Source organism: Somniosus microcephalus, chromosome 22 (assembly GCF_052327205.1).
Source record: "Somniosus microcephalus isolate GS21.2 chromosome 22, FLI_Smic_1.0, whole genome shotgun sequence".
Lineage (NCBI taxonomy): Eukaryota > Metazoa > Chordata > Chondrichthyes > Squaliformes > Somniosidae > Somniosus > Somniosus microcephalus.
Genome location: NC_141008.1, coordinates 16,304,064 through 16,376,152, shown reverse-complemented (window position 1 = coordinate 16,376,152; position 72,089 = coordinate 16,304,064).

Genomic DNA, 72,089 nt, shown 5'->3' with positions numbered 1-72,089 from the left:
TGCGTAATGGAGAGCAGCGTATTGGCCCATGGATCCCAGGGACGCAGCCTGTGCGAAGCGTACATGGGATCACATGGGCCTGGTCCTCCAATCAGAAAACAGATTATTTCAGAAGGGAATCCCGTAATCAGATTTAATGGAATCCCATTATCAGAATTAATTACAATTTACAGGATTTGAATTTAATTCCTAATTAGCTTCATTCCACCATCTTCACTAAAAATTTAATTTTGCTGATAATTTTATCGACATCATTAAAACTCTAATATTTGCAGAAACAAGAAAAACTCATTTGATGCAGTTAAACTGTATGATTTCCGAGATGAAAATGTTTAAAACATGAGGTATCCCCTTATGCTGATGCAAACAGGCCCTGCGCCTGTTTGCATCAACCGTAACATTTCCGTACGCAATTGCTGGGCAGTTGGTGGGCAAATAGCCCAACTCTGGGCGAGCAATTGCTTTTTCGTGGGCCGTGCGGATGGCCTGTCAATGCATACGTTCACAACCGCAAGTTCAGGATTTAGCACATACTAAACTTGCTGTGGATTTCAAAGGAGGTATGAGAGTGCGCCTCTATACCCACCGCAAAATCCGGGCCATTGTCTTTCCATATTAGTACTCCCAAAGTGCATCACTTCACACTTCTCCACAGTGAACTCCATTTGCCATGCTTCATAAAGTTCTAACAGGACTAGACAGACTAGATGCAGGAAGGATGTTCCCGATGGCCGGGGAGTCCAAACCAGGGGTCACAGTCTAAGGATAAGGGGTAAGCCATTTAGGACAGAGATGAGGAGGAATTTCTCCACCCAGAGAGTGGTGAACCTGTGGAATTCTCTACCACAGAAGGCAGTTGAGGCCAAATCATTAAATATATTCAAGAAGGAGTTAGATATTTTTCTTAAGGATAAAGGGATCAAGGGATATGGGGAGAAGGCAGGGCCAGGGTACTGAATTTGGATGATCAGCCATGATCTCATTGAATGGCGGAGCAGGCTCGAGGGGCCAAATGGCCTACTCCTGCTCCTATCTTCTATGTTTCTATGTTTCTGCTCATTTCACCATCCTATGTCACCCTGAAGCTGATAACTATCTTCATCATGATCTACTCCTTTGCCAAGTTTGTATCTTCTGCAAACTTTATACTGCTACTCCCTATACCTGGGCCTAGGTTGTTTATAAAAATTGCAAAGAGTAATGGACCCAAACTGACCCTTCGGGAACACTACTGCAAACCACCTCCCAGTCTGAAAAACATCCATCCACCACCACCCTGTGCTTCCTGTCACTGAGCCAATTTTGTATCCATACTGCCACTTTCCCCTTAATTCCATGGGCTTCCAAGTCTAAATTAGTCTAAACTATGTGCTAAATCCTGGAGTAGGGGCATTAACTTACAACCTTTTGACTCAGAGTTGAGAGTGCTACCAACTGAAGTCAAGCTGAAGTAAAAAAAGAGGAATTATAGCTCAGTATTATTAATTTATATTATTTTCATGTTTGAGTACATGTACAAGTAGCAACTGTTACAATGGCGAAAAAATCCAATTGCTAATACAGTAGATCATTAGTTGGTGTTGATTGAAAATGGCAGAACTACACAATATATTGTGATAGTTTTTAGATACAGCCAATTCACAAAGACTAACAAAAGGACAGAACTAAAAAAAAATCTTGTTCAAATAGCACTAAATTATATTCTGCTCCTCCTCACTTTCAGTAATCTTACATATTCCTCAAGGCTATTAAAGAGATTACAGAAATGTAATAAGATGCAGCACAGAAGCATGAAATGAGTTCAATGTACATTTAGAGTATCTACTCTCCAAATTTATCAGGTTAGGGTTCTTGCTCCAGGCACAGATTGCAAAATGAATGGTGCAGTCAGATGGACAGAATGTTTCAACTGAACTAGGAGCCCAATACAGTACTACTATAAACTGCAGCAATAGACTAGAAAATGCATTTCAGAACCAACCCCCCAAGGCGCTGGTTTCCAAGTCAAACATCAAGCCTCTTCACATTAAATTGTCCTAGACAATTAAGAAACTATACCCATAACCCAACTTCAATAATCGCACTTATGTTTTTGTTGGTTTGATTTTAATGCAGTGAGCTTGGCTGCGTTCAAGTGTTTACCAGGCAAGAAATGCAGGTGAAGAACTTGTTCTGTGGCTTAAACTGCTACACATTCGTCTTTCAAATGTGTCTGTTATGTATAAATTTAGGGTGCATTTACACTGCCAGTTTAGCCGGACTTGACTCCGCAGCAAAGCGGAGTCAGTCTTGCTGGAGGCGAGTCTCACTTCGGTTCGACACTGCATAGAATGTCAACCCTTTTTGGTGTCAAACTTGGTTTACAAAATGCTCAGGGGGCACTTTTTAAATCTGCCTGAACTCCAGTTAAATGTTTAGAGTACAGGTATCCTCTCCTCCGCACTCCATTTACATTTCTAACTGTTTGCAGAGAATCTTGCGTATGCATGTGTCCAGGCATGCACAGAGCTCTCAGATGGGCAGGACAGTGAGATTTCTGACATGGCAAGGACTAAGCTCTAGGGTTCTGCCTGGCTGGAACCCAAACTGCAGACTGCTAACTACAGTAAATACACCCCAAGACTGAGTTAACTGCACACAAAGTGATGTCACACTTAAGCAGCTTACAGGAAATCACAATGAAATGCATAGGATGCAGTTACATGATGCATTTTCAGCCAACCTGACCTGTCCAAGCCTAAGCACCTGCTGTTTCATAAGAACATAAGAAATAGGAGCAGGAGTCGGCCATTTGGCCCCTCGAACCTGCTCCGCCATTTAATGAGATCATGGCTGATCTGATCTTGGGCTCAGCTCCATTTCCCAGCCCGCTCCCCATAACCCTTCACTCCATTATTGTTCAAAAATCTGTCTATCTCCACCTTAAATGTATTTAATGACCCCGCCTCCACAGCTCTCTGGGGTAGAGAATTCCAGATTCACGACCCTCTGAGAGAAGAAATTCCTCCTCATCTCCGTTTTAAATGGGCGACCCTTTATTCTGAAACTATGCCCCCTCGTTCTAGATTCCCCCACGAGGGGAAACATCTTCTCTGCATCTACCGTCAAGCCCCCTCAGTATCTTATATGTTTCAATAAGATCACCTCTCATTCTTCTAAACTCCAATGAATATAGGCCCAACATGCTCAACCTTTCTTCATAAGTCAACCCCTTCATCTCAGGAATCAACCTTCTCTGAACTGCCTCCAATGCAAGTATATCCTTCCTTAAATAAGGAGACCAAAACTGTACGCAGTACTCCAGGTGCGGTCTCACCTGTACAGTTGTAGCAGGACTTCCTTACTTTTATACTCCAAGCCCCTTGCAATAAAGGCCAACATTCCATTTGCCTTCCTGATTACTTGTTTCATATCTACTGGGTAGAGTAAGGGAAAAATAGGCACCCAAAAACACTGTACAGATCATCAAATGCCCCAGCCAGAACTGATGGATACATCACTGCAGCGTAATAATTTCTAAAATGACTGGCAGCCAATAATTATTTGTAATAATTCCCATCAGCTGCTTTGTTGAAAAAGATAATCATGTTATGACAGTGGATGAACATTTTAGTGTTTCAAACATTTATTTTCACTTCAACTATTACTTCTTCACATTTAGACCTACTTGTTTTATTGTTTGCAAAACCTGTATCACCTCAAACCATTTTGAGATCATTTATTCTTGTAAATTAAGATGTGATGCTCAGGCAGCCTTCAATCCACTTCTAATAAATTATGGAAGCTAATGCTGAAACAGACCTTCCAGCCTGAGAAAAACCAGAGCAGGGTAAAACCACAGGTTGTAGACAAGCTTGCTGGGGGTTCAGGGGCTGCGGTCTGTCCCCAGAAAGGCTGTTGCAAAACCTTCATTTATTTGAGGTAAAATATACCAGTGAACTGAGAAATAAGATGTGTGATATAAAAAATGTGGGTGATAGTTCATGAATAATAAAATTACAAAGGGTTTTAATAGAGTAGATAGTGACAAACTGTTTCCACTGGCACAAGAGTCGGTAACCAGAAGACACAGATTTAAGATAATTAGCAAAATATCCAGGGGGAAATTAGTAGAATTTATTTTATGCAAGAAATAGGGAATTCAGAAGAAATTTCTTTACCCAGAGAGTGATGAGAATGTGGAATTCGCTACCACAGGGAGTGGTTGAAGCGAATAGTATTGGTGCATTTAAGGGGCAGTTAGATAAGCATACGAGGGAGAAGGAACAGAGGGTTATGCTGATAGATTTAGATGAGGAAAGACGGGAGGAGGCTCGAGTGGAGCATAAACGCCAGCATTGACTGGTTGGGCCGAATGGCCTGTTTCTGTGCTGTATATCCTGTGTAATCCTATGTAATGTAGCGAGTTATGATGATCTGGAATGCACTGCCTGAAAGGGTGGTGGAATCAATAGTAACTTTTAAAAGGGAGTTGGATATATACTTGAAAAGGAGATATTTGCAGGGCTATGGGGAAAGAGCATGGGATTGGGACGAATTGGACAGCTTTCAAAGAGCCGACACAGCCAAATGGCCCCCTTCTGTGCTGTATGATTCTGTGAGGGTAAATGGCAAGTCTGGTGCTTGTATCTGTATAGTTAGCTTGCTGCACTGTGTAGTATTACAAGTGTAGGTCGAAGGTTTACACAAAAATCTGTTAAAGTGTCAGAACACCATTCAGTGTAGTAATTATTTGATACTCAGATTTTCCTGTCAAGGTAACAGTGAGGCAAATGGCACTCAATATTAGTTATGCACAATTCACAGCAACTTCAGGGGAGGGCAGATGCAAGGTTAATCACGTAAATCCAGAAGTTGCTGTCTGAGATGCGCCGCTCCACCATTAGCTTTGCGATAACGGCATCTTGCTATCTAACTTATCAGTCAAATGCATTGAATGCCGTGAAGTTCCAATACTTGCATGGCAGATATGAACTAAACTCGCCATAGAAAGTTAGGGCTTTTAATTTAAGTACCCTTTTTAATGGTGTTATTAGTCTTACTTATTGTCAAACAACCTCTTTGGCACTGAAAATTAACTATTACAAGTGTGGAGTCTTATTCCTTCAGCTTTTAATTATTGTTGGAGTTTTTTTTTAATAATTATTTTTTTACTTTTTCTTTCTGTCTCTTTTTCCTCTCTCTCTGAATCCAATATTTCTTTGCCTCTCTCTATTTTGCTTTCTGTACCTGGTTTGACACTGAATTCACTATTCTAACTTATACTTCCTGGTTTAGACGCTGCACTGTTCATTTCAGCATACTTCTGATTGGTTAAGGAGATACACAGTTGCTTGCCCTGTCACAAACGTCCCAGATGCTCTGTAGAGGGCGCTGCGCCATTTAGATCTCCCACAACTTGCAGTGCAAAAGCTCATGAAAATTAAATGGGCAAGAGCAAGTCACATGGGCAGCAGGTGCTGCTCATTCGCCAGTTACATAAAATTCTGGCCCATTACTTAGAATTTACAGCACAGAAACAGGCCATTCAGCCCAACTAGTCTATACCTGTGTTTATGCTCCCACACAACTTCATCTAACCCTATCAGCATATCCTCGATTCCTTTCTCCTCGTGTGCTTATCTAACTTTCCCTTAAATGCATCTAAGCTATTCGCCTCAACTACTCCATGTGGTAGCAAGGTCCACATTCTAACTAAATAAAGAAGTTTCTCCTGAATTCTTTATTGGATTTATTAGTGACTATCTTAAATTTATGGCCCCTAGTTTTGGACTCCCCCACAAGTGGAAACATCTTCTCTACGTCTAACCTATCATACCCCTTCATAACTTTAAAGACCTCTATTAGTTCACCTCTCAGCCTTCTGCTTTCTAGAGAAAAAAGCCCCAGCCCGTTCAGCCTTTCCTGATAGTTATAGCAGGAAAAATGGGGTCGCGCCCCCTTTGGGGCACTAACTTTGCCGGGGCGCTATCCGAAAAAGTTAGCGTCCCTGCGCCGTAAATTGAGTGGTAGCCTCCCAAGCAGGAGGCGGGGCGCTACTGGCAGCGCTCCCCCTCCCTCTTGGGGTGCTACCATTCAATATCGCGGCTCTACGTGCAACAGCGCCACGAGCGTCGGCATGTAGCGCCGTGGTATTACAGGCCTCCCTCCCCTGATTACGGGGAGGGGCCTAGCACAGCACGCACCAGGGCCCTGCTGGACCACCAGGGAGCGGGGTGCCGGGAAAAGAGCCCGGCATTCAAGAGGAGTGCCGTGCTGACCAATCGCGGCCGGCACCCCGCAGGAGGAGGTGAGAGGGGCAGGTGCTGGCAGGCCAGCCAAAAAATGGCCGCCCGGCACCTGCCCTTTAATTAGCGCCATCGCCGCCGCAAAAACGCCACCCTGACCCTGTTGGACATATCGTCCAGTGGTAGGTCAGGGGGCATGACCGAAGTTTGCGGCCGGGGCGCTGTGCACGATGATTACGTCATCTCTGGAGGCACAGCGCTGCAGGGCGCTAACGGGAGGTGCAAAGCAACCCAATTTTTCCCCCATAATCTCTGTTCTGGTATCATACTTGTAAATCTTTTTTGCACCTTTTCCAGTACTTCTAGATCCGTTTTGTAATATGGAGACCAGAACTGTGAACAGTACCTCAAGTATGGTCTAACCAAGGTTCTATACAAGTTTAACATAACCTTTCTACTTTTCAATTCTATCCCTCTAGAAATGAACCCCAGTGTTTTGTTTGTAATTTTTATGGCCTTGTTAACCTGCATTGCTACTTTTAATGATGTGAATCTGTACCCCTAGATCCTTTTGCTCCTCTACCCCATTCACACTCTTATTTTCTAAGGAGTATGTGGCCTCCTTATTCCTCCTACCAAAATGCACCACCTCTCACTTATCTATATTGAAATTAATTTGCTATTTACACGCCCATTCTGTAAGTTTATTAATGTCTTCTTATATTTTGTGTCTTCCTCAGTATTGACTACTCCCCAATTTGATGTAATCCGCAAATTTTGAAATTGTACTCGATTCCCGAGTCCAAATCATTTATGTAAGTGATGACCAACAGTGGTCCCAGCATCGATCCCTGTCGAACACCACTTCCCACTTTGTCAGTCTGAATAATTAGCTTTAACCCCTACTCTTTGTTTTCTGTTTTGTAGCCAGCTTGCTCTCCATTCTTTCTAAAAAAAATAAAGAGGGGGAAAATAGCTTATGAGAGTAAATTAGCAAGAAATATAAAAACTGACAGTAAGAGCTTCTACAAGTATATAAAAAGGAAGAGAGTAGCTAAAATAAACGTTGGTCCCTTAGAGGACGAGACTGGTGAAATAATAATGGGAAACAAGGAAATGGCAGAGGCATTGAACAAATATTTTGTATCTGCTTTCACAGTAGAGGACACTAAAAACATCCCAGTAATAGTAGAAAATCAAGGGGCAAAAGGGAGGAGGAACTTAAAACAATCACTATCACTAGAGAAAAAGTGCCAGGCAAACTTATGGGTCTAAAGGCTGACAAGTCCTGATGACCTGCATCCTAGGATCTTGAAAGAAGTGGCTATAGGGATAGTGGATGCATTGGTTGTAATCTTCCAAAACTCCTTTGCCTCTGGAAAAATTCCTGCGGATTGGAAAACCGCAAATGTATCGCCTTTATTCAAAAAAGGAGGGAGACAGAAAGCAGGAAACTATAGGCCAGTTAGCCTAACATCTGTCATTGGCAAAATGCTCGAATCAATTACTAAGGAAGTAGTGGCAGGGCTTTTAGAAAATCATAATACAATCAGAGTCAGCGTGGTTTTATGAAAGGGAAATCGTGTTTGACAAATCTATTAGAGTTCTTTGAGGAGGTAACGAGCAGGGTGGATAAAGGGGAACCAGTAGATGTAGTGTATTTGGATTTCCAAAAGGCATTCGATAAGGCGCTACATAAAAGGTTACTGCATAAGTTAAGAGCTGGGAGTAATATATTAGATTGTGTTGGGAGTAATATATTAGATTGGATAGAGGATTGGCTAACTAACAGAAAACAGAGAGTCGGGATAAATGGGTCATTTTCAGGATGGCTATCTGTAACTAGTGGGGTGCCACAGGGATCAGTGCTGGGGCCTCAACTATTTTCAATCTATATTAATGACTTGGATGAAGGAAGCGAGTGTATTGTAGCCAAATTTGCAGACGATACAAAGATAGGTGAGAAAGCAAGTTGTGAGGAGGACGTAAAGGCCTCAATTTTCCCATTGGTGGCGGGTTGGGTGCGGGTCCCGATCCCGCCGCCGCTTTCAGACGGTAAAAATTTGCGATTTTGCCCTAATTGGGCAATTGAGTCCCTGCGTGTGCGCTCCCCTGGCCAATTACTGTTTTGGGTCTGGAACTCGCCTCTGCTGACGTCTGTAAGCCAGCTGCATTTAAGAGGCCAGCATAGGGGTCGGTGTGTCGCTGCTGGTATCAGATGGCGGGGGGTTGGCGGCCTGCTGCGTCCCGGCTGGTGTCCAAGATGGCGGCGTCCATGATTCCCATGTGGCTGGAGTCGTCCAAGATGGCTGCTGCTGCGGTGGTTCGCACATGGCTGGGGAGGCCCAAGATGGCGGCCCGCACGGCCCACACGCGGCGCTGTTGGGGGCCCAAGATGGCAGCTCGCACGGCCCACACGCGGCGCTGCTGGCGTTCGGGGTGGCTTTGGCCTTGCAGACGCTAGCGTAGTGTCCCTTTTTCCCGCAGCCCGAGCAGGTCGCATTCTTCGCCGGGCAGCGCGCTCTGGGGTGTTTGGCCTGGCCACAGAAGTAGCATTTCTGGCCTTGGGATACTGCTGTCTGGCTTTGGGACACTGCTGCGGTGGTTGGGCCGTTGTTGGGCTGTGGCTGGGGTGGCACGGTGCTATGGGGCTGTCCTACCGTGTCCCAGGTTGTCGTTCCCCGCGGCGTCCACGGTGCAGAGGAGTAGGCATCCATGCCCCGGTAGGCTGCGTCCAGCGTTAGTGCGATTTCGGAGGCTTTGTCGAGGGTGAGGTCACTCTGCTCCAGCAGTCGCTGTCGGGTGTAGTTGGACCTGTGGCCCGCTACGAAGGCATCCCGGATCAGTTCCTCCGTGTACTTAGTGGACGTTACCGCCTTATACCCACAGGCCCGGCCAAGCACGGACAGTGCTTGGAGGTATTCCTCAGTCGATTCCCCGGGTTGTTGCTTGCGACTCCCCAGGAGGTGCCTGGCGTAAACTTCGTTCACAGGGCGCGTGTACTGGGTCTTGAGGAGCTGGAGGGCGGCTGTGTACGAGGTCGCGTCCCAGATGACTGAGTACACTCGGTGGTTCACCTTGGAGATCAGGACAGACGGTTTGTTCGCATCCGTTACGACCGCAGTGGAGGCAGTCAGGAATGCCTCGAAGCACATGAGCCAGTGAGCAAACTTGGTGGAAGCGTCCGCTTCCCGACTGTCCAGGTCCAGGCATGCTGGTGTGAGGATCTTCTCCATTATAAAAAATTTAGTTAGTAAAATTGATGCGCCATCAATTACTCAAAAGACTGAGGTTAAGCGAGTAACAACCAGGCTTTTATTAACTAAAGAATGAAGGTCTAGTCTCGAGTGGTCGACCCGTCCAGAATACTAAGGGACTGGGAGGTAGTCACTTATATACCTGGAATAGTGGGAGGAGTCAGCCGAGGCATGTCCAGACCTGTACCTAGTGGAATACACATACACATACAGACAGGTATAACAGTGGTTTACCACAAGGCCCATGCAGCCTTGGTTCATTCTCTCATTATTTGCTGCTGGATTTCCTCTGACAACTGCTGCCATGACTACATCAAGGGCCGAGGCCTCTCCCCGATTTGATGATGACTCCCTCCCCATGACTACCTCAAGGGCCGAGGCCTCTCCCCGATTTGATGATGACTCCCTCCCCATGACTACCTCAAGGGCCGAGGCCTCTCCCCGATTTGATGATGACTCCCTCCCCATGACTACCTCAAGGGCCGAGGCCTCTCCCCGATTTGATGATGACTCCCTCCCCATGACTACCTCAAGGGCCGAGGCCTCTCCCCGATTTGATGATGACTCCCTCCCCATGACTACCTCAAGGGCCGAGGCCGCTCCCCGATTTGATGATGACTCCCTCCCCATGACTACCTCAAGGGCCGAGGCCTCTCCCCGATTTGATGATGACTCCCTCCCCATGACTACCTCAAGGGCCGAGGCCTCTCCCCGATTTGATGATGACTCCCTCCCCATGACTACCTCAAGGGCCGAGGCCGCTCCCCGATTTGATGATGACTCCCTCCCCATGACTACCTCAAGGGCCGAGGCCTCTCCCCGATTTGATGATGACTCCCTCCCCATGACTACCTCAAGGGCCGAGGCCTCTCCCCGATTTGATGATGACTCCCTCCCCATGACTACCTCAAGGGCCAAGGCCTCTCCCCGATTTGATGTTGACTCCCTCCATGCTCTCATGGAGGGAGTCAGAGGGCGCAAGGAGGTTCTCTTCACATCCTCTGGGCGGAAGAAGGCACCACAGCAAACCAAAGCAGTCTGGCTGTAAATTGCTCAGGAAGTGAGCTCCAGATCCATGTGCACTCAAACTTGGGCGCAGTGCAGAAAAAGGTTCAATGACCTGGTCCGCTTCGGAAAAGTGAATATACAGGAAACTTTGGTTTATCCGGAGGTTAACTGTCCGGAATGCTCGAGCCACCGGCAAAAATCAGGAGCCGTTTCGTTAGTTTTTTTTTTCTTTTCGTTGCTTTTTTTTCCACCAGTCAGGCTCTGCAAAGTCTCGCTGAAGCTGTTGCTAAGCTACAGAGACGCTTGCAAGGTACGGCCGACTGTTTAGAAGCTGTTGCAAACAGGGTTTGTTGCCAGATACGGAGCTCAAAATCTCCGTATGTTTCAACATTAGCGCTGGTTTGTCCGGCAGTTTTGATGGGACGGCAACAGCTCGGTCCCATCAGTGCTGGATATCACAAAGTTTCCTGTAACATCAAACTTGGCCCCAATCTGCTCCCTATCTCCTCTCATCACCAGCACTCTGCATTGTCAACCTACTCCTGCACATCCCACTTTACCCTTACATCCCTTGCACCCTTAACCATCCCTCTCGCTCTATGTACACAATCACTTCACTATAGGACTATGCTGCCCTCACACTCGCTATCACTGAGATATTGGTATTGGCACCTCACTCCATCTTTGTCTCCTTCTAAGCATCTATGCTATGGATTCTCTACACTCACTCCATCATTCTCACTCAAACTCCACTTGTGTCCCTCATTGCAGGGAAAGAGCCCACAATAAGAGGGAGAGGGCCACCTTCCATTGCCCATCTCACCAACGTTGAGGCGGCGGCCCTGGAAATCATTGGAAGCGATGAGGATGTGGAAGTGAGGGACGGTCAGACAAGCTGGTGACAGAATAGATTTGCATCTCTCTCATTTACATTGCATGAGTGACTGATATGGCGTCTGATGCTGAAACAAATTGACTTATGATCATCTGCACAATTCCATGTGCATGCTACATTAATATCACATGTCTAACTCATGCCTTTACTCCCCCACAGGACCATCGACAGCCCCCCTCCCACTGTCCAGGTGGAAGAGCCTGAACCTGAAGACACCTCAGAGGAAGCTGCAACCCCTGAGCGCGCAACATCAGCAGAATTAAGCGAACCCAGCTCCAGCGCAGATACACACACCTCAGTGGGACCTTCGTGACATAGAGTAGTGTTGTCACCTGGTGTATCACAGCTCACAAGTGAGCATCAGCAGATGGTGGAGACAGGGACAGCAGTGGAGAGTCCTCGTCGGAGGCTGCAGAGTGCTTCCAGATCTGCTCAGCTGCATGTGGACCCTGTGCCTCCGGGTCCATCCAGGAGAGCGGTGCTGGAACTCCAGGAACAGGTGCAGGAGTCTCTGCAGGTTTTGTCTACAGGGTTACTGCGAGTGTGGAGAGGATGGAGGAGTCTAACATGAGCAGTGCCTTTGTGGAGGCAATGGCACATGAATGCACCACCACGGAAAGGATGGCTACCTCTCTGGAAAGGATGGCTACCTCCCTGGAAAGGATGGCTACCTCCCTGGAAAGGATGGCTACCTCCCTGGAAAGGATGGCTACCTCTCTGGAAAGGATGGCTACCTCTCTGGAAAGGATGGCTACCTCCCTGGAAAGGATGGCTACCTCCCTGGAAAGGATGGCGACCTCTCTGGAAAGGATGGTAAAGGAAAGGATGGCGACGGCCATGGAGGAAATAAGTCTGGAAAACATGGTGAATGTTCAGAATAGACTGACATCTCTGGAGGAGCAATGGGCAGCCATTGAGCAGAGAAACCAGAGCTTCATGGAAGTCCTTTTGAGTAGGACTGCCAATGCAGATACGGGTCCTCATGGCCCCCTTGATGTGCAGCAAGGTGCTGTCAAGCCATTTGCTAGCACTGAAGTGGAGCTGACCCATGAGAGGGATGTTGGTGGCAGGCAACAAGGAAGTGGGGGCTCCTCTCCAAGCGCTCACACTCCCATGCCACTCAGTAGCCCTCGGTCAGAGCCCCACCAGAGTCCTCACCCAACTGAGATGGGTGTCTCAGCCCCTGCACAGGCGCAGGAGGAGCAGACTGTTGCCGAGCCCTCACAGGCTCGCAAACCCAGAGGATGCCCACCAAAGGTGTCGAAGCAGGAGCAGCATGAAAGTGAGCAAGGTGCCTCCACATCTGCTTAAGCCACAGGGGAAGAACCACGTAGAAGCACGCGTAAGAGGAAGATAAAGCACAATTAGTCAAAAGGGTGTTCTGTTCTGTTGTCTTTAATTTTTGCCATTGTCATCCTTTTGTGCGCTGATTAAACAGAAGTGATGGCAAACAGCTGAAGTTCTGGCCTATGTGATCTGGGAAATGGAAGTTGCACATTGAGGGCTCAGGACGACTTGCATTTGTAATGATGGTCATCCTCGGCCTGTAAACCCTGTGTTGGGGGTATCTCCTGCGCTGACGCCTTCTGCCCTGTGCAGCATCAGGTGGCTGAGCAGGAGGTTGGCGCTCCTGCTGTTGGTGCTGCTGTTGTGCCTAGTTCTGCTGCTGCCGCGGCTGCTCTTCCTCCGAATCGGAGGACCAGGATGAAAGGAAATAAATGGTTCCCATGCTGCTGGTAGATATCTCAGTTGAGGAAGCGCTCAGTCAAAGTGGAGAGAGGGTTTTCCCAGGAGGTCACAGTGGAGGTGTATCTCAGCTTCACCACTTCCAAGATCAGTAGACCTGCAAAAAGTTTTCCAAGACCTGAAAAAACAAAGTTCTGCCATCTGCAACTGAGCCTTGTTGGTAGCTCCGTTTTTATGCTGGAGCTGCAGCTGTGAAGAAGGCAGCCACTTGTGAACCCGCCACAATCAGCTGGCGTGGTTTGGGAATGGCGTGGAACACGCAGAAAAAGTGGTAAAATCGGAAACCACTGTCAAAATAGCATTATCCAGGCAGTTAACAAGCAGTTAACTGCCTTAAGGGCCTATCCCGCTGCTTGGTGGCGGGCCCAATCGGGAGTCTGGGAGGCCGCTTTTGGGAAAGTTGCACGTAGGCGGGTTGACAGTGGGATCGGAACCCGGTCAATATTTGCGATTTTGCCACCTGACCCGCCTCCAAACCCGCCCTCTGAGCACTGGCAAAATCACGGCCAAAGAGTCTGCAAAGGGATATAGATAGGTTAAGTGAGTGGGTAAGAATTTGGCAGATGGAGTATACTGTGGGAAAATGTGAAGTTATCCACTTTGGTAGGAAGAATAGAAAAGAAAAATATTATTTAAATGGAGAAAGACTACAGAATGCGGCAGTACAGAGGGATTTGGGTGTCCTCGTACATGAAACACAAAAAGTTAACATGCAGGTGCAGCAAGTAATTAGGAAGGCAAATGGAATGTTGCCCTTTATTTCAAGGGGGATAGAGTATAAAAGTAGGGAAATCTTGCTACAACTGTATGGGGCGCTGGTGAGACCACAGCTAGAGTACTGCGTACAGTTTTGGTCCCCTTATTTAAGGAGGATATACTTGCATTGGAGGCAGTTCAGAGAAGATTCACTGGGTTTATTCCTGGAATGGAAGGATTGTCTTATGAGGAAAGGTTGAGCAGGTTGGGCCTATACTCATTGGAGTTTAGAAGAATGAAAGGTGATCTTATTGAAACATATAAGATTCTGAGGGTGTTGGACAGGGTAGATGCTGAGAGGATGTTTCCCCTCGTCAGGGAATCTAGAACAAGGGGGCATAGTCTCAGGATAAGGGGTCGCCCATTTAAGACGGAGATGAGGAGGAATTTCTTCTCTCAGAGGGTCGTGAATCTTTGGAATTCTCTACCCCAGAGAGCTGTGGAGGCTGAGTCACTGAATATATTCAAGGCTGAGATAGACAGATTTTTGAGCAACAGGGGAGTCAAAGGGTTATGGGGAGCGGACAGGAAAGTGGAGTTGAGGCCAAAATCGGATCAGCCATGATCTCATTAAATGGCAGAGCAGGCTCTAGGGGCCAAATGGCCTGCTCCTGCTCCTATTTCTTATGTTCTTCTACTTGTCCCCTAACTCCACATGCTCTGACTTTAGTCATGAGTCTACTATGCAGTACCTTATTGAAGGCCTTTTGGAAATCCAAGTACATTACATCTACTACATTACCCTTATCTACTCTTCGTTACTTCTTCAAAGAATTCAATAAGGTTGGTCAAGCATGACCTTCCCTTTTGAAATCCGTACTGACCATTCTTCATTATATTTTTGGTTTCTAGATGCCTTTCTATTTGAGTAAAGATTACATTATCTGTCCCACCACTGATGTCAAGCTAACTGGTCTATCGTTCCCTGGACTTGTTCTATCTCCTTTTTTAAATACAGAAATAACATTAGCTGTCTGCCAGTCCTCTGGCACTATTCCCTTTTCTAATGAATTTTTATATAACTATATAATAGTCCCTCTGCTATCTCTTCTCTAACTTATTTGAGGATACGTGGATGCAATCCATCCAGATTAGGGGTTTTACCCTAGCTAAGTATCTCTCCCCTTTCTATCTTAAATATCTTGATATCTTATTATAATGTCATGTTCACCCTGTTAAGTTTCCCTGGTAAATAATGAGGAAAAGTAATTTTTCAGTATTTCTGCCATTTCGCTGTTATTACCTGTGAGTTTAGCCTGTGCATCTCTTATAAAATTGCAAAATACTGCGGATGCTGGAAATCTGAAATAACAACAGAAAATGCTGGAAATACTCAGCAGGCCAGGCAGCATCCGTGGAGAGAGAAACAGAGTTAACGTTTCAGGTCTGGGACCCTTCATCAGAACTGGAAAAAGCTGGAGATGTAACAGATATTAAGCAGGTGCAGAGACAGCGGGGCGGGGGGGGGGTGGTTAGGAGGGGAGGAAGAAATAGAAAGAACACCCTGTACTTTTGTAAGAGGCAGGAAAGATAAAATGTTGCAAAAGGGAATGGCAAAAATCATACTGCATGAAAAATGGGGGCAGGGATAATTATCTGAAATTGTTGAACTCAACGTTGAGTCCGGCAGGCTGCAAAGTGCCCAATCGAAAGATGAGGTGCTGTTCCTCGAGCTTACGTTGAGCTTAATTGGAACAATGCAATAGCCCGAGATCAGAGTGGGAGTGAAGCGGTGAATTAAAGTGACAGGCGACCGGAAGCTCTTCGTGGCCTACCCCTATCCTGATTTTCCTCATGTAATTTCTATCGCGCCTTTCACCACCTCAGGACGTCCCAAAGCACTTTACAGCCAATGAAATACTGCTGAAGTGCAGTCATTCTTGCATTGTAGGAATGTGTGGTACAATTTATTTTTATATCAACTGAGTATACTGTTCAGGGAAAAGAATCAGGACTTTAATCTTTTAGTTGAAAAACAGTGCAGGGGGATGTCTTGTGTGGGTAGCTGCCACTGAAAACAGTGAGAGTGGAAGTGAGCATGTAATGTTTTCTTGCCCTCTAACACACACCTTTACCCTTTCTGTATTCCTGTACATCTTATACTGTAGTAAAAGTAGGTTCTTTCATGTCTAGTGACACCCACGACCCTAAATCACATGATATCAGCTCTAGTTTCCAGTCCACATGTCCTTATGCAAAATTCACTCAGGAAAATCATCATGGATATAAAAAAATGCCATACTTATTGAAATGTGATCTATGCTTTATTATTCATGCCCAGGAATGATTTGATTGGTTCATCTTTTGTTGCTTGTAGTTTTTTTTTTAATGCATTCTCAGGGTGTGGACGCCGTTGACAAGGCTGGCATTTATTGCCTAGCCCTAGTTGCCCCGAGAAGATGGAGGTGGGCCTTCTTTCTTTTTATTCATTCATGGGATGTGGGCGTAGCTTTCCAGGCCAGCATTTATTGTCCATCCCCAATTGCCCTCGAGAAGGTAGTGGTGAACAGCCCTCTTGAACTGCTGCAGTCCGTGAGGTAAAGGTACTTCCACAGGGCTGTTAGGGAGGGAGTTCCAGGATTTTGGCCCAGTGGCTATGAAAGAATGGCGATATATTTCCAAGTCAGGATGGTGTGTGACTTGGAGGAGAACTTGGAGGTGGTGGTGTTCCCATGCGCCTGCTGCCCTTGTCCTTCTAGGTGGTAGAGGTTGCAAGTGCTGCAGTAGCGTTTAGATACCACATTAGTGTGGGACTGGAGTCACATGTAGGCCAGATCAGATAAGGACAGCAGGTGTCCTTCCTTAAAGGATATTAGTGAATCAGTTTGGTTTTCATGACAAAAAGACATGGTCACTTTTACTGATACCAGCTTTTTTTTCATTACCAGGTTTTTAAAAACTGAATTCAAATTCTCAAACTACCACTATATACCGAGAAAGAGCTGTGTGCATTTCTACAGCAGAAACTATGGTTATTTAGAGCCCTTGAAATTGCTTCTAATTCTGTGCCTTTTTTTATGCAGAGATCTATCGGGATAGGTCTCCAAATGAGCACTATAACTGAATGATCACTAAATCAGAAGGTGGAAGTCCCACGATGCTGGCACTTTGCACAGCACGACTCCGCTGTTTAAAGTGCTAGTGAGCAGCGCTGTTAGACAGCTGAGCATCGCAGAGGCCAGGCACTCTCATTAAACTGCACATTAACTTTCAGACATTTTTTGTAACATTAATTTTTAACATTCATTCAATTTTCGTTAAGTGCAGTGGTTCTTTGTAATAGTACAATAATGTGAGCAGCGTGTTAGAGATTTAAAGAGCAGATCAGTAAATAGTCGATGAAACAGCTGTAGTGCATAAACTTCTCATCCCCTGCACTTTGGAACGCCAAAATGTGGCGGTTTCTAGACCACATTACACATATTTTCTAACCTTTCCTCACAACTCAGTCATCTAACACTAGAGATCAGTCTCATGGCCCTTCTCTGCATTGCTTCCAGGGTGTAGGGGGGAGAAATTCGGTATCGCCCATTTTGAGGCACGAATATCGGCCGGGCGCAAAGTTTAGCGCCCGGCGCAAATTATCGCCGCCGACTGCAAAATTCGCCTCTATCGCGCCCTGGAGGTGATTGGAGCGCTAAATCAGGCGCTACACAACTCTCTTAAGGTGCTAAGCCCGAGGAGCGAGGCGCTACCTCAGAGGGCGGGCGCAGCACAGGTGCGGTCAGTTAGCAATTGCACACAGACACACTGGCGCCGGCCAGTTCTTAAAGGGGAGGGTCGATCTCGCTTTGCAGCCCCACCCTGCTCATTGGAGCCTTGAATCTCAGCCTGGACAGACCTGTGGCGAAATCTTCCAGCCAAGGACTATGGAGAGGGCCAGGGAGCGAGCACTGCGCTTCAGCAAGCGTACCTTGGAGGCTCTGGTTGGCGTGGTGGAGCGCAGAAGATCTCTACTGTACCCAGAGAGTGGCAGGAGGCCTTTGCCAAGCGAATACAGAAAAGCGTGGAGGGAGGTGGCTCACAAAGTGACCTCAAGCAACATGGTGCCTAGGACCTCTGTGCAATGCAGGAAAAAGTTCAACGACCTCACTCGGGTCGTCAGGGTGAGTGCCTTTTTTCAAAGCCTCTTCATCCCTCCATCTCCACCTCACTTTATGGCCAGAGGGTCTTGAAAGCCCCAATGCCCAGCACTCATCCAACACCTATGGCCCTTTCATGAAACACACATGCACATTCCACACTTTGCATACAGTAAGGGCTATTCAACCATGGGAGGCATTTCAGGCAAGATCATGGCTGCATACAGTAAGGGCTATTCAACCACGGGAGGCATTTCAGGCAAGATCATGGCTGCATACAGTAAAGGCTATTCAACCATGGGAGGCATTTCAGGCAAGATCATGGCTGCATATTTACTCAGACGCCGTCGTTTTTCTTGCAGGCCAAGCTGTCTCATAATAGGAGACAGCAGTAACGGACCGGTGGAGGGCGGCCTCACCTTCAAGCCCTCAGCGATCTTGAGCAACGCGTCCACAGGATTGTGGCAAGCCGGATGCTTGGTCCCGTCGCCACTGGAGACGCCGACCCCGTTCTGGCCAGCAATGGTATGGTCATCACCTTTTTGTCCTCTCTCCTTCCACTTGTTCCTCACAACAGCAGCCTTTGACACTTTCAATCCAAATCAGTACATCGCTGCACTCATGCCTCCCTTGCTGCCACCCTGTCCTCACGCTAAAGCCACTCTTGTACCTCCCTGCTTTCAGATGGTGATTCACCAGGTGAGGAGACGGGCCCTCAAGCTGCCACTGGGAGTGAATCTGAAGGCGAGGAGGAAGAGGAAGCCAGACCATGCCCATACTGGGGACACGCCTTCCCTGGAGGGGAGCGGGGGGGAATGGTCTGTGTAATGAAATCTGTTTGTTTTGATCCTGTATTCGTTTTGCACTCATATATATTACCCTCCCCCACTGTGTATAGTTTCACTTCCTCTTTCCCGACTAACCTGGGAGGTTCCAGGTCTTGGCTCTTGGCTCCGCCCCTGACTTCTCTTACATAAAGATTCCAGGATCGGTATGACTGATTCCTGTGAACCAGTCGGCGTGTTGAGATGTTAGCTCTGATCTTAGTGATTAAAAGCCAACTTGTTTAAGTCTATAACTTCTAGTTTTGTGGTTATTGAAGGCCCATCAATTTTAATCACTAAAGAATACTAGGATGGATCGACTCCTAAAACCAGAGCGTCTGGACTTGGATCCACATTTTGCTGAAACATCAAATCAATTTGGACACTGGCTCAAATGCTTCAAACTCTTCGCGGGGGCCTCATCCGCTAGCGAGGTAGATAAACTGAGTCTACTGACTACTCGCGTAAGTCAGCGGATTTATTCGTTCATCCGGGACGCCACCTCTTACACGGAGGCCATCACTATCCTGAAGGCCCAATACCAGAGGCCGGTAAACGAAGTGTATGCCAGACATCTGCTGGCTACATGCAGGCAGCGACCAGAGGAATCAATGGACGATTTCTTACAGGGCCTAAAGGACCTGGTCCGGGACTGTAACTGCAAGGCCGTGACGGCCAATGCGTACTCTGATGAATTGGTCCGTGATTCCTTCATCACGGGCCTCAAATCGAATTATATCCGGCAGAGACTGCTGGAGAAGGAGGTCCTGGACTTAAAAAAGGCAGTGGCCACTGCGCGATCGCTGGACGTGGCCCAGAAAAACTCTGACTCTTATTCTTCCGGCCATGCGGCCCTCACCGCCTCGTGCGCGCCGAGGGGGCCGCCATCTTGGAATCAGCCATCTTCCCCATCCAGGTCTCTGACCAGCTCTACGCCGCCGGAGTCCCCACACAGAAGTTCACCCAGGAGTCCTACTACAGCGGCAATGTCTCAAGGCCCGAAATGCTACTTTTGCGGCCAGGCCAAGCACCCCAGTCAACGATGCCCAGCGAAGGGCGCTACATGCTTCAAATGTAAGAAAAAGGGACATTTTAGTAAAGTCTGCAGGGGGAATCCGATTTCCAACTCCGTCACCGCCTCGTGCGTGCCGTGCGGGCCGCCATCTTGGGATCCGCCATCTTTTCCCGACTCAACGGCCGCCCAGGGCCCAACAGTGGCTTCGATCACGGTGGATCAATCCAGGCCACACCCGTTGACAAAATCCATGATGGACATACAGGTAAACGGGAATTTAACGAAACGTTTAATTGACTTTGGGAGTACCGAGAGTTTTATCCACCCTAGCCTGGTACGGCGGCACTCATTAACGGTAACCCCTACACGGAGCAGAATTGCTATGGCTGCTAAGCCCCACACTTCGGACATTTTGGGCTACTGTGTGGTAACACTGACTGTAAAAGGCACGGACTACAAGGATTTTAAACTCCTCGTGATGCCAGAACTCTGTGTTAATGTAATCTTGGGCCTGGACTTCCAGTGCCACCACGAAAGTGTCACGCTAGCATATGGCGGGTCCCAGCCGTCACTCACAGTCTGTGGCCTATCAACCTTAAAAATCAGCCCGCCCTCTTTATTCGCTAATCTCGCTCCGAACTGTAGGCCCATAGCGACCAAAAGTAGATGGTACAGTCTGGAAGACAGACACTTTATCAAGGCGGAAGTGGACAGACTCCTGCGGGAAGGCATTATTGAATGCAGTACCAGCTCGTGGCATGCCCAGTCATAGTTAAAAATAGCGAAAAGAAACGGATGGTAATTGACTACAGCCAGACTGTTAATATTTATACCCAGCTGGACGCCTACCCTTTACCCCGCATATCAGAAATGGTCAACCAGATTGCGCAATACCGAGTCTTCTCGACTATCGACCTCAAATCCGCGTATCACCAGCTCCCCATTAGAATGGAGGACCGCCCATACACTGCCTTCGAGGCGAACGGGCGCCTCTACCATTTTCTCAGAGTGCCCTTCGAGGTAACAAATGGGGTCTCGGTCTTCCAACGTGAGATGGACCGCATGGTTGACGAGAATAAACTACAAGCTACCTACCCCTATCTGGACAATGTCACTATCTGCGGGCACAACCAGCAAGACCACGATCTAAATCTTGCGAGATTTTTAAAAACTGCCCTAAAGCTGAATCTAACCTACAACGAAGACAAATGTGTCTTCAACACAACCCGTCTCTGTATCCTCGGCTGTGTGGTGGAAGATGGGGTAATTGGACCGGACGCTGACCGATTACACCCCCTAAAGGAACTGCCCCTGCCACACAATCCCAAAGCTTTAAAAAGGTGCCTGGGATTTTTTTCGTATTATGCCCAATGGGTGCCCAATTACTCTGATAAGGCTCAACCTCTCATTAAATCGACGTCCTTCCCACTATCAGCTGAAGCTCGGGAGGCTTTCACCAGTATTAAACAGGACATTGAAAGGGCTGCAGTGCGTGCAGTGGACAAATGCATTCCCTTTCAAGTCGAAAGCGATGCGTCAGACTTTGCCTTAGCTGCGACCCTCAATCAGGCTGGGAGACCTGTGGCCTTCTTCTCCCGAACCCTTCAGGGACCTGAAATCAGGCACTCTTCTGTCAAGAAGGAGGCACAGGCTATAGTGGAGGCAGTGCGGCACTGGAGACACTACCTAGCCGGCAAACGTTTCACCCTGCTCACCGACCAGCGGTCGGTGGCTTTCATGTTTAATAACAAACAAAGGGGGAAAATCAAGAATGACAAAATACTCAGGTGGAGGATCGAACTATCCACGTTCGACTATGATATTATGTACAGGCCGGGAGCCCTTAATGAACCCCCAGACGCCCTATCACGGGGAATGTGTGCCAGCATTCATACGGACAAATTACAGGGTCTCCACAACGACCTCTGTCACCCAGGGGTCACCCGACTATACCATTTTATAAAGTCCCGCAATCTGCCCCACTCCATCGAGGAGATCAGGGCAATGACCAGAGCCTGCCGCATCTGTGCGGAATGCAAGCCTCGTTTCTACAGGCCTGACCGTGCACACCTTATCAAAGCCACACGGCCATTCGAGCGCCTAAGTCTGGACTTCAAGGGACCCCTTCCCTCTGCCGACCGTAACGTATACTTCCTCAATATCATTGATGAATATTCCCGCTTCCCCTTCGCCATTCCCTGCCCAGACATGACCAGTGCCACGGTCATCAAGTGTCTCTGTAATCTATTCTGCGTGTTTGGCATGCCGAACTACATACACAGCGATAGGGGGATGTCATTTATGAGTGACGAGCTGCGCCAGTTCTTGCTCTCGAAGGGGACAGCCACTAGCAGAACCACTAGCTACAACCCCCGGGGTAAAGGGCAAGTGGAAAGGGAGAATGCTACTGTTTGGAAGGCTGTCACGTTAGCCTTAAAGTCAAAAGGCCTTCCGACCTCCCGCTGGCAGGAAGTCCTCCCAGACGTGCTCCACTCCATAAGGTCTCTGTTATGTACTGCCACTAATGCTACCCCTCACGAAAAGATGTTCGTTTTCCCCCGGAAATCCACCTCGGGCATATCTCTACCCGCGTGGCTGACGTCTCCGGGGACAGTACTATTGCGGAAGCACGTGAGTGGCCATAAAATGGACCCCCTTGTGGAAAAGGTACAGCTCCTCCATGCAAACCCTCAGTACGCCTATATCGAATACTCTGACGGGCGAGAGGACACTGTTTCCATAAAAGACCTCGCTCCCTCGGGGAGCGGAGAGAACGATGGGAGACTACCCGATGAAGACCTACACTACAAAGAGACAGGATGCCCAGAGGTATCAATACCCAACTTTAACCTGGAGGACACTGCAGATAACCTGGAAGACACTGCGGAGGCCCGGACAGCAGAGAAACCAGAATCCACTCCCCTAGAGGCACCCCAACCGGCTTTGCGCCGATCACTGAGAACTGCAAAACCTCCTGACAGACTCACTTATACCAACTTTTAAGAAACATCACCCCGATGGACTAAATCTATATGTGATGAAATATTCATCATCATCACTGCCTGTGACTGAGATCGGTTTCAGTGCCATTTCCCTTCCCCCAGACCTCATTGTATTGTGTACTGGAATGTGCTGTATTGTATACTGGAATGTGCTGGAATGTGCTGTGTGTAGGGCTCCGCCCATACCTGGCCCCGTTTGTAGGCTGGCTCAGTCTGGCCTCAGCCTCCAGAAGGAACACATCTCTCTCGCTTACGTGTTACGTTCTAAGTTAATAAAAGCCTTGTTTTGTTCTGCTAACTTCGAGTCTCGGAATTATTGAGGCACATCAATTTTATTAACTTATTTTTCAACACTATGGATCAACTCCTGAAACCCGAACGTTTGGATTTGGATCAACATGCTCCGGACGCATCAGCACGCTTCGGACACTGGTTTGAGTGTATGGAATTCTTCCTGGACAATTCCGCAGCCGTCAAAGACGCTACGGACGCTGCGAGGATGAGACTCGGAATTCTGCGGAATTGGGTAAGCCACCGGGTTTACCCCCTCATCCAAGACGCCGAGACGTACCTGGCCGCCTGCGACATCTTCAAGGCGCATTACCAGCAGCCTACGAATGAGGTGTATGCTAGGCACCTGCTCGCTACCCGCGCACAGCGACCTGGGGAATCGGTGGAGGAGTTCCTAAGCACCCTGAAAATGCTTGGCAAAGACTGCAAGTGCCGAGATGTAAAAGCCGCAGTGTACACTGACGAGCTTGTTCGCGATGCCTTCATCACAGGCCTCAGCTCCACTTACATCCGGCAAAGACTGCTGGAAAAAACGGGGTTGGACCTGAAACAGGCTGCGGACACCGCGCGATCCCTGGATGTGGCCCAGAGAAACTCGGACGCCTACTCTTCAGCCCGCGCCGTCCACGCCGCCACGTGTGCACCGAGGGCGCCGCCATCTTGGAAGGCATCTTCCCCGCCCGACAGCCCGACACCGGCTGGGCCTCGCTCTCCCCCCAGAAGCCCTACGACAGCCGCGACGTGTCAGGGACCCAACTGCTACTTCTGCGGGCAGCCAAAGCACACCAGAAACCTGTGCCCGGCGAAAGGCACCACCTGCTTTAAGTGCGGTAAGAAGGGGCACTTCGGGAAGGTGTGCAGAGGGAACCCCGCCGGAAAACCAACCGCCGGAAAACCCGCCACCGCCGCGTGTGCGCCGTGGGAGCGGCCATCTTGGCTGCCATCTTGCCCGACCTCGTGGGGTCCGCCATCTTGTGAGCAGACAGCGTGGACGCCATCTTGTATCGATCAGGGCCCTACAGTGGCATCGGTCACAGTGGACCAGACCAGGCCGCACCCGCTATCCAGATCAATGGTGGACATCGAGGTAAACGGGTGCCGGGTTAAATGCTTAATTGACAGTGGAAGCACGGAGAGCTTTATCCACCCAGAACTGGCACAACAACTCTCCCTAAAGGTGGTCCCTACTCAGGGTACCATCGCTATGGCTGACAAAACCCAGACATCGACCATTCTGGGTTACTGCACGGTACAATTGTGCGTTAACGGAACTGTATATGATAATTTTAAAGTATTAATCATGAAGAACCTATGTGCGAGCGTGATCTTGGGCCTGGATTTCCAGTGCAACCACCAAAGCATCACGCTCAAGTACGGTGGGTCCCAGCCGCCCCTCACAGTGTGCGGTCTGGCTACCCTGAAGGTAAAGCCGCCTTCGCTATTCGCGAACCTTACCCCTAACTGCCGGCCAATAGCGACCAAAAGCAGGAGGTACAGCTGGGAGGACAGGCGGTTTATCGCGACCGAGGTAGACAGGCTCCTGAAAGAGCGCATTATTGAACGCAGCAACAGCCCGTGGCGCGGCCAAGTGGTAGTGGTAAGGGGTAGCGAGAAGAAACGGATGGTGATCGACTATAGTCAAACGATCAACAGGTACACCCTACTAGACGCCTACCCGCTACCCCGCATATCAGAAATGGTGAACCAAATCGCCCAATACCGGGTGTTCTCCACCATCGACCTCAAGTCAGCGTACCACCAGCTCCCTATCAGACCAGAGGACCGCCCGTACACCGCCTTCGAGGCGAACGGACGCCTCTACCAATTCCTCAGAGTCCCCTTTGGGGTGACGAATGGGGTCTCGGTCTTCCAGAGGGAGATGGACCGCATGGTCGATGACCACCACTTGCAGGCAACCTTCCCCTACCTCGACAACGTCACCATCTGCGGCCACAATCAGCAGGGTCACGACTCGAACCTCGAGAGGTTCCTGGAAACCGCACAAAAACTCAACCTCACCTACAACGAGGACAAGTGCGTTTACAACACCACGCGCCTCTGCATACTAGGCAGCGTGGTGGAGAATGGGGAAATCGGACCAGACCCCGACCGATTGCGCCCCCTACGGGAGCTGCCCCTGCCCAACACTCCCAAAGCCCTGAAAAGGTGCCTGGGGTTATTTTCTTATTATTCCCAATGGGTCCCCAACTACTCCGACAAAGCCCGCCCCCTCTTGAAAGCATCCTCTTTCCCGCTCTCTGCTGAGGCCCACGCCGCCTTCAAAAGCATTAAGCAGGATATTGAGCGGGCCACGCTACAGGCAGTGGACGAGAACACTCCATTTCAAGTGGAAAGTGATGCGTCTGACTTCGCCTTGGCGGCCACCCTCAACCAGGCGGGGCGGCCCGTAGCTTTCTTCCCGAGGACCCTCCAAGGGCCCGAGATCAGACACTCCTCCGTGGAAAAGGAGGCCCAAGCCATCGTGGAGGCAGTGCGCCACTGGCGCCACTACCTAGCCGGCAAACGCTTCACCCTACTTACCGACCAGCGGTCGGTAGCGTTTATGTTCAATAATAAACAGAGGGGGAAGATTAAAAATGATAAGATTCTTAGGTGGCGGATCGAGCTCTCCACCTTCGAGTACGACATCATTTACCGGCCAGGGGCCCTTAACGAATCCCCTGACGCCCTCTCACGAGGGATGTGTGCCAGCGCCACCGGGGATCGGCTACAGACCCTCCACAACGACCTCTGCCACCCAGGGGTCACGCGGCTGTTCCACTTCATAAAGTCCCGTAACTTACCCTACTCGATTGAGGAAGTTCGGTCCCTGACCAGGAACTGCCGCACTTGCGCTGAGTGCAAGCCTCGGTTCTACCGCCCAGATAGAGCCCACTTAATGAAAGCTACACGGCCCTTTGAGCGGCTCAGCTTAGATTTCAAGGGCCCCCTCCCGTCCGTCGACCGCAATGTTTACTTCCTGAACATTGTGGACGAATACTCCCGGTTCCCATTCGCCTTCCCCTGCCCAGACATGACCAGCGCCACGGTCATTAAATGCCTCAACAGCCTGTTCTGCCTGTTCGGTATGCCGAGCTACATCCATACGGATAGGGGGGCGTCCTTCATGAGTGAAGAGCTACGCCAGTACATGCTGTCCAGGGGGATCGCCACGAGCCGTACCACCAGCTACAACCCCCGGGGTAACGGCCAAGTGGAGCGAGAGAACGGGACAGTATGGAAAGCAGTCACTCTAGCTCTAAGGACCAAGGGCCTCCCTATCTCCCGCTGGCAGGAAGTCCTCTCGGATGTGCTCCATTCGATACGGTCGCTATTGTGTACGGCCACTAATACCACGCCCCATGAACGAATGTTTGTCTTTCCCCGGAAATCCACCTCAGGCGTATCCATGCCGTCATGGCTCTCCACCCCAGGTCCGGTACTCGTGCGAAGGCATGTGAGGGGCCACAAGACGGACCCTCTCGTGGAGCCAGTACACCTACTCCACGCCAACCCCCAATACGCATATGTCCGGCACGCCGACGGAAGGGAGGACACCGTGTCCATAAAAGACGTCGCCCCAGCCGGCATCGACAACAACCACGGCAATAGCGGCAACGACGATCACAGCAACTCTTACCCACCCACTACTCTTTCATCACCCCCGGAAGAACACCGACCAACGGCACCCCCACCAACTACCCCTTCAACAACCCTGGCGGCACCCCCGGCAGAGACCCAGGAGGCTACCGGGGACACCCAGCCGACACCCGCGGCACCGCAACAGCCACGTCGGTCGCAGAGGACTATCAAACCCCCGAACAGACTAAATCTATAGAAGGGGTGAATGTGATGAAATATTCATCATCATCACTGCCTGTGACTGAGATCGGTTTCAGTGCCATTTCCCTTCCCCCAGACCTCATTGTATTGTGTACTGGAATGTGCTGTATTGTATACTGGAATGTGCTGGAATGTGCTGTGTGTAGGGCTCCGCCCATACCTGGCCCCGTTTGTAGGCTGGCTCAGTCTGGCCTCAGCCTCCAGAAGGAACACATCTCTCTCGCTTACGTGTTACGTTCTAAGTTAATAAAAGCCTTGTTTTGTTCTGCTAACTTCGAGTCTCGGAATTATTGAGGCACATCACTATAGAAGGGGTGAATGTAATGAAATCTGTTTGTCTTGATCCTGTATTCATTTTGCACTCATGTATATTACCCTCCCCCACAGTGTATAGTTTCACTTCCTCTTTCCCGACTAACCTGGGAGGTTCCAGGTCTTGGCTCTTGGCTCCGCCCCTGACTTCTCTTACATAAAGATCCCAGGATCGGTATGACTCATTCCTGTGAACCAGTCGGCGTGTTGAGATGTTAGCTCTGATCTTAGTGATTAAAAGCCAACTTGTTTAAGTCTATAACTTCTAGTTTTGTGGTTATTGAAGGCCCATCAGTCTGATGAGGGTGAAGCTCCAGGACCCAGCGGGCTGCAGCAACGCGATGGGGGTAGGGAAGCTCGGGGGCCTTCTCCCCGGACAGAGAGTGTGGCCTCGAGTCTTGCTGCACTGAACGCAGACGAGGAGCGGGTCCTCGCTGAAATGAGCGCCCAGGCAGAGCAAAGGTACACTGAGCTCATGGCTGCAGTGGCAAGGATGCCCGAATCCATTGAATCACTGGCAAGGAGTGTGGAGCACTTCACTGTAGCACAGGCGGCTGCCACGCAAATGCTAAGTGCTGCAATGCAGTCAGTGGCTGGTCTCATGTAGACGCAGATTGAGGCCACGCGAGTACTACCTGCTGCCACCCTCGCTGGATCGGGCAGATTTCCCCGGGGCACTCACCACGCCGCAGCAGGCCAGCAATCTGTGCTTGTGCTCCAGCAGATTGCTCCACATGCTGGAGTGCTGCCCCGTGGGAGTGCCAGTGTGTCGGTCGAGCAGGGATGACTCTGGAGTAGTGAGTTTGGCAGAGGAGTGCAGGGTCCATGTGCACAATATATAACAACAACTTGCATTTATATAGTGCCTTTAACATAGTAAAATGTCCCAAGGTGCTTTACAAGAGTTTTGTCAAACATAATTTGACATCGAGCCACATAAAGAGATATTAGGACAGGTGACCAAAAGCTTAATCAAAGAGGCAGGTTTTAAGGAGCATCCTAAATGAGGAGAGAGAGCGCAATAAGCAGAGAGGTTTCAGGACAGAATTCCAGAATTTAGGCCCTAGGCAGCTGAACGCACAGCTGGCAAAGGTGGGGCAATGGAAATCGGAGATGCACAAGAGGTCATAATTGGAGGAGCGCAGTGATCTCGGAGGGTTGTAGGGCTGGAGGAGGTTACAGAGTGTGCTATCCGAGTAGTAAGGTCCGAAACTGAGATAAGCGAGATCTTAAGGTACAAAACCCAACTGTTTATTACACGGTGTAGCAGAGAAACATCTCTTACAGGCTGCAAGCAAAACACAGTATTTCTAACTGCACGATGCAAGATGGAGGATTCACCTCTGAGTCATACCCATAATGCAATGCCACATTACCATACTAACTGGTGTACCAGGACATTACCTTAAACACTGGTGAATATGATCCCTTAATCTTTGGCTCCATCTGGTGGATAACTTAAACATTACATCCCAGATTACTATATCCCCCCCCCTCTTAAGTTTACATTAATTTCTTAACAACATTCTTAAAAAGTCCCATAAGGAAACTCCTTTAATGATAGTCCATACTGAACGAATCTAGCAGGTCGTTATCAATCTCTCTGGCGGCTTGCGAGGCCTTGGTGAATGTCTTACAGTCAAGTCCCTGCTTGGTTGTAGTAAAGCCACCTGTTGCTCCTGAGCAGTACTCAGAGTATCTGACTCTGCTACGATGGTTTCCTCTTGACGAAGGGGTCCAGGTGGAACTGGCTCTGTTTGTGGTGTTGGTACCACCGATGCATTTGGATAACTGGGGGCCAACTTGTCCTCCGACATCGCCTCTGGAACCTCCAGTTCGATTTCCCCTTGTCTGGTCAGTATCTGATCTACATGTCTGCATACTACCTGACCAGTTCCCACCATGACCGTATATGATACTGGACCGGTCATTGAGTCTATGACGCCAGGAATCCATTTTGGACCATAACTGAAATTCCAGGTAAGGACCGCATCTCCTTCTCCAAAACTGCGGCTCTTTGTCCTTCTGTCATGGTTCTCCTTTTGTTTGATTTGTCGGTTTTCCACCTTCCTTTTTAGGTCTGGGTGAACCAGGTCAAGAGTGGAGCGTAGTCGACGTCCTAACAATAGCTCAGCAGGAGAGAGTCCTGTGGTAGATTGAGGTGTTATTCTGTAGCTGAACAGAACTCGTGACACCTTAGCTGCCAAACTCCCTTCCGCACCTTTTTTCATCATCTCCTTAAATGTTTGTACGGCTCTCTCCGCAAGTCCATTTGAAGACGGATGATATGGAGCTGAGGTCACGTGCACTATGCCATTGTTTCTCATGAACTCTTTTGTTTCTGTACTCACAAAACACGTGGCATTGTCACTTACTATGATCTCCGGTAGCCCTTGATTACTAAAACTCCTACGTAGGCAGTCTATAGTAACAGTAGATGAAGCAGAATTTACAGGATACACATCCATCCATTTGGAATGTGCATCAATGATTATGAGGAACATCTTTCCCATGAATGGACCCGCATAATCTACATGTAATCTTCTCCATGGTCTATCTGGCCACTCCCAGGGGTGGAGAGGAGCCGCTGCTGGTGCCTTCCTGTGTACTTGACAAGTGCTGCATGTCTTGACTAGATTTTCTATCTCCTCATCTAGCTTTGGCCACCACAAGTAACTCCTTGCCAAGGCTTTCATACGCGAAACTCCAGGATGACACTGATGTAGTTGCCCTAGGATAGACTGTCATGCTGGCTGTGGAATAATCACGCATGCTCCCCACAACACGCAACCATCCTGCACACTCAGCTCTGTCTTCCTGACACTGTAAGATGTGAAATCAGTCCCTTCCGGATGCTGTGGCCAACCCCTCATCACATATTCTCGGACTCTAGACAGTACTGGATCTTTACCGGTCCAAGTCCTTACTTGTTCTGCGGTCACAATTGCCGTGGCCATGTCCTCCAACATCAAAACTCTGTCCTCTGGAGCTGCATGGATAGGTGTACCTGGCAGTGGAAGACGGCTCAAGGCATCTGCGTTCCCATGGTACTTGCCCGCCTTGTAAATGATGACATACTCATATGCCCTCAACGTCACTGCCCACCTCTGGATCCAGGGTGACACCATCTGTGGTACTGCTTTCATTTCATTAAAAAGAGATAGAAGAGGTTTATGATCGGTGCATATGGTGAATTTCCTGCCATATATGTACTTGTGAAACCTCTGTAACCCAAACATTACTGCTAACCCCTCTTTATCTAACTGGGAATAGTTTTTTTCCGCTGGTGTCAGAGTTCGAGACATAAACCCTATTGGTCTTTCTGTTCCATCTTCCAAGCTGTGTGAAAGAACCGCCCCCACCCCGTAAGGTGAAGCATCACAAGAGAGAATAATGTCTTTCTCTGCATTGTAGTGAACCAGCACATCCGAGGACAGCATCAGTTTCTTGGACTGTTCAAATGAAACCCTCTGTTCCTCTCCCCACTGCCACTGCGTCTCCTTGCGCAGAAGTTTGTGAAGAGGTGCTAACACTGTTGCCAAGTTTGGTAAAAATCTGTTATAATAGTTTAGCAGTCCCAGGTAAGCTTTTAACTCAGTCACATTGGTAGGAGCTGGGGCCTCCTGCAGTGCTTGTACCTTCTCCTTGATTGGATGGAGCCCGGTGGCGTCCACTCTGTGTCCCAGGAACACGGCCTCATTCCCCAGGAAAGTGCACTTACTCCTCTTGAGCCGTAACCCAGCCTTATCCAATCTTTGTAGTACCTCTCTCAGAGTGCTCAGATGCTCCTGGTCGGTCCTTCCCGTCACCAGAATGTCATCCAGATAGATTGAAACATGTGGAATCCCTTGCAGTACACCTTCGATTGTCCTCTGGAAGATAGCTGGACTAGATGAGACACCGAATGGTAAGCGGTTATAGGTAAACAAACCCTTGTGTGTATTTATGGTTACATACTTCTTGGATTCCTCATCTAGTGTCATCTGCAAGTATGCATGACTCATATCCAGCTTCGTGAATTTCTTCCCTCCAGCCAGGTTCGCAAAGAGATCCTCTGTTTTGGGAATAGGATACTGTTCTAGTTTAGACACCCTATTTACTGTCAATTTATAATCTCCACAGATTCTTACCGAATTGTCCGGTTTTAAAACAGGTACAATGGGAGCTGCCCATTCTGAACATTTCACGGGTTCCAGAATGTTCTCTCTCAAAAGACGGTCAAGCTCAACCTCTACCTTCGGTTTCATGGCATATGGCACAGGTCGTTGTTTAAAAAACCTTGGCAGTGCCTCCTTGTCTACATAAATCTTAGCTGGGGGGCCATTAAATGTGCCAAGTTCTTCCTTGAACACGTTCTCATGTTCAATCAACACTTCTTGCAAAGACAACTATTTGCCTCCCTCTATTTGATTTATTGCTCCCCAATCTAATTTAAGTTCTTGTATCCAGCCCCGACCTAACAAGTTTGGTCCAGAACCCGATACTACAACTACAGGTAGCTGTTCCACGGTGTCCCTGTGTTGCACAGTTACAGTAGCTGTACCCAATGTCGCCACTCGTTCACCAGTATATGTTTTAAGCTGTACAGAGCAAGACTTTAACTCTGGAACTTTTGCACGGTTCCACAATTTTGAGTACTCCTCCCTGTTCATTATGATTACGCCGCATCCTGTATCCACCTCAAAGATGACCTTAGAGTCATTTACTGTCAGTTGCAAAGTGATAGGATCCACTTTTGGAATGTTCTCTACCATACCATGTATTATGAACATGTCGTCTTCTTTCTCAGCTTCTCCGCTGATGTGATGTGCTCCCTGTTTTTTCACTTCTCTTCCTAGGTTTTGCTTTTCTCCCCCTTTTGGTTTATATTGCTCCACGATTGCTTTTGCCCTGCATTCATGTTTTATGTGTCCTTTTTTCCCACACTTGTGGCACTTTTCCTCCAGGAACCTGCATTCCCTCGCCAGGTGATCGCCATTGCATCTATAACATGCCTTCACATGATCACGTTGTGGTTTCTGACGCATATTTAACTTGTGCACATTAACCTGACTTCCAACTTGCTGTGTAGTAGCACAGTCTGAACCTTGTATTTCTTTTACATCTCAGTTCGCTGTCTCTATGGCTTGAGCAAGTTCCAACGCTTTTTCATATGTAAGCCCAATCTCGGACAATGATCTCCTCTGCATTCGATTATCCATTAACCCGCAAACTAGCCTATCTCTCAGCATGTCTTTCAGGTTGTTCCCGTAATTGCAATCATGTGCCAATTTTCTCAACACCGCTATATAGTCCAATACAGTCTCTCCCGGTTTTCTGTTCCGTGAATTAAATTTGAAACGCTGTACATTCTCACTCGGTCTGGGATTGAAATGTTCCTTCAGCAAGGCCACTAATTCAGCAAATGTACTGTCTCCCGGCTTTTCAGGACTGCATAAGTTTCTCATTAAACTATACGTCTGACTTCCCACGGAAGTGAGCAAAATAGCTCTCCTATTTCCGACATCATCTATATCATTTGCTTCAAAGAAATACATCAGCACCTCGCAGTACTCATCCCAGGTCTGAGTCTGAACATCAAAAGCAGAGATCTTTCCTACCGTAGCAGCCATGATCGGTTATTCAGCACTCTTTAATTTTTTTTCTTCAAGATGTGATCTGTTGCTCCTCGTCGCCAATATGTGATATCCGAGTAGTAAGGTCCGAAACTGAGATAAGCGAGATCTTAAGGAACAAAACCCAACTGTTTATTACACGGTGTAGCAGAGAAACATCTCTTACAGGCTGCAGGCAAAACACAGTATTTCTAACTGCACGATGCAAGATGGAGGATTCACCTCTGAGTCATACCCATAATGCAATGCCACATTACCATACTAACTGGTGTACCAGGACATTACCTTAAACACTGGTGAATATGATCCCTTAATCTTTGGCTCCATCTGGTGGATAACTTAAACATTACATCCCAGATTACTATACAGAGATAGGGAGGGGCGAGGCCATGGAGGGATTTCAACAAAAGGATGAGAATTTTAAATTTGAGGCGTTGCCAGACCGGGAACCCACATAGGTCAGCGAGCACAGGGACTTGGTGCAGGTTCGGATACAGCCAGTAGAGTTTTGGATGAGCTCAAGTTTATGGAGGGTGGAAGATGGGAGGCCAGCCAAGACAGCGTTGGAATCGTCAAGTCTGGAAGTAACAAATGCATGATGAGGGTTTCAGTAATCGCTGGGCTGCAGCAGAGGCAGAGACCTGCGATATTACAGAGGTGGAAGTAGGCAGTCTTGGTGATGGTGAGGATATGAGGATATGGGGTTGGAAGCTCATCTCAGGATCAAATAGAATGTCGAGGTTGCAAACAGTCTGGTTCCACCTCAGACAGTAGCCAGGGAGAGGGGTAGAGTTGGTGGCTAGGGAACAGAGTCTGTGGCGGGGACCGAAGACATTTGCTTCAGTCTTCTCTATGTTTTATTGGAGGAAATTTCTGCTCATCCAATGTTAGATGTTGAACAAGCAGTGTGGCAAATCAGAGGCAGTGGAGGTGTCGCAAAAGGTAGTGGCGCGGAAGGGCTGGGTGTCTTCAGCGTACATGTGGAATCTCTATGAATTTATACATTCTATACTTGAATGTATATCTCATTAAAGGCTGTGCCCCTTGGACTTATGGGAGGAAAGACAGGTGCCGTACCGGGGAAAGACCAGGGTGGAAGAGAGTAAAAGTTTTACTTGGGACAAGGTGGAGATGAGGGAATGATTGAGCAGATGAATCACGGTGAACAGGTGCCAAAGGCCAGAGGGACAGAAGTTTGAAAGTTCCATTGTAAGTGACAAGGACAGAGTTTTGTCCAGGGAGATGAAGGGCTGGATTTTACCAGCCCTGAGGAGGCGGGACTGCTGGGAAAATCAAAAAAAAGGTAGTTAACAGGCAGTTAAGAGTCTTTTTCCCATTTTGAGACTTCTGCTATGGGCTTCCCAACGGCGGGATGTGGGTCTGTTGTTATGTTTGTGTATAGATGACAGCTGCAGAAGTGCTGTGAAGGATGTAATGGGAAACTGGTGAGTATCAGAGGTAAGGAAATATTGGAAGAGTCATTTTTAATGTGTTTAGATTTTTCTGTAGATGACAAGCTTTGAAGTGTTTGTGTGGCCTCACCTCATTGGGAGAAGTGACAGATCGCTTCTGTACCCTCACCTACAGCTGCCATCTGTTTTATCCTAAGGAGAGAGTCATTGGAGAGCCTGGGTGCAAGGTGCACCTCAATGCTGTCAAACACTAACAGATCATCTGTCAAAAATAAAAGGTTCATGTCACTTTAAGAAAGCCGGCAGATGAAGCGTCATCAACTGACGTCATCTGACACTGGCTTTCCCTTAATTGGCCGGCAAGCCCACAGGGTGGGCTTAACAAGCCCAATCAAGGGAAAATAGTGTCTGTGCGTCGGACGTCGCTGGGGGCGGGACTAGAACCCGGAAGGCAGCAGTCCCGCCCCCAACTCGTCTCGGCTGGTAAAATCCAGCCCAAAGAAGGAAATTGGGTTGGGAGGGGGAAGGGGCTGCAAGTTGTGAGGGATACAAGAAGTGATCAGAGATGGTCTTGTCTGTGATTGAGACAAGAGAGGTCACATGAGATGGCAAGGTTGAAGGGATGGCCATGAAGATGGAGAGAGAATTGATAGGGAGGGATACATTAAGGAGGACAGGATGGCATTGAAATCAGAGGAGAGGACACAAAGTGAATTGAGATGGAGGTTGAAATATCTGAGGACGAGGAGTCGCTCAGTGCAGAGACTGAAGGAGGAAAGGAGTGAGGATATCTTGATGAGAAACTCGGGGCGGGGCTTGCATGGGCGGTTGAGAATGAGGATTTTAAAGGAGAGGCAAGAGTGGTGGAATAAGTGAGGTGCTCAATGGAGAAGAAGGTGCCAGAGGAGTAGAGGGGGTAAGAGGCCAAAGTGAGATTTGATGGGACAGTTTAGGCGGGGCAGGTAGTGGAAGGTACTGAAAGGTGGAAGGTATGTCTCATCCCGTGTCTTCATTTTGATACTTGGTTAGGGAAGACAACTTCTATTTTAATTCTGGCTATTTCAAAATTAGATTTGCCCTGTCCATCCACAATCAGAAGAAATAATGTACTATTTTGCTATACAAACCGTGAACTGAATTACTGAGACCTGCACGTTGCTTAATACATTGACAAACTACTGCCTAATAATTTAGCTTCATACTTTGCAGCTTTATATTTGTCTTCCAGTGACATTGGGCCAGTAATTCCAGTCCCAACGCGTGAGTACAGACGGGGTACTCGCGCGTGGGCCCGTTGGAAGTGCCGGATTTCAGCATGCACAGTGCATGCGCGGGAAACCAGCATTTCCTCCATGGGGTTCAGAGGTCCAACGCGTGCGCGCAGGACTCTGCGCGCACGCGTTGAACTTCCTTCTTTTTGACAGGTTTGCCCCTGTGTAAGGGCCTCAACTTTTTAGAAATGTAAAAAGGAGACGTAAGGACTTGATTCTTTAAGGTAAGTGGTCTATTATTTAAAATTATAACATTTTTTCCACAGCTTTATTGTTTTTAAGGACTTTACAGTAAGATACGTTTATTTTTAGACCCGATTTCTTAAAAAATTATTTTTTTCAAAAATTTGATTAATTGTTTAAAATAGTTTTTTAAACTTATTTATAGTTCATTTAATTAGTGGGATGTTTTTTAAAATTTTATTTAAAGTTTAAGTAGTGTTTTGGGCGCCCGTAGTTCTCATGAGTTTGACAGTTCTTACTATCAAACTCATGAATGAAGTTTTCCCTCCCCTGATTGGCTGCCCAGTGCTCACCTGATCCCAGCCGGCACATCGCACTAACTACGCCGCTGGATCAGGCAAGCACAGCACGCGGACAGCTGAACCGGGCCAGTGACAGGAATTCCAAGCAGGCCCAGGCTTCAGCTGTCAGCGCGCCGGGTAAGTGCACATCGGGGGCTTGAACGCGCGGCAAGCCCCCGAACCTAATTTCTGGGCCTATTGTATATTTGGATTTACACATTTTAATTAGCGAGTCAAAAACAGAAGCATGCAGGAATACTTACTTCTTCCAAAACTGGTTTTGCAAACTTTTCTGGATAAGGAAGAAACTTATGCCAAAGAGCATGAGAAATATGCTAGAAATATGAAATAAAACATAAAATGATAGAAACAAGCAGCATTCCAGTCAAGAAAGTAAAAGGCGGGTTAACATGTCAGTGGGACCCCTCAGAAATCTGGTGAAAAGGTAAACCAGAAATATTAATCCTTCTCTCTCTTTCAGATGTTGATCAACTTGCTGTACATTTCAAACATTTTCAATGTTAGGAAAGAACTGGCATTTATATAGCGCCTTTCAAGACATCAGGATTCCCCAAACCACTTTACAGCTAACTAAGTACTTTTGAAGTTTAGTCGCTGTTGTCCTGTTGGAAAATGCAGCAGCCAAATTGCGCACAGCAAATTCCCACAAGCAACAATAAAATAAATGACCAGATAATCTATTTTAGTTATGTCAGTTGAGGGGTAAATGTTGGCCAGGACACGGAGAACATTCCTGTTCTTCTTCAAATAATTATATCCACCTGAAAGGGAAAATAGGGCCTTGGTTCAAGCAAAAGGCGGCACCTCCGACAGTGCAGCACTCCCTCAGTACTTCACTGAAATGTCAGTCTAGATTATGTGCTCATTCCTGGAGTGGGGCCAAGACCTTCTGCCTCTGACGGAGGCAAGAGTGCTACCACCTGAGCCACGGTTGACAGCTCTTAGGAGAAATAGTTTATTTATTTATAAAACTAATTTTAATTTCACAGCTTTAGTAATCAAGGTGGTCAAAACAATATCAATGCCAGCTTTTATACTGAATCCAAGTCTATACCAATGTTGAACAAAGTTGTTCCTGGATGGAATTTACCTCTTTATGTAAAAGAAGTCTTATGTGTGTATTTTATCCAGTTGAAACTCTAGACTTGACTATTCCAACACTCTTTTGGCCGGTCTCTCATCATCCACCATCCATAACTTGAGATCATCCAAAACTCTGCTACCCGTATCCAAATTCTTTGCACCAACTCCCATTCACCCATCACCCCTGTGCACGCTGACCTACATTGGCTCTTGGTTAAGTAATGCCTTGATTTTAAAATTCTCATCCTTGTTTTCAAATCCCTCCATGGCCTCACCCCTCTTGTCCTTCAAGAGGACCAATCAAAAATCTGGTGTTGCAGATAGACACAGCTTTTCAAATTCCTCCATGGCCTCACCGCATCCTATCTATGTAATCTCCTCCAGCCCTACAATCCCCCGAGATCTCTGTGCTCCTCCAATTCTGGCCTCTTGCACATCCCTAATTTTAATCGCTCCACCACTGGTGGCCGTGCCTTCAGCTGCCAAGGCCCTAAGCTCTGGAATTCCCTCCCTAAACCTCTCCGCCTCTTTTCCCTCCTTTAAGACGCTCCTGAAAACCTACCCCATCTCCTTATGCGGCTCGGTGTCAAATTTTGTTTGATAACACTCCTGTGAAGCGCCTTGGAACGTTTCACTATGTTAAAGGTGCTGTATAAATGCAAGTTGTTGTTGAAACAAAAGAGATACAAGAGACTTTTCTTTTTAAAAATTGCTCCATTCAAATGGAATATAAAAGGAACATAGGAATCACAGAGTGTGACGGCTAATAGCTTGGAATATGGCTAGAAAATGAAATGTGAATTTTATGCGTTGCTTCAAACCATATCTCGGCAATGATTGTTTAAAAAAATTGAAACCCCTCATACATGTTAAAAGAAATGACAAACACCAAACATTTAACAGGCCTGGTGAAAATTCAATATGCCCAGATTTCGATTCACAAAACACCATATAGCACTGAGCTCATTTCAAATGGATGTCCTTGCCCCAACCATAGCCAAGAAAAGCTTAGATCTAAATATCCAATACAGTGTAAAAGCTATGACCTCAAGCTGTCAGATTAGAGCGACTGTTGCCTCAAATATAATGAGTAAAAGGAATCCTTCATTCCATTATTATGCAACATATTATCTGATACCTTAATTTAATACTGTACCACTGCAAAATGATTCTATTTATATGTAAATTACAAATCAGAAGTTTTAATCACACTCCCCATATCAGAAGTTATCCAAGCAACATATATTCTCAAATTACAGTTTTGTGTAAATTATATCTATATAAATATATTCGTAAATTTTGAGCTCAGTGATATGTCATTGCTGTGGAAATGGAAACTATTTCATTTATTCTCTCGTCAGTGCCAAGCATTCCATGGTTTGTTATAATTCTGAATGCATAGGAACAGGAGTAGGTCATTCAGCCCCCCCGAGCCTGTTCCGCTGTTCAATTAGATCATGGCTTATCTGGACCTCAACTCCATTTACTCGGCTTTGATTCATATCTTGATACCCTTACCTAATGAATATCTGACGATCTCAGTCTTGAAAGCTCCAACTCTCCCAACATTTTTTTTTATTCGCTTATGGGATGTGGGCGTCGCTGGCAAGGCCAGCATTTATTGCCCATCCATAGTTGCCCTTGAGAAGGTGGTGGTGAACCGCTGCAGTCCGTGTGGTGATGCCGGGTGGTGGTCCGGGTTCATGTAGCAGTTAGTTACAACTGAGTGACTTGCTAGGCCATTTCAGAGGGCAATTAAGAGTCAACCACATTGCTGTGGGTCTGGAGTCACATATAGGCCAGACCAGGTAAGGACAGCAGATTTCCTTCCCTAAAGGACATTAGTGAGCCAGATGGGTTTTTACGACAATCCGATAGTTTCATGGTTACCATTACTGACACTAGTAATTATTCCAGATTTATTTAATTAGCTGAATTTAAATTCCCCAGCTGCCGTGGTGGGATTTAAACTCATGTCTCCGGATTACTAGCCCAGTGACGTTACCACTGCGCTACCATTCCTACATCCACAGCCTTTTTGGGGAGAGAATGCCAGCATCCCTTTAATCTATCCTATCAATATCCTTATCCCTTACCCCAAAAGAGCACTGTACCACTGTACTACAGGTGGCAAACCCATGGTGGGCCTGCTCCGACATCCTGGCACTTGGCGTGGACCACATTCAGCAAGTTATTTGGACACACTGGGATAGAATTGGTATGCGTTTTACCTGTTTTTTGGGCATAAAATGGGCACAATGTATTCCAATTTCTGGGCACAAGGTCCTGCACCGGCGGCATGGCCGACACCATATTTGTCCTCACAGTTTTTAGGCATTCCTGGTGGCTGCCTGAAAACAGTGTTGGATCAATTTAAATATACAAAGGCAGAACTGCGCCCGTCTCAGGACCCTTCTGCGAATTCCATGAAAAACGAGGTGGAACATGCGCCGTGCAAGCTCTGACTAGTTTTTCCAGTTCTACAGCAGCCTAAACACCAATGTAACATTTCTATTTTACACCATCATCCTACTGAAATGGAGGGACCCAAGAGTGTCAATTTTGTGCCCGTCTATAATGAATTGTAGGTGATTTTATGCTGTTGACCTATACCCATCAGAAGCAGACCAAAGTGCCCAAAAGCATGTCACACAGGACATCTACAGCAGGATACAGAGGAAGATCTTCACCCTACCAGTCTGGGATGGGTTCAAACACAAATCCCAGCGGTGAAAGGAAAGTGCGCTCATTTACTGGATGAGCAAGTCTTCCCCTTTCCAGAGATGCTTCAGTTTCTTAGGAGTATTGTTATTTTCTTGATGTCATGACAGTACAGTTTAAGCTGCTTATAAGATTCTGTTTTTTTACCTCCTATAAACAGCTGTCCGATAGGTCACTGATACAGTAATCTGCTGATTTTAAAGGTTGGTAGTTATCTCGAGTCTAAATGTAACAGCACCTGATTGCTGTACCAGTTGATGTTACATTCAGCACATGCTTCGCTCACCGGTACAACAGTCTCTGTAAAGTTGGCAACTCCACAGTGCTGATCTCAGCAAAACTGTAACTTTTAAAATCAGCAGCAGGACCTTGGGGAGACAGCACGATTAGGACCTTGAAAAGAATATCAGAAGCCGTAGGCAGAGGGTGATAATAGATAGTCAACTCCCCTTAGAGTTTTATCTATTTAAAATAATTACATTCACAATGAAATAATTTTTGTTTCTGGATTTTGTCTCTTCAATGTGATTACCATTGCCCATTATATGCCCGTTATACATTATAAAAATATTATAAATTTAGCTGCCTATGCTGATTTGGCAGCAATATCCTTAACATGAAGAGAATATAAAACTCAAAAGCAGAATTTCTGTGGATGTTTTGCATTGCTATCCATTAAAATAAATGTATATAAAACAAAGTTAAAAGAAATTGCTTAACATCTGATTACCTTAATTGTTTTACTGGAACCAGCAGCAGCATTCTTTAATAGGGTAGTTTGTATATTTTAAATTTCAAATAGTAAGAAAATCAAAGCTTTGATACTTCAGGAATTAAGAGTTTGATATATTTCTACAGTTTAAAATGTAATACAGATTGTGTTTAAATCATAATTAGTTATTAAACACAGATTATTCATAAAACAATACAAACTGTTGTATTTTCACTAACATTCATTGATAAACTATGTGATTTGCTTAATTTTATAAGTAATAATCTTAAAGCAAAACCAAATGAATCCTATTATAATCTGTGTTGTCAAACGCTATTACAATAATCACTGTGTTGTGTGTTTTTAATTATTCATTAGGTAGATTACCTTGGACAAGTTAAAAGCTCATTTGTTTTGTTATTTTTGTTCTGGGGTGAGAGCTGTCAGTAAACATCGAAAGCACCGTGAGTCACCCCAGTAGGTGATGGGCAACTGTTGACAAAAACCAACATTAAACCGTGCCTTTGGTTTCTTTGTCCTCCCTGCACCTGCTGCAGTCGGCCAAGTTGCAGGATGCTGAACTCATAAACTGCAGGAGTTGTGCAAATACAGACAGGTGGGGGGTGGGAGACCAAAGCGCAAATCACTAACAAAGTTGACAAATTTCGAGCTGCTCTTCAAAAAAAATAGTCTGGCACCAACGTAATGAATATGGATGTATTGTTTCAATTAAATCCTTCAAATGAGCCAAACTGTTCAAGTAGGCAGTGATCGCTGAAGTTTTTCGCTCTGGTGGGTGTGAGCAGCACAGAGAGGCCCTTTGGTTAAGCCCAGGAGCAGCATCTCAGTGCACTTGCTCCCCATCCCCATGGGTACCACTCTCCTCCCCGCGGCCCCACAACTCTCACTTACCCACCGTCCGGGAGGCTTCAGCCGCGGTCCCCCTTCAATCCGAAGCTGCGGGCCGAGAGACCGCCCTTGTGCATCTTTCTTTTCCCCCCGGGTCTGCGAGCTCCACGATCACGGGAAGCGGCGCATCCGTTGCTATGGAGGCGGCGGGCGGGCGGCGGCGAACCACCCCTGTCGACAAGAGTCTGCCAAACGGGAAAGAGGTGACGCTGCCACAAGTGAGGGGCCGGTGGGGGGTGAATGGGGCGTCGCGCCATCTGCAGGCTGGGAGAGCCAGTGCTCATCCCTCAATTTGTCTCTGGCAATTTGCATCCTTCCCTCTCCTGAAGGCACAGGACCAGGAGACTGATGCTGAGGTACAGTTCCACAGGCACCCAAGCCAGCAATCTCTCAATTATAGGAGAAATTTTGTTAGGCTTTACACCATTTAATTAAAAACAAAGAAAGACTTGCTTTTATACAGTGCCTTTCATGACCTCAGGACATCCCAAAGCGCTTTACAGCCAATGAAGTACTTTTTTGAAGTGTAGTCACTGTTGTCAAGTAGGAAGCACGGCAGCCAATTTGCGCACGACAAGCTCCCAAAAACAGCAATGTGATAATGACCAGGTTTTTTTTTGTGATGTTCAGTGAGGAATAAATATTAGCCAGGACACCAGGGATAACTCCCCTGCTCTTCTTCGAAATAGTGCCATGGGATCTTTTATGTCCACCTGAGAGAGCAGACGGGGCCTCGGTTTAACATCTCATCCAAAAGACGGTACCTCCAACAGTGCAGCACTCCCTCAGTACTGCACTGGAGTGTCAGCCTATATTTTTTGCTCAATCCTCTGGAGTGGGACTTGAACCCACAACCTTCTGACTCAGGGCTACCAACTGAGCCATAGCTGACACTCCCAATTAGATCATGACTGATCTGCACTTCAACTCCATTTACCCACCTTTACTCCATATCCCTTGATACTGTAGGGGGTTTTGGTTTGGGGTTTGTGTCTGGTCAGTCAGTTGTGTGTCTGTGCTGCTCCAGCCCCGTGCGGTTCGAATCGCTTCCCCTTTGGTTCTGACCACCGGACTTATTTACTAGTAGCGATATAGACAAAACGAGACCAGTAGTTCGGTGCAAAGAAAACCAATGTTTATTAAAATAAAAGAACAATTACTACACAGAGAAAATCACTATGGATGCAGTACAATTACACTTAACGGGGGAGGAGAAACGGACACATCGAAGGAAAATGACTAAAATGACTATTTTAGCAATCCCCTTAACTCCCACCCTTTTACACTTATCTAGGTTATCTTGTGATGGGCCAGAAAATTGATGCTCACCAGTCTAGGATGTTGAAATGTCTGCTCTGTGCCCCGTTGCCTGCCGATGTCTTTGGGGTTTTCACCGCCCAAAGCAGGGATACCCCGGTGATTTAAATGTAACTGCAGGTATTCTACTTCTCTACTCCCCTGGACGGGCTCTTCGTCGATGATCCTCTTGATGGTAAGGCAGGGCACCGGAGCCGAGGCAGGAGAGAGAGAGAGAGAGATGGTCTCCCGAAGGACTAGTTGTACCCTTCCCAGTAGCCCTTATCTCCCGCCAGATCAGCTCAATTCTTTTGTCTAATCTGGACGTATTGAAAATCATACAAAAGGTACCGATCTGGGCCCATCAACCTGGATGGCCGGTAATCGGTTTTAAACGCCTCATCATTGTTCCCCTTTGTCCAACTGGTTTCATGATGGGGCCATTCCAGTCTGAATGCCCCGTTGATCGTTTTTAAACAGTGTTGATGTTCTCTAAACAAAGGCCTGAGCTTGTATTCAATAGGTCTTTCTGTTCTTGATTATTTGTGTAAACAACCTTGATGGCTTTTAATCAGAGGCCCGAATGCCACTGGGTTTGCTTCTCATGCATAAATGCAGAAGGTCTGTCTGCATTCTCATTCTGGAAAGTTCCTTCTCACAGTCATCAGAATACAAGCTTGTCAGACCAAACTGAAGCTTACAGGCTTTGGCCATGAGGCTGACCGCAGCCATCTTGTTGAGCCCTAGATTCCAAACTCAGTCCAACCAGGGCTTCTCCAGTAAATCAAAAGTAAATCTTCGTGGAGGGGGGAGACATGAAATTTGCGAATCCTTTCAGTCCCCGCTAGGATACTGAAACTTGCTTGAAGTGTCCAATCAAGGTGAGCAATATTTCTGACGCCCCACAAACAACCTTCCCCTATATCTATCTATCCCCTGACACATACATTCCCCTTACTTAGAGAAAACCGCAATGCGCGGCAGGCATCTATTGATAGAAAATATAATCTGTTACAATAATCCAAGCACGGAGGGGGACCAACACCCCTGCACTACTTAGGACATCATAAAACTTTATTACGACACACAATCCTTAATAAAATTAACATCAGGCCAAAACTATATTTATTAAAAATAACAAACGGAAGGAACGAGCTTTATTAAAAATAACAAACAAATCGGCCATCACTCGGTAGTGATATGGTACAAAGCTCACACGGGTGTTTCTTCTTCCACCCGGGCAGACCGGTCCTTCCACAACCTTTTCACTTTAAATTCTACCCCGGGATCCTTTCTCCTACACTGGACACAAACCAGGTAGAGGACGATCCCTAGCTGACAGACTACTAAGATGTGGGACGCCATTCGAATCCAGGAGGGGACCTCTATACTTTCAAAAACGTCCCACCAGGGTGGGGTCATAATGTCTAAAATGTCGGCCCCTATCTGTACAGTCTTCTGTTCCAGAGTGTAGAAGTGCTTTTGTGATACTAGAACGGCTTTTAATAATTTGGTAAGGTGCTCTGGGAGAGGGGGAATCGGGTAACCGAAGTGGGCGACATATTTCTGGAGGTGGGTAAAACTCTCCTCCACAGTGAGGTGAACAGTGGACGGTTCAGGAATGGGGACAATTCGTGTGTGTGCCACTTGAACTTCTGCCTTGTGTTTGAAGCAGAAACTGCTGTCACTCACCGCACACCAGCTGTGCTGTCCGTGCTGGTAGTGAGACGCTCCTGTGGTGACGCAATATGTCCCACCTCCTATATATGCTACCTGTGGGGGAACATGGCCTATAGGTTTCGCGTCAGCAGCTCTGAACCCACATTGTGGTTTCGAATAGGCGTTCAAGTGCTGGGGACACAGGATGATGTGTGCTCCCCGGCTACGGCACCCCGAGAGGTCAGTACCTGTCATAGCATGCTCCCACTTTATGACATAGGGCAGAACCACTGCAAAACGAATGTGTGCACCCCCTTGAATGATTCCAATGTTCTCCACCCTGTATACCGGTGCGGGTCGGGCCGTCCCGCCCATGACCGGCATTCTTACAACTATCCCCATGACGGTGTGGTTGGACCGCCCACAGTCCACTGGGACTGGGTAGGCCTCAGAAGCTAACCGGAGTTGGCACGGGCTTAATGCGTTCTCAAAAGGGTGGAGGGCTGCGAGGTGTTTGTTGCTGATCCAGGAGGGGACTAAACCTTGCTTTAAATCCTCCAGATTGCTGCGGCCCTCGCCCAGCAACCATGCCCCATACAGCACGCACACCTCGTTTTGCGCGGCCTGGTCAGAAGCGTTTCTGTCCTCCCTGATGAGAGCATTTACCGTCTTTGCATGTTTTTCCAGCTCCGCGATGATCTCCTTCAAATGGAGAGTCATGGCCTGGTCTTCATGCAACTCAGAACCTACCACCTTATTCTCATCAGTTAAAATACCCTTTAATTGTGTTTTTAGACCATTAACCTGGGTCTGCAGTTCGATGTCATCTAAACTGTTGATGACCAAGGACCCCGTGTTAAAACCAGTTAAAACATCATTAAGAACACCCCTTCTTTGCCTCCCAACCCCGTCCCAAATCTCATGGTGAGTATACAATTCGGTCTTATTGACCTCCGAAAAGTCAAATTCACGGAATTTTCGAAACATATCTGTCAATAGGGCTTGATCCAATTTGGCAGTCTCTGCGGGGCACCACGTGGGTAAGTGTACCTCAGTGAGGTTTAAAATCACCGAGGCCACCGCGTAATGCACCCCTTGGTACAGCACCTGGTCTGTGGGTACTAGCACCAGGCCGTTCCCTGGTCCCTTGGTGGTGGCGGGGCATCTCTCTGCTACTGTCCGTGATGTTGGGGTCGTGGGCAGGGGCCGTCAGGGGCGGGTCACTAGTTCAGTGGCATTAACCGAGATTGGGGAGTACGGGATCGCGCATGCGTCCAGGCGGGACTCCCAGTCCATCCCCCTCCCGTTATTTTGCCACTGGCTGCGGAAAATGATGGAAACACCTGTGGGGCAGACTTTCTCTGATCCCCACATACAGACGTAGATCCCCTGGTCCGGTTCCCACCATTTATCCCAGCACACACTTAACCCTCCCTGGGTCCCTGTAATGGTCCTGTGAGTGTCATTCCCTAACCTTTCCCACTCTACCCTGGGGTTCCCCATGTCTTTGCTTAACTTTCTGAGCCACCACCACCTATCCAGGGGAACGTTCCCTTTACACGTCAAACATATTCTTTTGCCCACGGTGACGCTAATCCTTGGGGTGACGATTCGTATCCTCGGGCACTGGAGGGAGGCCTCCCCATACATGAAGCCGGTCTCACGAGAATAGCGGGTCGAATTGGATCCGAGCCATCCTGGCCAGCTCCCCTCGTGGACATACGAGGTGATTTCATCCGCCTCCCGTAGACCACTTCCGTCGTGTGCTAGGGGCGCTCTCTTCCCCGAGCATCCGAAGATATGATGGCCCTTGACATCGCCCCTTCTCACGAGGCTCAGCCCGAACAGGGCGAGCAGGATTATGCCTCCGCACATTTCGAAATTCTAAAATAAAAGAACAATTACTACTCAGAGAAAATCACTTAACGGGGGAGGAGAAACGTACACATTGAGGGAAAATGACTAAAATGACTATTTTAGCAATCCCCTTAACTCCCACCCTTTTACACCTATCTAGGTTATCTTGTGATAGGCCAGAAAATTGATGCTCACCAGTCCAGGATGTTGAAACGCCTGCTCCATGCCCCGTTGCCTGCCGATGTCTTTAGGGTTTTCACCGCCCAAAGCAGAGATACCCCAGTGATTTAAACATAACTGCAGGTATTCTGCTTCCCTGGACGGGCTCTTCGTCGATGATCCTCTTGATGGTAAGGCAGGGCACTGGCGCCGAGGTGGGAGAGAGAGAGAGAGAGAGAGAGAGAGAGATAGGTGATCTCCCGAGGGACTAGTTATACCCTTCCCGGTAGCCCTTATCTCCCGCCAGATCAGCTCAATTCTTTTGTCTAATCTGGACGTATTGAAAATCATACAAAAGGTACTGATCTGGGCCCATCGACCTGGATGGCCGGTAATCGGTTTTAAACGCCTCATCATTGTTCCCCTTTGTTCAACTGGTTTCGTGATGGGGCCATTCCAGTCTGAATGCCCCGTTGATCGTTTTTAAACAGTGTCGATGTTCTCTAAACGAAGGCCTGAGCTTGTATTCAATAGGTCTTTCTGTTCTTGATTATTTGTGCAAACAACCTTGATGGCTTTTAATCAGAGGCCCGAATGCCACTGGGTTTGCTTCTCATGCATAAATGTAGAAGGTCTGTCTGCATTCTCATTCTGGAAAGTTCCTTCTCACAGTCATCAGAATACAAGCTTGTCAGACCAAACTGAAACTTACAGGCTTTGGCCATGAGGCTGACCGCAGCCATCTTGTTGAGCCCTAGATTCCAAACTCAGTCCAACCAGGGCTTCTCCAGTAAATCAAAAGTAAATCTTCGCGGGGGGGGGGGGGGGGAGACATGAAATTTGCGAATCCTTTCAATACCCTTACCTAACAAAAATCTATCCCTCTCAGTCTTGAAAGCTCCAATTGTCCCAGCATCCGCAGTCTTTTGGGGAGAGAATTCTAGATTTCTACTACCCTTTGTGTGAAAAAGTGCTTCATGATTTTGCTCCTGAATGACCTAGCACTAATTTTAAGATGATGTCCCCTTGTTTTTGATTCCCCCACCAGAGGAAATAGTTTCTCCGTATCTACCCTATCAAATCCTTTAAATATTTTAACACCTTGACCAGATCACCCCTCAATCTTCTATACTCAAGGGAATACAAGTCAAATTTATACAACCTGTCCTCATATTTTAACCCCCTAAGCCCCAGTATCAATCGGCACTGCACCCCGTCCAAGGTCAATATATCCTTCCTGAGGGGAGTATAGGGCTAAAAGGAAAAAACTGTGAAGGCAGCAAATCAAGTTGAATCCTGAACTGTATTGTTGAATCAGTGCAGTATAATGGCAGGATACCACGTTCAAACTGTTCAGTGTACTGGTTGGACCTCACATTAAGTACCAGCTCCAGTATTGGCCACTGAGACCCAAGGGAAAGAATCAAGTCCTAAGATAGAAGAGAACCATGATATCAGTTCCTAAAGTCAATTATTGAAAGACTAGAGAAACCTGGCCATTCAGTTTTGAAAGAAATATTGATAGGAGACTTGTAGAGTTATATAAGATACTAAACTGTAGAAATGGCAAATTAAAGTACTGTACTACTTGAAGGCAAGCCTTGACAGTAGGGGTGCAGTAAAGTGTATACTGAGTATACTTACTTTTTTAATGCAAGAGTATACTTAATTTTTGGCAGTATGTTGTGGAGAGTATGCTTGGATTTGCTGAGTACATCCTCTTTTTGTTTTTCGTGGTTACGTTATTAATGAAAATGAAACTTAATGTGTTATGCTTAGTCCTTGTCAACATATCCTCCACATACACACTATATGTTCAATCTTCATTCATATCTGATCACTATTATCATCATAGTCTATGTATAATCCTCACCGACCTGTTCCATGTTTAATCCTCATTCACATATATTCCATTGTTTCATACCATTAAATTTTCCACTCACAAACTTAATTAACTATTGTTAATGCTAGTGACAAACCCCCACCTTCTTTTAATTTGATCAAACCCCAATTTTGAAGAGTTACATATTAATGAAGGTGCAGAATAATTACAATAAACAGAAATGATAACAGGATAAGGCTCTTCATCTCAAGATGAAGACTCATATTGTGAACCTAAGTGGACCACTCTTCCATTGTGGGATCCAAAATAATACATCAAATCCTTGGCACCAAAAGCACAAGTTCAAGGCAACGTGGGAAGCTATTTTCTGGTGTAAACTGTAGGGCTCTGTGACAGTTACAGTAATGAAGATTGAGTTTTATGCTAAACTATCTATATTATCACAGATTCATTATGAGATCAAAGCCTAGAAATTACTCTTGGTGATATTAGTGGATGAACATTTAATGTGCTGACATGAAATCCCTTTGTCTGCTATTTTAACTGAGCAGTTAACCTGTTTAAATAAGTGGCTTAATGCCTATGTCAAAATAGCAGACGAAAGAATTTCATGGTAAGTGTTCACCTGCTAATATCATCATCAGAAAGACTTGCATTTATATAGCGCCTTCCACCACCTAAGGACGTCCCAAAGCGCTTTACAGCAAATAAAATATTTTTGAAGTATAGTCACTGTTGCAATGTAGGAAAACGCAGCAGCCAATTTTCACACAGTAAGGTCCCACAAATAGCAATGTATTAGTGACCAGATAATCTGTTTTATTGATGTTGGTTGAGGGATAAATATTGGCCAGGATACCGGGGAGAACTCCCCTGCTCTTCTAGTGCCATGGCATCTTTTACATCCACCTGAGAGGATAGACCATGATTCACCGACTTGTTTTCTGTCCAACTCTGTCCAATATAGCTATTTTCTATCTCTCATATGAAATAGTATACACATCAGAAAATATTTATATATACAATCAAAGCCTACACCAAAATGCTGGAAACTGTATCAAATAAAGTGTCAAAGGGCAACATTTATGAGGGACAGTGCTCCCCGAAACCGCAGAAAATAAATTTCAGTGCTATAGTTGCCACTACACCACTAATTAACAAGCAAAGGAACGCGGATTCAAAAAATTAAAGGGCAAATTTAGGACCAAAGTGAAGAAATTCTTCATGGTGGACTCTGGGTAGTGTAGTGGAGGCAAAAACATTGGAATAGTTTGAGAGACAGTGATGGAGGGACTGTAGGCTCTTCTAAAGGAATGAGTTAAAATGGGGCAAATGGATTTCATCACCCATATTCATCTTGTGAGAACTGTCATAGTTAGGAAGAGACTTAATATAGACTTATATAGACATAGCAAAACAAAGATAAAGGATGGTCAGGGGCAGGGAATGAGATTATGGTTTGAGTTTTGCTAATTCTTTGTGCTTAAAATGAATGTGTATGCATCACAAAACACAGATGTGACTGAGCAAAAAGATGACTTCTATTTTTAGACAAAAAATAACTGTGTTTTTGGTGTCCAGATTTTGTATTTTTCTGACAGCTCACATTGTTTCATGGAATGGCATGCTACACTTACCTATATATTGCTGCAATGTCAGGTTCTAAATTTACTGTGGCTATTCAAAAATAGTTGGGCGGTGAGGGGAATTAATCTATGCATTCTCTGGTATGACCTGGAATTGCAAAAGATTTGGGAGTACACTCAATGTAAAACACTCTCCCTCTTTGGATTCCCACAAGATCGTTTTGTTTTAAATAATCTCTCCCCAATGTTTGGAGAAATTGTCGCTTTAACTGCTTCTTGCACATTCACAGAGACATGACGGGCTCGATTTTAATAGTCCTGAGGAAGAGGGTTTGGAGGCAGGTGGGCAGCGAAAATCGGAAAAAATGGCTTCAGACTGCCAACCCGCCTCCATCCCGCCCCCACCCAATTTTCGTGAGTGTCGGGTCAGCTGCCCCCAAAGTGACCTGACGGGAACCGGTGGGACAGGTAGTTAAGGCAGTTAACTAACAGCCTGTTAACTGCCTTGCTAATCCTATTTTTATAGTAGTTTCCCATTTTCGTGCTTCTGGCTCCTGTTTCCTGTCTTGTCAGAAGCAGGCCAGCTGCAAGGAGACGAGTTGCTGGAGGACATGATTTGTAGTCATTGGTGCAGCACTTTAAAAGCGCTCCTGTAACATGGCTGACATTCAAATACAACAACTTTGTTGTTGGAGGTTTGGGCTAAGATTTTGCAAATCTACTGACCTTGTGACTGTTCCAGCTGACACCCATCTGCACTGTTACCTGAGTGGAATAATTTCAGGTCACTTCGACAGTGCGCTTGCAAGCTTCTTGCCTCAACTGAAATCTATAGCAACGGGATGGGAACCATTTATATCCTCTCATCCTGGTCGTCAGATACAGAGGAAGAGCAGCTGCAGCAGCAACACAACCAGCCACAACAGCAGCACCAGCACCAGGAGCGCCAACCTCCTCCTCATCCACCTGATGCTGCACTGGACACAGGGCATCAGCTCCTGACAAAATTGCTGGCTTGGAGGCCAGCGATGCCATCACCATGGCCAGACTTTCTTCACTTGATGCTGTAAACCCCGGCTGCCACATGATGCGCCAGGTTGACACCATCCCACATCAGCACCGGGAGCATCCCTTTAATATCCAAGCCATTCCATGCACACACATCACTATAGCCGGGGCGGGTGAGGGTGGAGTTATGTCTGAGCAATCACTGGAACTCAGTAAGACACTTCTCAATGTGCGCTCAGATCTGTCCAATAAGGGGCACTTTTGGAAAAAGATATTACACTGTATGACAACATATTAGCAGAAACTTCACATGGACATTGGCTAAACCTTTCAAGTGCCTACCCTTGTGTGTTGTTAGTTGGTATGCTTGCAGTAGGATGAGGGTGAGTAGTGAGTAGTGGCTAGTGAGATAGGGAAGTGATAAAGTAGATAGAGAGGGCTGGGTGGAGGTTCAAGGTAAATTGGTGTCCTGGGGAGATCTCTTCTGCCCTTGGAAGGGAAGAGAACTTCCCTGCGTGCCGTGACTCCCTCCATAAGCATTGGAGAGGCTGGGTGCAAGTGTTCACCTTTGTGCAGTGATTGTCAGTGTTTGCAGCACCTCAATGCTGTCAAACACTGACAGATCAGCTGTCAAAAAAAAATTGTGCATGGTCCCTATAAGGGTCATCAAATAACGTCATCAGACCCGCTTGCTGTTAATTTGCCGGGAAGCCCGCAGGTCAGGCTTAACAAGGCTAATCAAGGGAAAATCACGTCTGCAGAGCGGAGGCAACTGAAAGTGGGACCGGAACCCAGAAACCAGCTGACCCGCCCCCATCCCACCTCCAGAATTAAATTTGCGGCCTACCTTTCGATGCAGTATGTTAATTTAGTGCTAAATTATCTATTTACTAACAGCTCTGAATTGGGCCCAGGAATGAAGGTTGCTGATGGGACCCATGACTAATATTAGTGAAGACTACTTCAGGCATTCAGGCAGTATATTGCCCCAAATGGTAGGTCTCTTTTTAAAAAGGAATTAGACATTGGCTTGAAAAGGAATAAGGGTATGGGGCACAAGCAAGAGAATGCGATTAAGCAAGGCGGCTCTTGTGGAGAGAAACACTGCCACTGGATACTAACAGGGATGGGTTATGTCGGCAGAGGGGCGGAGTTTCGGACAGGGGGAAAGGGCTTCCCCACATGCTGTGGGGTTTGACAGGTTCCCCATCCGGAAGTCATCCTGATCGACAGGCTTGGCTTCCAGACAGGCTGGGAGGGTACTGGAGCAGGCCGCAGGAGCAGGTAGGTCCGATCCAGAACCGGGGGGGGGGGGTGTGTTCCGATCCACAACCCCGGAGGGGTCCAATTGCGGGAATCTGATCCCCGACCCCAGGGGGGACTGATCCCTGACCCCGGGGGGTGGGGGGGTCCAATCCCTGAACCTGGGAGGGGTGGTCTGATCCCGGGGGGCATCCAATGACCGACCCCATGGAAGTCCGATCCCCGTCCCATGGGGTCTTTGTATGGGGTGGGGTAGATCTGATGGTGGGGGAGAGAGCTTGGGGGCCAGGGGGGAGGCACTCCTGCTCCTACTGGCCCACAGGCAGAGTTGTAAAGTCACTGCCCTTCTCCCCGAAGCTATCCTTGCCTCCCTTCAGCTGTCGGGTTTCCCGAGGCCTGGGAAACCCAGCTCGCCACTGTTAAACCTTTAAAGCAGGTTAAATCTTTCAATTAGGCACTTTACAGCCTTCCAGACTCAATATCGAGTTCAACAATTTCAGATAATAATCCCTGCCCCCATTTTTCATGCAGTATGATTTTGCCATTCCCATTTGCAACATTTTCACAGTATGTTCTTTCAATTCCTTCCTCCCCTCCTAACCACCACGCACCCCCCCACCCCACTGTCTCTGCACCTGCTTAATATCTGTTACATTTCCAGCTTTTTCCAGTTCTGATGAAGGAACCTGTTAGATCCGCGATTCTGAGGGTATGCTGTTATTCAATAACCACACGGATGCTGTAACTTAACAATAAACAGGTATTTACTGGAGGAGGGTAGTCTCAAGACTGGGGGTACAGAGGCATGCGCAAAGCTTATATACAGGTGTGGTCACTGCCGGTACTATAGTATACAGGAGCTGTAAAAGTAGTTCTGTCTTAAAGGCACATACACTACAATTCCTCCCCTTTTAGATTAGTAGTACCCCTAATAGTCAAATAACAATTAACACTTTAGCATGTACATTAAACAACAATAGTCCATTTATAGATTCTTTGGGGCGGCTTCCTGACCCCTTCGGGATAGCGCCTTTCCTGAGGTTCTTGTTCTTGGTGCAGAGGCGATTCTGACCCCTTTTCACCGGGTAGTTGATCGGGTTCCACTGCTACTGGTTCTGAGGTAGATGCTACCGGTATGTCGGGATCATCCCCTGGTACTCGAGACATGGGGTTGACGCGTTCCTGTGATGCTAAGATCTGATCGACGTGGCGTCTCACAATGTTCTCCCCGACATCCACTGTGTACATTAATGGCCCCTGCCTTGTGCATATCGTTCCGGGTTGCCATTTCTCTGTTCGATAGTCATGGGCCAAGACTGGTTGTCCTACATTGAAGCTCCTTGTCGGCTTCTCATTGATGTGTGGGAATTGTTTGTCCTCAACATTTCTTCGCACATTTGGTCTGAGCAAGTCCAGACGAGACCTCAACCTTCGGTTAAAGAACATCATGGCCGGGGTCTGGTTGGTAACTGTATGTGTCGCGTTTCGGTAGGCTAATAAGAAATTGTCCATCTTATACTGTAGTGGAATTTCATCATCGCACATGGCCTTTATCGCCTTCTTAAAGGTTTGTACGAACCTCTCAGCCAATCCATTTGTGGCTAGATGATACGGGGCGGCTGTGTAATGCCTTGCCCCATTCCTTCTCATAAATTTTTGAAACTCTTTGGACACAAACTGTGGTCCATTATCAGAGCAAATCTGCTCTGGCAAACCGTTTCTGGCAAATATGGTCCGTAGGACTGCAATCGTTGTCTCTGTAGTGGTTGAAGACATTTTTATCACCTCAGGCCACTTTGAATGAGCATCCACTGCTGTTAAGAACATTGAGTCCATGAATGGACCAGCGAAATCAATATGCACCCATTGCCATGGAGAGGAGGGCCACTCCCATGGGTGTAGAGGGGCATGTGGTGGTGCATTTTGGACCTTCTGGCATCCTGAGCAGCTCTTTGTTAGGTCTTCGATTTGTTGATCGATTCCCGGCCACCACACATAAGCCCTAGCAAGGCTTTTCATTTTCACTCCCCCCAGATGACCTTCATGTAGCTCATTTAGCACTCTCTCCCTTAACTTGGGTGGAATCACCACTCTGGATCCACACATCACTGTCCCCTGGCATACTGACAGAATGCTGGCAACAGTGAGTCGCCATGTGTTGGCCATTCCCTCACCGTCAAATCATATACCCGAGACAGCGTCGGATCATTGCGGGTCTCTTTCTCTATATCCGCATTCGTTACTGGCAATCGTTCAATTATTGACGAATAAAATATCTTGATAGGGTCCACTGCTGGTGCTTCCTCCACAGTAGGCAGTGGCAGGCGCGATAGCCCATCAGCGTTCCCATGCTGTTTCGTGCCTTTATATTCTATTTCATATTGATTCACCCCTAGAAACAGGGACCATCTTTGTAACCGTTGTGCAGTCATCACTGGAACGCCCTTCTTAGGATTAAAGATGGAGACAAGTGGTTGGTGGTCAGTCAGCAAGGTGAACTTCTGCCCATGCAGATAGTGGTTGAATTTTTTTACTCCCCATACTAGGCTGAGGGCCTCCCTGTCAATCTGGGCGTAGTTGCGCTCGGCTGAGGTTAGTGACCGAGGCGCAAAGGCTACTGGCCTCTCCAACCCGTCTGGGAATTTGTGCGACAGCACCGCTCCAATACCATAGGGTGATGCATCACATGCCAAACGAATTGGTAGTGCTGGGTTGAAATGGGCCAACACCTCTTTTGATGTGATCAATTCTTTACACTTCTGGAAAGCTCGTCTACGTTCGTCATCCCACTTCCATGGTACCCCTGTTTGCAGTAGGGTGTTCAGTGGGTGTAATACCGTGGACAAATTTGGTAAGAACTTGTGGTAGTAGTTTACCAGCCCGAGGAACGACCTCAGTTGTGACACATTTTCTGGTGCTGGAGCCTTGACTACTGCCTCAATCTTTTCAGGGGACTTATGTAACCCCTCTTCATCGCCCGTGACCCAGATGTCGTCCAAATAACACTGGGTCCCTGGAATCCCTTGCAGGACCTGATCCATTGCCCTTTGCCAGATAGCTGGAGCCGAGGCTACCCCGAACACCAGCCGGTTGTATTGATAGAGACCTTTATGAGTGTTAATCGTATGGTATTGTTTCGAAGCTTCTTCTACCTCTATTTGCAAGTACGCCTGGGCTAGATCAATTTTGGTGAAGCGTTTACCTCCAGATAGCGAGGCAAAAATATCCTCAATTCATGGAAACGGATATTGTACCGTGTGAAGGACTGGGTTCACTGTCACCTTAAAATCCCCACAGATGCGGACCTTCTTTGGTTCCCCAGGCGTATTACTCAACGACCTCTTCATTACAGGAACGATGGGTGTAGCCCACTCGCTCCAGTCCACTTTGGACAGTACTCCTGAACGTTCCAACCCTTCCAGCTCTGCTTCAACAGCTGGTCTGATCGCATAAGGCACTGGTCTGGCCTTAAGAAACTTTGGGCTTGCATTTTCCTCTATTTTAATCATTGCTGTTATGCATTTTAGTGTTCCAAGTCCCTCCTGGAACACTTCTTTTGTGTCAGTTAGCATTTTTGACAGTCGTCCAGGTGTGACGCCGTCATCCTTTTTGGCCTCAACCTTCAGTGCCTGTATGGAATGCCAATCTAATTGTATCTTCCGGATCCATTCACGTCCTAGCAGTGGTGGTCCTCCATCTGGCAATACATATATATCCATTTTAGGTATTTCCTGGCCTTTATATATCACTTTCACCCTTATTTTTCCTTTGGGGTAGACTTTTTGCCCCGTATACGTCTTCAAAACAATCTCTGTAGCTTTCAAGGGTATATGTGAAAATAGCCGCTTGTAGTCCCTTTGGTTTATGACTGTTAGGGCTGATCCTGTGTCCAATTCCATTTTCACTTGGACTCCGTCTATCTTGAGTGTAACCCAGATAGTCTGGTGATCCTCCATTTCGGTTACCTTATGTAGTTTCAGACAACCCAGCTCCTTGCTTCCGGAGTCTGTGTCACTTTTCTGTTCGTCTGAACCACTGTCCATCAACTGGTGTACCTTTTTGTACTTCTCCTGTGGAGATTTCTTACTGTTGGTTTTCTTCCCAGACCTGCTGACTCTTGCTATGTGTCCTGCTTTTCCACACTGTCTGCACACTTGGTCCTTGAACCAACAATCCTTCTGGTCATGTGTTGTTCTGCCGCAGCGATAGCACTTCCCTGTTCCATAGGACATTTCATTGGTGCCATATTCTTGCGGTCTCCGTTGTATCTCTGCAGCGTCCCTTGCGGCTGCTTCGTGTGATACTGCCATACTGAAAGCCTTGTCCAGCGTAAGATCCTTTTCTGATAGAAGCCGTTTCTGGGTTCCTTCACTTTGTAGCCCACACACAAACTTGTCCCTTAACGTATCTGCTAGTCCCGCTCCAAACTGGCAGTGTTTCGATAGCTTGCGCAGTTCCGTTCGGTACTCAGCATTGCTTTCGTCTTTGTGTTGGTTCCTTTTATGGAACTTAAATCGTTCTGCTATCAGCAGTGGTGTGGGGTTTAAGTGGTCCTGTAGGATTTCTACTATGCTTTCGAAATTCTTGTTCACCGGCTTCTCTGGGGTTATTAGATTTCGCAGTAACCCATAAGTTTTTGCACCCATGGAATTTAACAAAACCAGTGCTTTACTAGCATCTGGCACTTCATTCGCCCTGCAGTACACCTCAATATGTTCCACATATGTCGCCCAATCTTCGACTTCATTGTTGAACGTAGAGATACTGCCACTCTTTGGCATCCCTGGGTGTGATTTAACTGTCAAAAATGGCGTCTCCCGCGCTTCCCCTTCTTCTCCGCTGGCACAAAATGGCGTCTCCCGCGCTTTCCTTCCTTCCCGCGCTCGCCCTTCTTCTCCGCTGCAGCTTAATGGCGTCTCCCGCGCTCTCCCTTCTTCTCCCCGCGGACCCTGTTCAGCCCGTGAGCCCTGGCTGTGCTCTGCATGTTCTTCTTTTTATAATTTTTTTGTTTCTCGACGCCGCTCGGTCTTGAACCCGGCTGTTGCTTTACCCTCTCTCTCTCCGGTTTGTTTTTGTTTGGTTTTTTTTCTCGACACCGCTCGGTTTTCAACCCCCAGCTGCGCCCTGTGTGCTTCACCCTCTGTCTTACCCCGTCGACGCTGCTCGGCTTTCTCTCCGCCGTCGCTGCCCGGGAAGGGTCTGCGCTGGACCTGTCGTCAGTCTCTTGCTGATTGTCGTGGCTGGTGAACCAAGCCCGGCTCTCCACAGCCTACCCTGCAATGTTCACTCTCTGCCTGACGACTGGGCGGCTGCTCGTGGTCGACACCCGTGTTCCTGGCCTCGACTTTTTTTTCTTTTTAGTTGCAGGTAGATTCGAATCGACACTCGTCGCCACTGTTAGATCCGCGATTCTGAGGGTATGCTGTTATTCAATAACCACACGGATGCTGCAACTTAACAATAAACAGGTATTTACTGGAGGAGGGCCGTCTCAAGACTGGGGGTACAGAGGCATGCGCAAAGCTTATATACAGGTGTGGTCACTGCCGGCACTACAGTATACAGGAGCTGTAAAAGTAGTTCTGTCTTAAAGGCACATACACTACAGAACCCAGTCCTGAAACGTTAACTCTGTTTCTCTCTCCACAGATGCTGCCTGGCCTGCTGAGTATTTCCAGCATTTTCTGTTGTTATTTTAAATCAGAGGCTGCTAGCCTCATTAAAATATTTAAATTGCCAACCCGCCTCCTGGAGCGGTTTGGCTGCCTGTCCCTTGACCCTGCTCTGTTACACCCGGAAGTGGGCAGGTTGGGGTCAGGTTTCAGATTTTTAAAATTTTAACATCTGACCCGACCACAACCCAGCCATTTTTGGGTGTTAAAATTCAGTGGATTGAATGGCCTGTTGCTGATTTGTAACATTTTATTGTTCAAGATGCAGGAAAATGGTGTTGTCTCCAACTAATTGATTTGTTTTTAGTCAATTTGTTATTAGATAGGGAATTTGCTCGTATTTAAATCATTCCCCCTATAAGCAAAGGTATATAACAAACTATCAATGCAGATTGAAGCCGACCTGTCGTTCACTAACATTTAATGTAACAACAATGTTTGTACAACATCTATTAACAAGTTCCTTAAATACAGTGGACTAATCAATCCAGTGATGCAAGATTTTGGGAACTCCTTATAATGTTTCCTGGCATCAGAAGATATGCAAAACAACAGAACATGGAAGAATACAAAATGTCACATAACGGTGGTTTATTAATCCCGAATGGGCTTTTGGCTACGTAACAATAGGAGTCATAAATATAAGATAATCACTAATAAATCCAGTAAGAAATTCAGGAGAAACTTCTTTACCCAGAGAGTGGTTAGATTGTGGAATGTGTCAGATAAATACATGAGGGGAAAACGGATAGAAGGAAATACTGATAGCGTTAGATGAAGTAGGGTGGGATGAGGCTTGTGTGGAGCATAAACACTGGCATAGATCAGTTGGGCCAAATGGCCTGTGTCTGTGTATGAATGTCATTCTATGTATGTAACTGCACTCCAAACAAATCATTTTGTGAAGCACTTTACGATGTTTCAACAATGTGAAGGTTGATCCCACCATCAAACGCATCTTCCCCTCGCCTCCCATTTCAGCATTCCTAAGGGACCGCTCCCTCCATGACACCCTGGTCCACTCCTCAATCACCCCCAGCAGCCCTTCTCCTTCTCCTGGTACATAAGAACATAAGAACATAAGAAATAGGAGCAGGAGTAGGCCAATTGGCCCCTCGAGCCTGCTCCGCCATTCAATAAGATCATGGCTGATCTGATCCTAACCGCCAATCCACTATGACAGGACTATCTCCTGAATCTAACAGCATTAGACACACGAAAACAGGAGCAGGATCAGGCTACACGGCCCCTGGGCCCGCTCCGCTACCCATAGGGCCATGACCTATCCGAACCTAGACTCATGTCCAAATTCCTGCCCGCTCCCCGTAACCCTTAATTCCCTTTTCTACTAGGAAACTGTCTACTTCTGTTTTAAATTTATGTAATGATGTAGCTTCGACAGCTTTTTGGGGCAGCATATTCCATGGACCTACCACCCTCTGAGTGAAGTAGTTCCTCCTCATCTCAGTTTTGAAAGAGCAGCCCCTTATTCTAAGACTATGCCCCCTAGTTCTAGTTTCACCCATCTGGAACATCCTCCCTGCATCCACCCGATCCAACCCCTTCATAATCTTATATGTTTCAATAAGATCGCCTCTCATTCTTCTGAACTCCAATGAGTAGAGTCCCAATCTACTCAACCTCTCCTCATATGTCCATCCCCTCATCCCCGGGATTAATCGAGTGAACCTTCTTTGTACTGACTCGAGAGCAAGTATGTCCTTTCTTAAGTATGGACACCAAAACTGTATGCAGTATTCCAGGTGCGGTCTCACCAATACCTTGTACAACTGAAGCAATACCTCCCTAGTTTTATATTCTATCCCCCTAGCAATGAAAGCCAACATTCCATTGGCCTTCTTAATCACTTGCTGCACCTGCATACTAACCTTTTGAGTTTCGTGCACCAGGACCCCCAGATCCCTTTGTACTTCAGTACTTTCAAGTTTCTTGCCATTAAGATAATAACTTGCTCTACGATTTTTCCTGCCAAAGTGCATAACCTCACACTTTCCAGTATTGTATTCCATCTGCCAAATCTCTGCCCACTTACTTAGCCTGTCTATGCCCCCTTGCAGGTTTTTTATGTCCTCCTCACTCACTACTTTCCCTCCCATCTTAGTATCATCTGCAAACTTTGACGTGTTACACTCGGTCCCCTCCTCCAAATCGTTAATATAGATTGTAAAGAGTTGGGGACCCAGCACTGACCCCTGCGGAACACCACTGGTTACTGATTGCCAGTCTGAATATGAACCATTTATCCCAACTCTCTGCCTTCTGTTAGATAGCCAATCCTCTATCCATGCCAGAATATTACCCCCAATCCCGTGATTTTTTATCTTAAGCAATAATCTTTTGTGTGGCACCTTGTCAAATGCCTTTTGGAAGTCTAAATACACTACGTCCACTGGTTCACCTTTATCCACCCTATACGTTACTTCCTCAAAGAACTCCAGCAAATTTGTCAAACATGACTTCCCCTTCATAAAACCATGCTGACTTTGTCTTATTAAATTATGATTATCCAAATGTCCTGTTACTGTCTCCTTAATAATGGACTCCAAAATTTTACCTACCACAGATGTTAGGCTAACCGGTCTATAGTTTCCAGCCTTCTGTCTACTGCCCTTTTTAAATAAGGGTGTTACATTTGCAGTTTTCCAGTCTGCCGGGACCTTTGCCGAGTCCAGGGAGTTTTGGAAGATTATTACCAATGCATCCACAATCCCTACCGCCACTTCCCTCAAAACCCTGGGATGTAAGCCATCAGGTCCAGGTGATTTATCCGCCTTGAGTCCCATTATTTTACCAAGTACTACTTCCTTAGTGATTTTAATCGTATTTAGCTCCTCCCCCCCTATAGCCCCCTGCTTGTCAAGTGTTGGGATATTCTTGGTGTCCTCTACTGTAAAGACTGATACAAAATATTCATTCAGCGTTTTTGCCATCTCCATATTTCCCATCATTAATTTCCCGGTCTCATCCTCTAAGGGACCAACATTTACTTTAGCCACCCTTTTTCTTTTTATATAACTATAAAAACTCTTACTATCTGTCTTTATATTTTTTGCTAATTTACTTTCATAATGTATCTTCCCTTTCTTAATCAATCTTTTTGTTATTTTTTGCTGTCCTTTAAAGTTTTCCCAATCCTCTATCCTCCCACTAGATTTGGCTACCTTATATGCCCTTGTTTTTAGTCGAATACTATCCTTAATTTCTTTACTTAGCCACGGATGGCTGTCTTTTCTTTTACACCCTTTTTTTCTCAGTGGAATATACTTTTTTTGGAATTTGTAAAATAACTCCTTAAATGTACACCACTGATCATGTATCGTCTTATCCTTTAATCTATTTTCCCAATCCACTTTACTCAATTCTGCTCTCATACCTTCATAGTCTCCTTTATTCAAGCTTAGCACGCTTGTTTGAGATACAGCCTCCTCACCCTCTAACTGAATATGGAATTCAACCATGTTATGGTCACTCATTCCAAGGGGATCCTTTACTAGGACATTTTTAATTAATCCTGTCTCGTTACACAGGACCAGATCTAAGGTTGCTTGCCCCCTGGTTGGTTCAGTTACATACTGCTCAAGAAACCCATCCCTAGTACACTCAATGAACTCATCCTCAAGGCAGCCCTGCCCAATTTGATTCATCCAATTTATATGATAGTTAAAATCCCCCATAATTATAGATGTTCCCTTATTACAAGCCTCAACTATTTCCTGATTGATACTCCGTCCAACCGAGTTGCGACTGTTCGGAGGCCTATATACTACACCCACTAGTGTTTTTTTCCCCTTATTATTCCCTATCTCCACCCAAACTGTTTCATTATCCTGATCCTTTGACCCAATATCATTTCTCTGTATTACAGTGATTCCTTCCTTTATTAACATAGCCACCCCACCTCCCCTTCCTTCCTGCCTGTCCTTCCTGATTGTTAAATGACCTGGTATGTTTAATTCCCAGGCATTGTCACCCTGCAGCCATGTTTCTGTAATGGCCACAAGATCATACCCATATGTAGCTATTTGTGCCTTTAACTCGTCTATTTTGTTACGAATGCTACGTGCATTCAGATAGAGAACTTTCAAATATGTTTTGTGACACTTAGTTCCTGCTATTGCCCTTTTTATTACTTTACCTTTTACTCCACACCTTCTACCCCTTCCTGACACGCTCTGGTTTTTAATTTCCCCACTGCTACCTAAGTCTATGACCTTCTCTGTTGTCATTTGTATTATTTGCTCTCTGGGAACCTCCCCCCCACTAGTTAGTTTAAAGCCCTCTCTACAGCCCTAGTTATATGATCCGCCAGGACTCTAGTCCCAGCACTGGCCAAGTGAAGCCCGTCCCAACGGAACAGCTCCCTCCTGTCCCAGTACTGGTGCCAGTGTCCCAGGAAGCAAAACCCATTTCTCCCACACCAGTCTTTGAGCCACGCGTACCTTCCCGTGCAAGCGCAGGAGATGCAACACATGCCCTTTTACCTCCGCCCTTCCCACTGTCCAGGGCCCCAAACACCCCTTCCGGGTGAAACAGCGATTTACTTGTACTTCTTGCAATTTAATATACTGTATTCGCTGCTCATGATGCAGTCTCCTCTGTGTTGGGGAGACCCAACGCAGATTGGTCGACTGCTTTGCGGAACACCTCCGTTCAGTCCGTAAGGGTGACCCTGAGGTTCCGGTCGCCTGTCACTTTGATTCTCCGCTTCACTCCCACTCTGATCTCTCTGTCCACGGCCTATTGCATTGTTCCAGTGAGGCTCGGCGTGGGCTCGGGGAACAGCGCCTCATCTTTCGATTAGGCACTTTATAGCCTTCCGGACTCAATATCGAGTTCAACAATTTCAGATAATAATCCCTGCCCCCATTTTTCATGCAGTATGATTTTGCCATTCCCATTTGCAACGTTTTCACAGGATGTTCTTTCAATTCCTTCCTCCCCTCCTAACCCACCCCCTCCCCCCATCTCTGCACCTGCTTAATATCTGTTACATTTCCAGCTTTTTCCAGTTCTGATGAAGGGTCCCAGACCTGAAACGTTAACTCTCTGTTTCTCTCTCCACGGATGCTGCCTGGCCTGCTGAGTATTTCCAGCATTTTCTGTTGTTATTTCAGATTTCCAGCATCCGCAGTGTTTTGCTATTATATATGTGAAGGTTGTAAGTTGGTCCAGTGCTGTGCACAACTATATTGAACTGTTTGAACTGAACTGACCTCACACTGTAATGCAAGGTCAGTTCATTTAAATATTAGCCCTTGGCACACAGTGCATCACACAGTGGAAGCACACAGCAGTCAGTTGGGATCAGCAGACCTTAAGGGCTCGATTTTGCTAGGCCCAAGGAGGCGTGATTGGAGGCGTGTGAGGTGTTAAAATCGCAAAAAATGGCGGGCAGCTCCCATCCCGCATCCATCCCGCCTCCGAGCAATTTTCCCAGAATCGGGGTTTCAGACCCCGTTTCCATCCTGCCTCCAAGAGGCAGGATAGGCCCTTAAGACCCTTAACAACCAGTTAATTGCCTCTATAATCCCATTTTGAGAGGCCTTTCTGATTTTAACACATTTCCCCCATCCTGCACATCTCCTCTGGAACACACCAGTTAATCCTGGTGGCCTCACAAGTGGATTGCTTACTAACAGCTGCAGTTCCACCATTAAAAAGGAGTTTTCACCAATGATCATTTGCAGGTTGTAATGTATATACCTTTAAGGGGAACTATCTTTTACAGCTCATGTATACTGCAGTACCGGCAGTGACCACACCTGTATATAGTAATCTGTACAGATCAGTTCCACTGTGAGCCACGTTGAGTAAACACCTGTTGTACCGTTTCTCCTGCAGTCTGTGTCTTATTATACCCGGACACAACACAGGTGGCAGAACTTTGTTGTCTTAGGTCTGGGGGAACTTTTAGCAGGCCTACTCATTGTTGTGGAAGTTTGGAGCTTGACACCCATCTCCAGTGTGACCTCCTGGGAAACCCCTCTCCCCACCTTGACTGAGTGCTTCCTCAACTGAGGCATATACCAGAAGCATGGGAACCATTTAATTCCTTTCCTCCTGGACATCAGATTCAGACGAAGACCAGTCGCGGCAGCAGCAGAACCATGAACAACAGCAGCACCAACTGCAACAACAACAACAGGAGCGCCAAGCTGCTGCTCACCCACCTGAAGCTGCACAGGCCAGAAGGCTCCAGCGCGCGACCACATTGCTGCCCCGGATGCAAGGGATGCACTCATGTTGGCCAGATTTGCTTAGCCTGCACAATCAAACACTTTTGCCTCGCAACTTCTTACCAGAGCATCGACAATGGACAAGAACAGTGGGGACGGGTGCTGTTGGTGGTCCTGTGGGGGAGTAAAGGAAAGTGTTAGAGATATGAGGCAAAGGTTGCATGAACATTTAATTGTGCAGGTGATCATAAGTCAATCTGTTAGAGGATCAGAATCATTATCAGTCACTCATGCAATGTCAATGAGAGACGCCAAACTATTCTGTCACCAGCTTGCTGTGATGCACCCATCTGTCCATCCCCCACTTGCGAATCTTCCTTGACACCGGCGATTTCCAGGGCCGCCTCCTCCGAGGTGGTGAGCTGGGCTACTGAGGGAGGCCTGCCTCCTGTCCTCGCTCCTTCCCCCTTATTGTGGGCTCTCTTTTCCTGCAATGAGGGACACAAGTGGAGTTTGAGTGAGAATGAAGGAGTGAGTGTAGAGAATCCATAGCATAGATGCGTAGAAGGAGACAAAGGACCCTCCCTATGTGTCGTAAGTTGTTGTCATTGTGAAGGAATAAGCCATAAAACCTATTCCAAAAAAGACACCATTCTATGAAAGAATTTTGGCCTTATTAAAACATGACAAAATGGGTCTGGAAATCTAGAAACCGAACTGAAGAAGCTGTGATAGTATTCTGGCTATAGAGATAAGATAGTTGTTGACACAGAATCAATAACCTTATTGAAACAGAAGGTTAAAAGCTCCTGACAGTCTGAATCTTTGGGAACAGACAATAGTTCACCCTGCACAAGGTGTTCTAATTCACACTTCGTAAAGAGGCACAAACATATGCTTTAGTAAAAATGACATCAAATAAAATGCACCTGCTGTTACACTGTTTTTTATGGTAAGCTTGGAACACCTAAAGGAGAGACACAAGTCTGTATTGCTACCAGCTGAGGTGACTAAGAATTGCAGAAGTCAGCAGAAAAATGACTAGAGGTAATTAGCTTACATCAGCAGAAAACCTTAAAGAAGATACCACTGGAAAAGGGTATAAATATTGAACTCTCAAATAGGATAATAGATTCGCTGTAAAGGGGAAAAGCGATTCTTAGGCTTCAGAGGTGGCTCTGTAAGTCTACAACTCTTTGTACCTCGGGGATCAACGATACTGTATTTGGTTTTGGTGGATATCCTGAATAAACTTTAAGAACTGTAAAACTGTAGCGAAGTTAAGATTTGAGAATAAGGATCTCTGATAATAAGATTGTTAAGCTTTCTCTTTTTGGAACTGCTAATGTTGCGATTGACTCACCAACTGTAAATTACATGTCAGTTCTTTAATAAATCTATATATTTTTAGAATTGTCTCACATAATACTTCTGTATCAAACTCGCAAACTCAATCTCTGTACACTTTTTGGTGAGGAGTTGCAGAATTCTGGGGGAGTTTTCCTGACCCTCATAATATCCAGAATGTTACAGTCTAGCTAAACTTATTAAAAGTGCTATCTGGAGGATGGTAACATTTTCAGGTTGTTCCTTTCCTTTAGGGAGAGATAGTCTGGACCTTTAGACCCAATTAAGCATCTTTAGGGTTCGGCTACCTCAAACTTCAGTTGAAAGTGAACGTCTGAGGAATACATCTGATCCAGGGTAGCCCTAAAGGGGCTAGGACCAATAATTAACCCTTCATCATTGCATCACAGTGATAGGGAGTGTGTGGGCTGCATGGTAGAATAGTTAAGTGAATGTGACCATTGAGAGAGAGGGAGTAAGTAAGGGTGCAGGGATGTCAGTGTCAAGTGGGGTGTGGAGGAAGAGGTTGGCAAAGCAGAGTGCTGGTGAGGAGAAGGTCATGAAACCTCTTCCTGCATTGCAGCCAGGTCCTGTGGCACATAGAGATTGAGTTGACCTCCTGTGCCAGTTGCATCCACACAGCTTTAGTCTGCTGGGGAGGCTTTTTCCTCCCTGAGGAAGGGAAGAGCACTTCTATCTTTGATCTTATTCCCTCCACCAGAGCTTGGAGGGAGGTCTAATCGAACCTTGGAGCAAACTTTGGCCTATTGCTGGACATAGTTGCTGAATGAAGCGATCACAACAATGGGCATAAAGTTTATAGTCTCCAGAAGAAGCAAGGCTGCTTGCAGGCCTTCAATCCAACAGCATTGATGATGTCATCGGAGGCGACTTACTGTATGAAAAGACTCATTGGGCCAGGGGTTCCCACACGCTGGAAATCAAGTGCCTAATTAGGGCAAAATCACACTTTTTTCCCACTTCACATCGGAGTCGGGGTCCTGACACAAAAACCACCTGACACGCCCCAGCCCGCCCCCAATGGCAAAATCAAGCCCTAAATGGCTGCTGCTCATCCTTAAAGAAAAACTGGCTCAACCTACCATAAACATTGCAAACAAGACGCAGAGGCAGAAAGGACCACAACTTGCAGAATCTCTTGATGTTATGTGGTTAAGCATATATTTATGTGACTCGGGAGGAAATTGTAATCACAGAATTTTGCAACATTTGGAGCGATTTTCCCAATGGAGGCAGGTTGGAAGCGGGTTTCGGTTTGGGTGGGTTCCAAACTCGCCTCCACTGAGAGGTGGAAAAAAATTGTGATTTTCCTCTAATTGGCCAGTTGATTTCAGAGGTGTGGGTTGCCCTGGGCCAATTAGTGTTTTGGGACAGAAACTCGCCTCTGCTGATGTCACTTATCCAGCCTCATTTAAGGGTTGCTTGCTGCCTTGGATCATTCCACTGGATTTCTATCAATGCTGCACCACCTCCAACCTTTTTCAGAAACTACAATGGCCAATTCCAAGGCAAGGGCCTCTCCAAGGTTCTCAGATGAGTCGCTGGGAATATTGGTTGAGGGGGTGAGAGCCAGCAGGGAGGTGCTCTTCCCCTCATCTGGGAGGAAGAGGCCTCCCAAAGAAACCAAGGCTGTGTGGGTCCAGCTGGCAAGGGAGATCACCTCCAGATCGATGTGCAGCAGAACCTGGATGCAGTGCCGTAAAAGGTTCAATGACTTTGTAAGATCAGGCAAAGTGAGTATACCTTCAGCTTGACCCTCCTTCTGCTCCCCTTCTCCTCTCATCACCAGCACTCTGCATTGTCAACCTCCTCCTCCACATCCCACTTTACCCTTACAAGCCTTGCACCCTTCACCATCCCGCTCATTCTATGAACCCAATCACTTGACAATTGGACTATGCTGCCCTCACACTCCCTTTCAATGTTATGCAATGATAACGACTAACAATGCACAGGGAGGGCCCTTGGACATGGATCCTCACTCCATCTTTGTCTCCTTCTAAGTATCTATGCTCTGGACTCTCTAAACTCACTCCATTATTCTCACTCCAACTCCACTTGTCTCTCTCACTGCAGGAAAAGAGAGCCTGCAATAGACGGGAAAGGGCGAAGACAGGAGGAGGTCCATCTTCCCTAGCCCATCTCACCCAAGCTGAAGAGATGGCCCTGGACATCTCTGGCGCAGAGGTGGAGGTGAAAGTGGGGGACGGACAGACGGGCGAGGCAGAGCAAGCTGGTGACAGAATAGTTTTGCCTCTCTCTCATTTACACTACTGAGTGACTGAAATGGCTGCTGGTGTACATGGTTAGAATGTCACTTGAGCATCTGCACTATTGCATCTGCATGCCAGACTTCCGTCAAATGTCTAACCCATGCCTTTACTCCTCCACAGGACCATCCACAGAGCCCCCCTCAACTGTCCAGGAGGAAGAGGCTGAGCAGCAAGACTCCTCAGGGGAACCTGCAACCTCTGAGGACGCAGCGTCAGCAGAATTAAGTGCACCCACCACCAGCGCAGATACGCACACCTCGGTGGGACCTTCAGGACATAGATTAGTGTTGTCACCGTTTGTATCACATCTCACAGGTGAGCATCAGCGGGTGGTGGAGGCAGGGATAGCAGTGGAGAGTCCTCTCCTAGCTCTGCTCCACTGCATGTGGACCCTGTGCCTCTGGGTCCATTCAGAAGTAGAGCGGTGTTGGAACTTCAGGGGCAGGTGCAGGAGTCTCTGACAGGTCTTCTCTCCAGGGTCACTGCGTGTGTGGAGAGGATGGAGGAGTCCAACTCTAACATGAGCAGTGCCGTTGTGGAGGCAATGGCGCATCAACGCAGCACCACGGAAAGGATGGCAACCTTCGTGGAAAGGCTGGCTACGGCCATGGAGGCAATAAGTCACCAGAGTGAGGAAAACATGGTGATTGTTCAGAATAGACTGACATCTCTGGAGGAGCGATGGGCAGCTATTGAACAGAGAAACCAGAGCTTCTTGAAAGTCCTTTTGAGTAGGACTGCCAATGCAGATACGGTCCCCATGGCCCCCCTGATGTGCAGCAAGGTGCTCTCAAGCCACTTGCAAGCGCTGAGGTGGAACTGACCCATGAGAGGGAAGTTGGTGGCAGACAACAAGGAAGTGGGGGCTCCTCTCCAAGTGCTCACACTTCCATACCACTGTGTAGCCCTTGGTCAGGGCCCCACCAGAGTCCACACCCAACTGAGATAGACATCTCAGCCCCGGCAGTGCCGCAGGAGGAGCAGACTTTTGCTGAGCCCTCACAGGCTCATAAACCCAGAGGACACCAGCCAAAGGTATCGAAGCAGGAGCAGCATCAAAGTAAACAAGGGGCCTCCACTTCTGCTGAAGCCACAGGGGGAGCACCACATAGGTGTTAGATCCGTGTATCTTGTTGTTGAGTCCTTCAATAATCAGACAAGAGACTGCAGGGAACGATCAACAGGTGTTTACTGAATGAGGGTTACTCTAGAGCTAATTGTACAGATCACCACTCAGGGTTTATATACAGGTGTGGTCACTGCCGGTACTACAGTATACAGGAGCTGTAAAAAGTAGTTCCTTCCCTTAAAGGTACATACATTACAATTCCTCCCCTTTTAGATTAACAGTACCATAACACTCATTTAACAATTAAATATCAAACTAATTACAATTAACACTTTTAACATGCAACATTAGCTGAAAATAGTCTATTTATAAATTCAGTCTTTGGGGAGGCTTCCTGATTCTTTCTGGATAACGCCTTTCCCGAGTGTCTCGCTCTTGGTGCGGAGGCGATTCTAGCACCCTGTCGTCAGTTGGTTCATCAACTTCCGATGCTATTGTTTCTGAGGTAGATGCGACCTGTACGTCGGGTTCCTCACCAGGTACGTATGGCCGAGACATGGAGTTGACTTGTTCCTGTGACTCTAGGATCTGGTCAGCATGGCGTCTCACAATGTTCTCCCCAACATCCACTGTGTACATTAGTGGCCCCTGCCGTGTGCATATCGTTCCTGGTTGCCATTTCTCTGTTCGGTAGTCACGGGCCAAGACTGGTTGCCCTACATTGAAGCTCCTTGTCGGCTTCTCATTGATGTGCTGGAATTGCTTACTCTCAACATCTCTTCGTACATTTGGTCTGAGCAAATCCAGACGAGATCTCAACCTTCGGTTAAAGAACATCATGGCCGGGGCCTGGTTGGTGACTGCATGTGTCGCATTTCTGTAGGCTAACAGGAAATTGTCCACCTTATGCTGCAGTGGAATGTCGTCATCGCACATGGCCTTTACTGCTTTTTTAAAGGTTTGTACGAACCTCTCAGGCAATCCATTTGTGGCTGGATGATACGGGGCGGATGTGTAATGCCTTACCCCATTCCTTTTCATAAATCTTCGAAACTCTTCGGACACAAACTGTGGTCCGTTATCAGAGCAAATCTGCTCTGGCAAGCCGTTCCTGGCAAAAATGGTCTGTAGGACTGCAATAGTTTTCTCCGTGGTGGTGGAGGACATTTTGATCACCTCAGGCCATTTCGAGTGCGCATCCACGGCTATTAAAAACATTGAGTCCATGAATGGACCAGCAAAATCAATATGCACCCGTTGCCATGGAGATGAAGGCCACTCCCATGGGTGTAGAGGGGCATGTGGTGGTGCATTTTGGACCTTCTGGCATCCTGAGCAGCTCTTTGTCAGGTCCTTGATTTGTTGATCGATCCCCGGCCACCACACATAAGCCCTAGCAAGGCTTTTCATTTTCACCCCTCCCAGATGACCTTCGTGAAGCTCATTGAGCACTCTCTCCCTTAACTTGGGTGGAATTACCACTCGGGATCCACACATCAAGGTCCCCTGGCATACTGACAGCTGTTCTCTTCTGGATGAGAATGCTGGCAACAGTGAGTCGCCATGTGCTGGCCATCCCTTCACCGTCAAATCATATACCCGAGACAGTGTTGGGTCATTAGGGTCTCCTTCTCTATACCAGTGTTAGTTACTGGCAAGCATTCAATTATAGTCGAATGAAATATTTCGACAGGATCCACTGCTGGTGCTTCCTCCGTAGTAGGCAGTGGCAGGCGTGATAGCCCATCAGCATTTCCATGCTGTTTCGTGCCCTTATACTCGATTTCATATTGGTGCACCCCTAGAAAAAGGGACCATCTTTGTAGCCGTTACGCAGCCATCACTGGAACGCCCTTCTTTGGATTAAAGATGGAGACAAGTGGTTGGTGGTCAGTCAGCAAGGTGAACTTCTGCCCGTGCAGATAGTGATTGAACTTTTTCACTCCCCACACTAGGCTGAGGGCCTCCCTGTCAATCTGGGCGTAGTTATGCTCGGCTGAGGTTAGTGACCGAGACGCAAAGGCTACTGGCCTCTCCGAGCCGTCCGGGAATTTGTGCGACAGCACCGCTCCAATGCCATAGGGTGATGCATCACACGCCAACCGAATTGGTAGTGCTGGGTTGAAATGAGCCAACACCTCTTTTGATGTGATCAATGCTTTGCTCTTCTGGAAAGCTCGTGTACATTCATCACTCCACTTCCATGGTACCCCCGTTTGAAGTAGGGTGTTCAGTGGGTGTAGTACGGTGGATAAATTCGGCAAGAACTTATGGCAGTAGTTCACCAGCCTGAGGAACGACCTCAGTTGTGACACATTTTCCGGTGCTGGAGCCTTGACTACTGCCTCAATCTTTTCAGGGGACTTATGTAACCCCTCTTTATCAATAACGTGGCCACAATACGAGATCTGCTTCTGGTAAAACTCGCATTTGTGGCGATTAGCTCGGAGCCCATATTCCTTCAATCTAGTGAACACCTGCTCCAGGTTGGCGAGGTGGTCACTGTCATTTTCGCCCGTGACCAGGATGTCGTCCAAATAACACTGTGTAAGGGGGGCATCTTTTAACTGGTTTATGGTAATTTACCTGGCCAGCAGACTTTGCCTCTGAGCTCTGACCAATTCCAACCTTTTACCTGGTTTACAGTAATTCACCTGGTCAGCAGCCTTTTGCTGCTGCACTCTAAACCAATTTACAAACAGCGGTTTCGAATCACTACCCCTCCTTCAGTTCTGAGTGGAGGAACTTATAATTAATGATTTTAAAACGGACAAGTGGTTTGGATGAGAGAAAAATCAAGTTTTATTACCTAAATAAACTACAATCAAAAGAATAAACTATACCACATGAACACAGCAATTACAGTAAAACTATATAACAGGGGGTTGCAGACGGCAAAAACGAGGGATAAAATGGCTCCAATGTTACTTAAACAATCTTAGCAATTACCCTCAAATCACCACCCCAAACTCCTTGCTATGTTGTCTTGTTGAGGAGTCAGAACACCCTGCTCACCTGTGGTCCAGCGAAGTAAAGAGAGAGATAGCTTCTCAGCAGCTATCTTATATACCTGGTGAGCCCCCTGCTGTTCTGCCCTGCCAGGGCTGTGTGCAAAATTCCCACCCAAAGGTTCCAATACACAAGAGAAAGCTGTGATTGGCTAACTCAGAGTGGTTGGACTGGGTTAATGTGTCTTCCGGAGCTCCCTGGGCTGAAACAAAAGGGAAATACAACTGCTCTATTGTCCAGAATGCGAGGTGATTTAAGCCCATTCAGTTCTTAAACGGTTCCCATTCAAGATCCAAAAGTCTCT